This window comes from Quercus lobata, chromosome 9, assembly GCF_001633185.2.
Source record: "Quercus lobata isolate SW786 chromosome 9, ValleyOak3.0 Primary Assembly, whole genome shotgun sequence".
NCBI lineage: Eukaryota > Viridiplantae > Streptophyta > Magnoliopsida > Fagales > Fagaceae > Quercus > Quercus lobata.
This window is the reverse complement of record NC_044912.1, coordinates 44,212,207-44,284,295: the sequence shown is the minus strand read 5'-3', so window position 1 is coordinate 44,284,295 and position 72,089 is coordinate 44,212,207. Positions and strand designations below refer to the sequence as shown.

Here is a 72,089-nt window from a genome sequence, read left to right as displayed (position 1 = left end):
ATTAGACTCGATTGATCGATGCTCGTGTAGATTGTTTTTCTGCAGAATTTTCCAACTTAAGCCCAAGCCCGTATAACGTGTAGGGTTTAACGTTTTGCCTTAAGTATAAAAGAAAAAACCCTAACCATGTTTTACTGTTGTTGTTTCTGCTCTGTGTATGAATCTCTTGTGAGATCTAGAGGTGTTTACCTTCATACATACTTAGGGTTATCAAGATCGAGATTGATGTCGAGAGCTTGGTGATCGTTTCAGTTACTACACAAAGAGCTTAAAGAGAAATACAAGTAGGAGTACTTGTGGTTGCTATGAATCCAAGAAAGAAGTAATTCGTGGACTCAAAGCTGTCACGTAGTCATGGTAGTAAGTTTTCTACTCGAGGTAGTAAGTTTTCTACTCGAGATAGCAATAGGATGTTAGTGGTCTAAGTCACTATTGTAAAATTTCAATTCTTTCATAGTGGATCTGTTTTACCTTGAGGATAGTTAGGTTAAATCCTCTCTAGGTTTTTTATCGGTTTGGTTTTCCTGGGTTATCATATCGTTATGTTCTTTATTTTCTGCACTGTTTCAATGATATGATTTTTCTGTGTTGACCTAGATTTGCATAATTTACCTAAGTTAATCACTTAGCTAAATAACTAGGTTAATCTTGTTTGTGTTTAAGGGGTCTAAAAATGTACATTTTCTTTTAAGTAAACCATGCATGAGCATATAAGAGAGAGAAAAGAAATACCCAATGATGTTAAGCTTTTGACATTGCACTTCTATGCCGAAGCATATAGATGTCATTTCATGATTGGTGGACAACAGTGGTGAGATGGTTATTTATACTTTTCTCTTAGGATTTTCTAGTCATTCCAGTCAAAAAGAGTGATACGAGTATTAAGCACAAGAGATTACTTAATCTTACTCATTACAAATACGAGCCACAAAGCTCACTTGCTTAGTTGTGTATAGAGATGCTCATCTAAGCTACAAAAGATACAAAGTTTAGAAAATTTTGTTTAAATGGTCATCCAAGGTACATAAGTACCAATGTATACAAACACACACCATTTTTGTATTTTTTTTTTCATTTTTTTTTGTGAACAACAAAATAAAGCAAAACTGAAAATAAACAAACAAAAACATGTTAAACAAGACAATGCATAAAACTAAACTAACTTAGAACAAGTAAGCAAAACACACAAGTAATGCAAAAAAAAAAAAAACAGAGAGAGAGAGAGAGAGAGAGAGAGAGAGAGAGAGAGAGAGAGAGAGAGAGAGAGAGAAAGTGACTAAATCACTTGGCGCCTTTTTCCTTCCACACCTTGGAAGAACCTTTCCGTTTAGCAAACCCTTGATCCGACGGTGAGGGGGAAGAATTGAAACTGTTCAAGTTCAAAAGAAACATGAGGGCTTTGAGTAGATCTCCAAGTGGAGCAAAGGAGGATGGAAACTTATTTTGGTTTCCTGATGAGATCATGTTGTTGTTCTGTTAAGTGGCTAACCACTTATGGCAATTAGGTCGAGTATGTCCAGCTACTCCATAGTGATGACATAGATACTACTTCTTCTGTTTAGGCTTTTGAGTGTTTCCCTTCTTAGCCCTAAGGTTTTTAGTCTCTTTCTTATCCAGCTTAGGGGGTGCTCCTAAGATAGATTTGTCCTTGTCTATGTTCCCACTAGCTACCACATTTTTCACATTATTGTTTTCAGATTCAACATTATTAGTAGGAGAAATAAAAACATTAGTGCTAGTAGAAACAATACTAGGAGAAGAGAAATCATACCTTAAATCGGTTCGTTTGGAAGCGGATTTTTGAAGACTGAGCATCTCATCAAGCTTTGCACTTGAAGTCCTCTCCAATTAAGCTCTGACTTGGAACAATTCTGTCTCAAGCTTCTTGGTTTTCTCAGCCAAGAAATTATTCTCAAATCTCAGTGTTCCAATGGTCTGATTTGCTTTATCAAACTTTGTGGAGATTTCTTCTCATTCAAGCTCCACTTCACTAAACTTCTTGGTGGCCAACTTATACAACTTCTCATGTTTTTCTGAGACCTTGTATAATTTTGCATAGGCTATGTGGATGTCATCTTGCTTATCCATCTTCTCAAATTTAGACTCCACCAATTCTTCTTCTTCATCCATATCTTCAACAATCCCCTCAGTAGGATTTATAGTGGCAGTGAAGGCATTTAGGATTCCATCATCCTCATTGTCAAAATCAGTTTTAGGCTCGATGTCACTCAAGGTAGTAGCAAGTACCTTGCTCTTCCCAATAGTCTTGAGATACGTAGGACACTCTTGTTTCATATGACTAAATCTGTGACACCTAAAGCATTTTGGTCCTGAGAGAATAGTGTACTGACCGCCATCCCTAGCATCCTTCTTTCCTTTGTCTTGGTTCTTAAACTGAGACTAGCTAGATTGCTTGCAGTCTTTGTCAAATCCTTTAGCATTGGCATTCTTCATAAACTTTTTGAATTGCCAGGTGATGTAGGATTTTATCTTAGAATCTTCATTGTCTGAAGACTCTTCAGTGTCACTGCTCTTGTCCTTCAATGCCATGCTCTTGCTCTTATTAGATTCTCAATCCTTGTCAAACCCAACTCATAGGTCTGTAGATTACTAACTAGCTCTGTCAAAGGAATTTTGTCAATGTCCTTCGATTCCTCAATTGTAGTGATCTTGGCATGGAATCTCTCGGGTAGAGATCTGAGTACCTTTCTAACAATCGTGGGTTCAAGAATGGTTTCTCTAAGATTAAAGGCTAAGTTCACTATGTCCGTAAGCTTGACATAGAACTCATCAAATGACTCATCCTCCTCCATCTTTATCTTTTCAAAACTTATGGTAAGCCTCTGAAACTTTGAATCCTTAATAGCCTTGGTTCCTTAATAGGTTGTCTAAAGGATGGTCCATGCTTTCTTCACAATTTCAGTAGAGGATATCTTCTTGAAATCCTCATTCGTGATCGCCCTAAATAATGCATTCAATGCCTTACTGTTGAAATTTGCCGCCTTGATCTTAGCATCATCCCAATCAGCCAGCGCCTTCTTCGGCTTGGTCCAGCATATCTCTACAGCTTGTCATACCTTTTCATCTAATGACTGCAAGAAAGCTCTCATATGTACTTTTCAGTATGCATAGTTAGTGCCATCAAATAAAGGAGGTATAATAAGAGACTGTCCTCTATCCATGACAAACAAGGGTCAATGGATCACACAGCAAGGATTAAATCCTAATCAGAGTGTGCTTGCTCTGATATCACTTGATAGGCCAAGAATGTATTGATCCCTTGTGATGAATTAACCAATTAATTAGCCAAGTTAATTAATTAATTCAATTAGCATGCAATAAGCGTGGTAGCATAAACAAATCACCAACTAAGTTAAAATGCAGCGAAAAATATATTGACATGGTGATTTGTTTACGAATGGGAAAAACCTACACAGCAAAAACCCCACCAGTGATTTTAAGGTCATCACTTCTAAGAATTTACTATTATCACAACAAGTGGTTACAAGCAAAGGAATCCCAGTACCTTATACCAACTTACAGTTGAGCCCTTACCCCAATACACAATTGGCCTTGTTTTCTAGTGATAATCTCTCTTTTCAATGCACGGCTCCTAGTACATGACTAACCAATTCGATGCGTAGATCCTAGTATGTGGCTTACTCATCAACTTTAGAAGAATGTTGGCTGCAAAGTTCTTCAGGTTATCAACACGATGAAGATCACGAAACTCCTTGGTTACAAAACCTTATAGTGTACAAACATAGCAGCTTCTTGAAGAGAAAGATGAATTAGGGCATATGTCTCCAATTCACAATATGCTTGTGAAAATCTTTTGCATCGAGTTACATTAGCTGTGATGACCCTTAAAACAATCCTTATATATGATTAGGGTTGTGAGAAAAGAAAACTCAAACATCTATTCATAGATTGGAGTGAAATTAGATTTGAAAAACTGATTTTCATAAACCTCGACAAATACCCTATCTATCAAGCAGCTGTCGAGCATCGGGCTTAAACAGTCTTTTAAACCTCGATAGATACTAGTTGTTGAGCTAGCTGTCTAGCTTTAAAATTCAGCACTTCTTTACTTTATTCTTGGACATATTTGCATGGTTTTAACACTTGCATGGTTTTAACACTTAAACTAGAAACCTTGTTCCTTGAAGTATTAAACATATCCTAAATCTACCAAATTACAAGTAAAGAGCGTTTTATCAAAGGATTAGCAAATTCTATATTAACATATGTTCCTAACATGATTCACATATATCCTAACAACAACTACTCTATGGAGGGGTAACATGCAAGCAAAAGGTCAGTGGGGTTTTGTGGGAACCGATCTAGGGGCTCATCTTGGGCCTTTAGGTTGGTGGAGCAAGAGCATAGGAGGGAGCGTCACGGCCACGATGGACACAAAACTCAGGATGACTTGTACGCAGCATCATCCAGAGGAGAAAAGACAGTTTCATACATGCCGGAAGGTCGTACCAAAGTGACCAGGACCTCAAACTAGAAAATCTGCGACGGTAGGTTAGGGAGCTGGAATTGGAGGCTAGGAGCAGGCCCCAAAGGAGGCCCCCCAAGGGATCGTCTTATAACCACAGCTTGAGAAGTGGTTATAATGGGAGATCATCATACCAAAGTCGCTCTCAGCTATCCAAGGATAGGTCAACCAAGTCCAGAGTTAGAAATTCAACATCACCAAGGAGAGAAAGGGATGGGTGCCTAAACGTTGCCATGAATGCCATGAGTTGAGCATTAAGGAGGATAGCCCGGTCACCTTTTTCAAGGAAATAGAAGGCACCGAGATGCCGAGACACTTCACTCGCTCGCCGTTCACTTGTTACAACGACAAGACAGATCGAATGGAGCATGTAAGCCATTTTACCTAACTTATGGCTTTCTATTCTCGGAATGATAGGCTACTATGCAAGGTGTTTCCTTCCAGTCTCAGCCCCATAGCAATGAGATGGTTCAACAGTCTGAAGAAAGGATCCATCCACAGCTTTTTCAAGCTCATCCAAGCCTTTAGAGCCAAGGTTGTAACTTGCAGTCAAGAACTACAGCTTATCAACGCATTGCTATCGATGGCCACAGGGAGTGGGGAGACTTTCCAGTCCTATTCAAATAGGTATTGGGAGCTGTATAATGAGATTGGGGGAGACAACGAACATGTGGCTGCAAGCACTTTCAAACTGAGGCTACCCCTTCATTTCGAGCTAAGGGACTCCTTGACCATGCAACCTCCCGAGAACATGCACTATCTGATGAGGCGCATAGAAGAACATAAGAGACTGGAGGACGATAAACTACAAAATAAAGCGAAAGCCCCTGCTGTGTTTCAGTACCAGAAGGAATCCCAAATTAGGGGCTTTCAACAAATGTCCAAAAGGGAGACTAGGGGACAAAACCCTATTAGAAAAGCAAAAGGAGTGAACATCATTTTCAAAGAGCCTGTGCATAAAATTTAGGTGAAGATTAAGTATGAGCCTTATTTCTGTTGGCCTAGTAAAATGTGTAGAGATCCAATCAGGAGGAAACAGAATCTGTACTACACTTATCATCAAGAAAAGGGGCATATTACCGAGCAATGTAGAACATTCAAGGATTACTTAGAACAGTTGGTCAAAGTCAGGCATTTGAGGGAGTATGTGATTGGTCAAGGGGGTAGTACTACAAGACAGGTGTCAGGAAGCCGAGGAGGAGCAAAGCCACCTCCCCTTGGCATAATCGAAGTCATATACGCTACATTAATCGGAGTTAGTGCTAGCCGCTGAAGGAGGATTCTCAACATTGCTCTCCAGTAAGAACCAAAGGCAATTGACCGCCTCGAGAAGAAGCTCAAGTTGAGTAAGGAAAAGATAGCTTTCGATGATGACAACCTTGAGGAAACGACGCAATCGCATTGAAGAGGAAGAAAATTGGAGGTGACGGATCCCTTTAGATGGACTTGACAGTGTGAGACAAATGGGCTAACAGTGAACTGATCTGATGTGAACGGACCTAGGGTGGACGAATCAAAAGGCCACACAGCACTCAATTGGTCATTGTGTGGTCTCCAAGAAACCCTAAATGGAAACGACTTGCGCCTCACGATTAAACCTAGTCCATAGAGTCCCAATATGAATAGAATTCTAACACGAGGAGGATTCTGGAAGATACGCACATTAATGGAGATCTTCCCTATAAGGAAAAGACTTGTTGCGCAAGCATAGGAGTTTGGCTCTACACTACTATAAAAACTCAAAGACCCTCAGAAAACTGGTACGCGTAATTCACCCTAGCTCTAGCACTCTAGAGTTGTGAGAAATTCTAACTTGACCTTCGAAGGGTATTTGGCCAGCACCACATCGGTGCTCTCTGTTAGGTCATCTCTTTTTGTTATGCAAGTATTGTTTCGAGTGTGCAAAGGTTATGTGGCTCACTAGTGATTTTTCGGCATCATCAATTGGCGCTGTCTGTGGAGAAGACAGTGACTTGTAATCCATATAAATGCCTCATGGACAAAAAGTTGCATGGTACTTACTCGCTCAATGGCGACCACCAACAACGTTCAGGGTGACGAGCCATGACCCATTGCTTTGGAGAGGCAGGTCCAAACCCTCACAGTAGCAGTGGAACGTCTCACTAAACAGAAATAAGACCTAGAGGAACAACTACGACAGAAGAACGCAGTGATGGGTATCCAAGAGGAAGACCAAGAAGGTATCAATGCTGAAGGAAGAGACCAAGAGGGGCAGAAAGGTAGTAATGCCCCAAGTAGACTGGAAAGAAAAGACATTAGCCATCCATCCATCACTGATACGGCTCCACCCCACATTGTCATAGAGATGCAGATGATGAAAGAACGAATGGACTTTATGATGAACGCTCTCAGGGGGAGAGTGTCCAGTGACCTCGACGATTTGGTTCACCGAACTGATTCACCATTCACCACATCCGTCAACTCCTTCCTGCTACCATAGAAGTTCTACATGCTGCAGATAGAAAGCTACGACGGAGCCAAGGACCTTCTAGATCACTTGGAATCCTTCAAAAACCTGATGCACCTTCAAGGAGTGACAGACGAGATTATGTGTAGGGCCTTCCCTACCACACTAAGGGGTCCCGCAAGAATTTGGTTCAGCAAGTTGACGTCTAACTCCATCAGTACTTTCAACGACCTAAGCGCCTAGTTCACTTCACACTTCATCGGGGGACATAAATATAAGAAGTCAACCGCATGCCTAATGAGCATTAGGCAATGGAAGGATGAGACGCTGAGATCTTATGTAGCCCACTTCAACAAGGAAGCACTTTCAATTGACGAAGCCAATGACAAGATACTCGTGGCAGCCTTCATGAACGAGCTATGAAAGGGTAAGTTTATATTCTCTTTATACAAGAATGACCCGAAAAGCATGTCGGATGTGCTTTATAGGGCCACCAAGTACATGAATGCTGAAGATGCACTGCTGGCCCGCGAGGAGAAGCCCAAGAAAAGTGAGAGGCAGGAGGAAGCCCGGCAGGATAGGGGTCGAAAGATGGCAAGAGTAGGAGATAAAAGTGATGATCGACAATCCAAACCCCCGACAGGAAGGTTCACAAACTTCACCCTCCTAAATACCCCGATTGACTAGGTCCTGATGCAGACCAAAGACGAAGGAGCCTTGACATTCCCCAACAAATTGAAAGGTGATCCCAGCAAGAGATCCAGGGATAAATATTGCTGCTTCCACCGAGACCATGGTCACAACACGTCTGAATGCTATGACTTGAAGCAGCAGATAGAGGCCCTCATTAGGCAAGGGAAACTACAAAAATTCGTCGGCAAAGAAAGACCAGAACAAAACCAAGGAGCACTAGCCCGGAGAGAAAACGAGCGACCCAGACCACCCTTGGTAGACATAAGAATGATCATTGGGGGCAGTACTTCTAGTTCCTCTAAGAAGGCGTGATGGTTCAGAATATTCAACTAACAAGGTATGCCCCAAAGATGGCGCGTGTTGACAATCTTGTAATTAGGTTCATGGAGGAAGATGCCCGACGTCTCCACCACCCACATGATAATGCACTCGTAGTTAGTATACGAGTAGGAGACTATAACACCTACATGGTGTTGGTAAACAACGGGAGCTCTACTGATATCTTGTATTATCTAGCCTTTCAACATATGAGAATAGATAGAGAACGATTGATCCCAACCAACGCCCCACTCGTAGGATTTGAAGGAACAAGGGTGTATCCATTGGGTGCGGTCACCCTACCAGTGACAGTCGGAGACTACCCTTAGCAAATCACCAAGATTGTAACCTTCCTAGTAGTTAACTGCTCGTCTACATACAACGCCATATTGGGATGTCCTACTTTGAATTCATGGAAGGCTGTAACATCAACCTACCATTTGATGATCAAGTTTCCCACTAAATATGGGGTAGGAGAAGTAAGAGGGGATCAAGTGGTAGCGCGTGAATGCTACATTGCTATACTAGAGATGGATGATCACCAGTAGACCATGTGCATAGAAGAACAACGAACAACAGTGGAGCTAGTGGAAGAATTAGAGGAAGTGACCCTTGACGACTCAAGGCTCGAGCAGACGACTAGAATGGGTATGTTGGCTAGTCAGCCAGTACGTTAAGCACTCACGATGTTTCTAAGAGAAAATCAGGACATATTCACCTAGAGTCACGAGGACATGCCAGGGATTGACCCCGCAGTCATAGTTCACAGATTGAATGTGTCGCCCTCATCCTCCCCCGTCCGATAGAAAAAGCGAGCATTCGCTTAGGAACGAGACAAAGTTATAGTTGAGGATGGTTGGAAGCTACTGGAAGTAGATTTCATTCGAGAAGTGTAGTACCCTGACTAGTTGGCAAACATAGTTATGGTAAAAAATGCCAATGGAAAGTGAAGGATGTGCGTAGATTTCACGGACCATAATAGAGCTTGCCCTAAGGATAGTTACTCGCTCCCACAGATAGATACTTTGGTAGACTCGACTGCGAGGCATCAGCTTCTAAGCTTCATGGATGCGTTTTTAGGATACAACCAGATTAAAATGGAGGAGGCTAATCAAGAGAAGACTTCCTTTGTTACTAGCTAGGGACTCTTCTACTACAAAGTGATGCCGTTCGTACTCAAGAACACAGGGGCAATGTACCAGAGATTAATGAACAAGTTGTTTGCACACCAAATTGGGAGGAATGTGCAAGTTTATGTAGACGACATGCTGATGAAAAGTTTACAAGAAGACGAGCACTTGAGTGACCTCCAGGAGACCTTCAACACCCTCCGGGCACATAACATGAAATTAAATCCGAATAAGTGTGTGTTTGGGGTTACTGTAGGGAAATTCTTGGGATTCATAGTATCCCAAAGGGGTATCGAGGTCAATCCAGAGAAGATATGGGCTATAGTAGAGCTAGCCCTACCGAAGACAGTCAAGGAGGTGCAAAGCCTGAATGGCAAGATAGCAGCACTAAATAGGTTCGTCTCAAGGGCAACGGATAAATGCTTACCTTTCTTCCGCGTATTGAAGAGATCGTTTGAATGGACGGACAAGTGCCAGTAGGCCTTCGAAAATCTAAAGTTGTATATTTCGTCTCCTCCATTACTCAGCCCATCCAAGCCAGGGGAAGAGCTCTATCTATACTTAGCCGTCTCGCAAGCCGCTGTCAGCGCGGCTTTGGTAACAGAAGAGGATGGATTGCAGAGACCCGTTTACTTTACAAGCCGAGGGTTTCGAAGAGCAGAAAAAAGGTATCCCCAGATGGAAAAGCTAGTGTTCACGTTGGTGACTATGGCATGAAAACTTAAATCATACTTCCAAGCACATACAATTGTTGTTTTGATGGATAAGCCTCTGAGAAGAGCCATGAGTAGCCCCGAAGTAGCAGAACGAATGGCGTTGTGGGCAGTTGAGCTGAGTGAGTTCGATATACTGTACCGTCCACATACAACTTATCAAGGGATAAGTGGTGGCTGACTTTATCGCCGAATTCACTCTCATGGAAGGCCAAGGGGCAGAAATGGTTCAACAGTGGAGCGTCCATATGGAAGGATCCTTAAGTAAGCAAGCAGAAGGGGCCAGCATGGTACTCCATACCCCGGAGGGAGATAAGATCGAGTGCATGATCCGTCTGGACTTTCCTACAACCAATAATGAAGTAGAATATGAAGCTTTAGTGGCAGGATTGAACCTCACGAGAGCAACAGGAGCTGAAAACATAGTCATATACTGCAACTCCCAAGTCGTAACTAGTCAGATTAATGGTAACTACGAATGCAAGAACGAAAGAATGAAGAAGTACCTTGAGGAGGTGAAGGGTCGAATTGGCAGTCTCCAGATCAAATTTGTCCAAATCTGAAGGGAGGAGAACGAGTGTGCCGATCGTCTAGCTAAAGCCGCCTTAGCAGAATACATGTTTGTCCCTGATCAGGTACTATCCTTCATCCAAATCTCTTCACTCATAGATGAGGTTACAAGTGTGCAGGAGATAGGTTCTGAAAGCAACTGGACCATGCCATTAGTCTCCTACCTAAGGAACGGCATTCTATCAGATGGGAATGATGCCGCCAAAAAATTAAAGGTCTAAGCATCGTGGTTTGTTCTAATAAAAGATTTCTTATACAAAAGAGGTTTCTCCCGCCTGTAACTAAGGTGTTTGGACCCCGAGGAGGCAGATTACGTCATGAGAGAGGTCCACGAGGGGATTTGCAGAAACCACTCAGGGGCACGATCGTTGGTGAACAAGCTGATTTGAGCAGGATAATACTGGCCTACTATGTAGAAGGATGTGCAAACTTATATCAAAGCTTGTGACAAGTGTCAGAGATTTGGCAATGTTATCAGACAACCGTCCGAAGAACTCACCCCTATGACGGCCCCGTGGCCGTTCGCTCAATGGGAATTAGATATCATGAGCCTTTTCCTAATAGCAGTCAAGTAGCTAAAGTTCCTAGTTGTTGGCATCGACTACTTCACAAAATGGGTGGAAGTAGAAGCCCTAGCCACTATCACGGAAAAGAATATTCAGAGTTTTGTCTAGAAGAATATCATTTGTAGATACGGGATACCTAGGGTGCTTGTCTCGGACAATGGAAAGCAGTTCGACAATAGCGCATTCGAGACTTCTGTTCAGAACTAGGAATCAAGAACTACTACTCGTCACCCGTCCACCCATAAGCCAATGGACAGGTTGAAGTTACAAATCGATCCTTGCTCAAGATCATTAAGACTCGGCTTGAAGGGGCCAAGGGTATATGGCCGAATGAACTACCAAGTGTTTTATGGGCATACCGGACAATGGCGAGGACACCTACGAGGGAAACGCCATTTCGACTAGCATATGGAAGCGAGGCAGTCATCCCAACAGAAGTAGAGCTCACAAGCTATCAAGTGGAGAACTATGACGAGAAGAAGAATGATGAAGCCATACGCTTGCAACTTGACCTAGTAGATGAGGTCCGGGCAACAGCTAAGCAAAGGTTGGCATGATACCAGAACCTCATGGCGAAGCACTACAACTCCAAAGTCAGACATAGAGACTTCCAGGTTGGAGATCTTGTTTTGAGGAAGGTAATGGGCGCAGCTAAGGATCCTACCCAAGGAAAGTTTGGCCCCAGTTGAGAAGGGCCTTACAAAGTTACATCATGACAAAAAAAAGGCACCTACCACTTTGAGACGCTAGACGGGCGAGAATTGCAACATCCATGAAACGCTGAGCACCTACGAAAGTATTACTAGTAGAGATGACGACGTGGAAAGCAGCATCCACCAAACCTCCAGTTTACTTTTAGTTTAATTTTTACTACATTTTTCAGTTTTTTAGTTCACTATTTAGATAATTTATTTTTGCTACAATGTTTTTTTAAGTATCTTTTTAAGTTACTCCCTGGAGAATTACTCTCCTACGAATAAATGACTATAATAAGAGGAGTATTCAGATATGACTAGTGTTTTTTCTACGAAATTTTATCAAGTCCATAAAATGGACGAATTCATCACAGGAGGGTGAAAATATTAGTCCAACAAGTGGACAGATCTACCACGAAGTCCAATAAAACGAACAGTTCATCCTAGGAGGCTGAAATATTCTAAAGTCCTTGAAAAAGACAAATTGTTCAAGTCCATAAAATGGATTGAGTTCATACAATGGACGAATTCATCTGAAAAGGATGGAATAAACCATCCGTAAACTAGACGAATTAATTCGTGAAGGATGGAATAACTAAAATCCACAAGATGGACGGTTCATCCCAGGAGGGTGAAAATTTTATTAGGTCCAACAAGTGGACGGACTCATCCTAAAGGATGATAACTATCAATTCCATATAATTAATAGATCCAACTTAAGGTTGGATTAATATTGCTAGTCCATAAGTGGACAGATTCATATTAATGTTGCTAGTCAATATAGTGGACAGATTCAACTTAAGGTTTGATTAAAGTTGCCAATCCACAAGTGGACGGACTCATCTTATTGGGTGACTATAAAGTCCATATAGTGGACGGATTCAACTTAAAGTTTGATTAAAGTTGCCAGTCCACAAGTGGAAGGACTCATCTTATATGGTGACTATAGTCCATATAATGGACGGATACAACTTAAGGTTGGGTTAATGATATTAGTCCACGAATGGACGGACTCATCCTAAAGGATGAAAACTATAAGGTCCATTTAGTGGACGGACCCAACATAAAATTGATTTACCTCACTAATCCACAATTGATCCTTATAGTGGACGGATTTAAATTATAAGATTCAGTGGACGGATCCAACTCATAGTTGGATTAATATTACTAGTCACTGAGTGGATGGACTCATCCTAAAGGACGGACCTAACTTAAAGTTGAATGTTCCTCACTAGTCCACAAATGAATGGACCCCCTTTGAAGAGGATAGTTGTAAGATCCCTATTATGGGTTCAACGTAAAGTTAAAATTAGCATTACACATTCATCAGAGGACGGATCCATCTAGAGGATGGTTTTTGTTTAATCACTAACTACATATTTAAAGTCAGAACAATAGACAGTCAATAGATAAAATTAATTAAAGCCCTTAAAGGGAATGTTTTTACATGCCACAAATGACAGATAAGTTAAAAGGCTGTTCCCAAAATAGTTACAATTCCAAAAAAAAAAAATTTACTGATGATGGGGGGTGTTTTTAGTATTCTCTTGAACATTCATGGGCTAGCGGGCATCACCATTGATGGGCTAGCCTTGGTTTTCAACAGGAGTTAACTCTCCGTCGCTAAGGGCTGCATCATCAGCAAACAAATCCTCTGTACTCTCAGAGGCGATGAGTTGAGCAGTAGCTTGGGCTTGTGTATCAATGTTGAGTTAAGAAAAATCAAGGTCAAGATAAGCTTTCTTGGCCTGACGGACAGCGTCATGAAAGCCGTCCGCATAAGAGGTCCCGAGTTCCTTTAGGAGGTCGTCAGAGTCGCGATATTCACGGATCGTTGCCTCCTTTGCCTGACGGAGTTGGTCCTTGATCTCTTTCTCTTTATCCTCTAGGACTTTTCTTAACGTCTCCATATGTTCCTCAAGCTCCTTCTTGACTTTCTCCGACATAGCAAATTTTTTCTCCATGCCAACCTTCCAGGCCTTGAGACCATTTAACTCATCCTCCATCTCATTGGCCTTCGCCCTTACATGGTCCAACGTCATCTCATGGTTCAGATACCGTTCCATCAACCCCTTCATCATCACCATCGCCTGAAAACAAAGGTGGATTAGTGACGGAGGTAAGTGAACGGGAAGGATAGGAAGTGGATGGCATGACTAATTACCTGAGCAATACAGAAGAGCCCCGTCTCCCCTATGGCTTCCGTGGCATGGTTGCTTAAGTCCTCATAGTTGTCGGATGATATGATGGACGAAAGCTTCTCTAAAGCATATTTAGAATCCTCACAAAGAAGGACAGGTGGCTTCTCTTGGGTGGTAGACGGGCCCTTCATTAAACCATTTCCTGCTCCATGCTTGGTAGGAGTAATCGTCTTCTTGCCCTCAGCCTCTAGTCCCACGACGGGTTCCAGGATGGTTTTAGGCTTCTTGGGGAGACGACCTTGCTTCTCCAGCAGCTTTCTTTTTATGGACGGGTTGGATAAACCCGTCTCCTTTGGAAGTTGTCCTTCCACCTCTTTCTTTTTTGTTGCCTGTTGTTTGATAACGGCCCTTCTCTTTGCAGCATCCATCTCTACACAAAGGAAGAAGAATGGTTAGAGTGGAATAAAAATGCAACCATGAATCCCAAATAAAGGGTGACGGACTTACGTTGACGAACTTGAGTGTCGTAGTGATGAACGGCTATTGTAGGTTTTGGTCCGTCACAAAACTAGTGGAAGGTGTCAAGCGTGACCAACTTTGCCCACGCCCACTCCTCTAACTTGGTCTTGCTAAAAATCCTTTCCAAAAAACTCCACTCCTCTAGAGAAACTTGTGGACAGTCTCGAACTGTAAAAGAAGACGGTTAGTAACACAATATAATTAAAAACTGTAGAACAAATATGAATGGATTCATACCAGTCGGGTGCAATATGCCCCATGTTATTTCGACGAGCATATGATTAGTGTCACCAGGATGACACATCCATTCTTCACCCTCCATGAAAAAATACCGACTCTTCTAGTTCTTATTAGAGTCGGGGGTCTCACACACAAGCCTTAACAACGGGCTCCTAGGCATAAAGCTATACATGCCTTTGGACTGAGTAATTTCATTTGGACGGTAACAGTGAAAGAACTCTTTCACTGTCAGCCTCCGTGCTCTGTCAGACATGGCCCCGTACAAGACCTTTACGCTAAGGATGACCCTCTAGGCATTAGGGGAAATCTGGGTGACGGCTAAACCTAGGTACTGGAGGAGTTGACGGTGAAGCGAACTTAGGGGGAATCTGAGCCTTGCCTTCAGCATTTACTCATAGACCCCGATGCCCTCAACGCCTTCGTAGTAACACTTTTTTGACATGTAGGGTATACGAAGGGGTATGTTGACGGGGATTTGGTACTTGTCCCTAAGTGGTTTAAAGTGAGATTCTTTAATTGTGGAGGTAAAGTCATTGACTGTCCATATGGGTAACATGATAAACTTCCTAAGTCCATTAGGACCCACGACAGATTGAATTGGGGGCTCAGTGTTATCCAGGTCTTGAATGAAGCCATCCTCTGGCCCTTCTGTCTCCAAACCCTCATCCCTTAAGGAAGGAGAACTAGCTGACGGACTCCTTTCTTCACTCAGACTGTCAGGGTCTTTATGACCTGACGGGTACACTTCATCATAGCCCGCCCTGTCGCAGACAAACGAATGGTTACTCAATGCACTAGACATGACCTACACATGATGGTAAATCCTAAGACTCTGACAGGTCTATAATGGATGACGGTAGTACAAAGTTTAGTGATAAAAAAGTGCATACAAATTTTTAAGGGAAAAGAATGCTTACCAGGTCGAAGTTGGACGGTAAAGAGGCGTTGATGACGGATGCAGCAGTTGAATGGTATGTTCGTCTAACAACAGCGACGGGTGCGCTCTGATCGTAGATTTCAGTAGAAAGTAAAGGAATGAAAGGAAGGGAGTTTGGTTTATATAGAGAGAACGGCACGAAAGACGAATGGGTGCTTTGATCCAAGTGAGCGACCATTCAGTAAATACCACGTGTCCTTCGTCATTAATGATCTTAGGCCAGCCTGTCAAAGGCTAGGGGTGTTCCTCAAGAGGCCGGGTTGAACCATCACCCCATAGGTCCTTTCACTCAGAGATCATAGACCCATAGGGTGAGGGGGCAACTGAAAAGGAAGAAAATTGGAGGTGATGGATCCTTTTAGATGGACTTGACAGTGCGAGACAAATGGGCTAATAGTGAACGGATTTGATGTGAATGGACTTAGGGTGGATGAATCAAAAGGCCACGCGGCACTCAACTGGTCATTGTGTGGTCTCCAAGAAACCCTAAATGGAAACGACTTGCGCCTCACGATTAACCCTAGTCCATAGAGTCCCAATATGAATAGAATTCTAACACGAGGAGGATTCTGAAAGATATGCACATTAATGGAGATCTTCCCTATAAGGAAAAGACTTGTTCCGCAAGTATAGAAGTTTGGCTCTACACTACTATAAAAACCCAAAGACCCTCAGAAAACAAGTACGCATAATTCACCCCAGCTCTGGCACTCTATAGTTGTGAGAAGTTCTAACTTGACTTTCGAAGGGTATTTGGCTGACATCACACCGATGCTCTCTGTTAGGTCATTTCTTTTTGTTGTGCAGGTATTGTTTTGAGCGTGCAAAGGCTGTGTGGCTCACTGGTAATTTTTCGGCATCATCACGCATGATAGTGTGTTGATTGTGACCCTTAGGAGAGAAGTAGAGTGACAGTCAGAGGAGAAAACATGATGAGTTCATGTGAAAGTGACAGTTAGTGAGTCAAGATCTACCACATAAGATTTTTTTTTTTGGAAAGGTACCACATAAGATAGTTATGAAAAATAATATGGTAAATGTTGTAGTCTTAAAATTACTCTAAAAATCATGAGTTGTGCGAGTGTGTGTGTTAGTTTTTTAAATATTTACCGAGGTAGTTGAACGTCATACTCTGATATTCACTTTTGACATTTCTTTTTTGGCAACTTTTGACTTTTTAAGCGTTGTCGTTATGGTTCCTGTTGAATTTTTTGATAATGACTATTTGTTATAAAGTCTCTGTTGTGTGGTGAATGATTGCATATCTAAGAAACCAAATTGTGGATAGATAATATTAGTCCTCAACACTTTTATTGTTGTTTAGTGTAGTGACCGTAACTTGTAAGAGCAAAGCTACTCCCGTACAAGATATGAATCAATTGCGAGCGTTTGGGATTGCAATATGCAAAAAATGACAATTAAACCAAAAGTTAACCGATTCCAAATTTCCAAAAGGTTTTTCCTTTACTTAGGTTTTTTTTTTTTTTTTTTTTTTTTTTTCAAAAGTAAATTTGATCAACAGTCAGTCAGTCAGAGAATGTTTTCAATTCAAGATCAACAGTCAAATTATGTTTTCAATTTTACAACCTTTCTTCTAGAAAAAAAAAAGTTTTCAATTCATAAATGAGTAGGCGTCTGGTAAGTCTCCGGGTTATAAAGTATTCTGGAATTATGCATTTAATAAAAAAAAAATTTAACTGATATTTTAAAGGCATTGGTTTAGTTCAGAAATTATTTTTAAAAAACTTTTTATGAGAAATGAAAAAGTAACTAGCTTTTTTAATAGTTTTTTTTATATTTCACATGAAAATGATATTAAAACTTTCCTAAAATGATCCATTAACAAATGCCATAAGAACACTCTTTAACAAGACCCTTAAAAAAAATGACAAAATTTGGTTACAAACTTAGCTTTAGAGTCTAGGACTTCATCTCCCACTAAAAAATTTAACATGCCTACATATTTCGTTCTTAAAAGACATGTTGAATTTCCTACAAATTAGATGTTATTTATTATTTGATCGATGAACTTATTTTTTTTGTATAATTTTAGATTTTAAAATTTTCAAATTTAAACATTTGATTGAGAGTATAATTACTAATTTTTGATCTTCTCGAAATTTTGCATGCTTGAAGGATATAAGAAGAAAATGTAATTTAATGGTAGATTTGTCAAAATTCACATTCAATGAAAAAATATTGAGTAGAATTATAGCTTTAGGCAACAACCAAGTTTGTTGCCAAACTTTGTAAAAAAAAAAAAAAAAAAATTGGCCTTGATTACAATTTTTTTTTAATGTTTAATAACAAAAAGGGTCTTTATAATTTTTAAAGATATTATGATTAATGTTATATAAAATTTGATTGAAAAGTAATTATTGGTGTTTTGTACCAATCAACTCTTAATTCGATGTGTGCATACTGTGAAATTTAGAGCTTTTACTCTTCAAAACTAGGGAAAATTACACTTTACTTTAAACTATACTCTAGATTATATTTGCATTCTAAACTTTTCAAATGCACATTTTGCACTCTAAACTATGACACTTGTTACACTTTACACCTCGACGTTAAGTTTGTCGTTAGCTTAGATGGAAAAGTATGATATCATGTGAAAAAACCCAATTGTCCTTCTTCTCAATCCCTTAAAAATAAAGAAAAAATTACACTTTACCACCCTAAACTATATTCTTGATTACATTTTGTACCATAAACTTTGGATTTACATCAAAGTTAACGGCAAACTTAAAGTTGGGTGTAAAGTGTAACAAATGTCATAATTTAAGTTGCAAAATGTGCATTCGAAAAAGTCTATAGTGCAAAGTGTAATCTAAGATATAGTTTGTGGTGGTAAAGTAAAATTTCTCTTCAAAATTGAAAGCACAAAAATGTAAATTGCAAAGCTCCAAAAAAGACACTACGATTTTTTTTTTTTTTTGAATAATATTTGCATTAAATCATTAATCATGGAAAGAGCTTGATGGTATAGTCAGTGACAATAATACGAAAATAAAAGCAAAAACTATCTCAAAAAATAAAAATAAAAGCCAATCATCTAAAAGTAGATAGTCACCGAAACCTTTGAATGTTTAACATCATTGAAATTTGAAACCTCTTGGGCTCAGGTGGCCAAAACGGTCGCCTCACTTCCCCTTTCCCCTGCATTATGAGCTTCCCCTTGGTTGCCCCTGGTGGGAACATAGTAACAATACAAGCTGTAAGCATTTTGACCAACAAGAGAGAAGACATACATATATATGCTTATCGTCTGGCAACCTTTGAGGATTGGGTACCCCACAACATATAAAAAATAACCCTATATCTCATCGTACTCGTACGTGTTACAAAGGATCTTGTCCTCACTATGGTTGAAGCCCATGAAAACAACTCAACAGCTAGGACAATGGAGTTTGAACAAACTAGAGAAAAGGAACTCTTTTAATGAGGTGAGAGCTAGTATCAGCTGGCATCTGCTATCTCCATTTTTTTTTTTTTTTGAATAAAAAGAAAAATAAATTGTCTCTTACCTAACATTGTGTATAATACCCGGAAAAAAAAAAAAGGATTTAAAAGGAGGGGTATTTAAGTAACTCTCTGTGGGACCAATTTTATAATTTATACTTATAAGGGAGTTTTTAGAAAATAAGGTTGAAATCCTAACTATATATAGTGCCCGTTTGGATTCGAATGAATCCAGCGTCTGCGTTTTCTGATTTTTTTTTTTTTTTTTTTGCAGCCGCATAATATGACCAAGTCAACTGTGAACAGTGCACGGATGCACTGTTCACAGACCCACACATTCCACTTTTCAGCAACTTTTTATTAAAAATGGGTCCCACAATACTATTCACACATTTAAAAATTATTTTGCTACAGTGTTTTCAGTTTCAGTTTTCAGTTTCAGCAAAAATAAGCTCAATCCAAACGGACCTATAAGCTTATTAAGTTTTGAGAGAGGAGACTATCCAAATTACTCAAGTAGAGAAAGTTTGACTGCACAATGGAGGTAAGAGCCTAAGAATCTCTTCTTATCAAATCTAAGTTTTATTTAGAATTAAAGTATTTGTTTTATATGAATATTTTGGCCAATAGTGAGACTATTTAAAAAAAAAAAATCCAATGAATATGATGATGTAAACAAAGAAGGAATTAGATCTATTTTTCTTGCCAGTGTTGCGTTAACTGTAAGTGCTGCACAGGTTTACCGAATTGAATTTTGGTGAATAGCAAAAAGTTATGGTGTTGGCCGGTCGTGTGATAAATTACGGAGGTAAAATATATGTGTCAAATAGTATTTTTCTGTAAAAGCATGTCAGGAGCTTGATTCTGGTTTGATATAGTGCTTTTCTTATGCCCTGTTTGGTAGTTTAGAGAGGGAGGAGAGTAGTGGGGAAGAGAGTAGTGGAGAGGAGAGTAAAGGGGAATGATTTCCCTCCACCTTGTTTGGATGTTTTTAAAATTAGTAAGGAGGAAAGAAGTAATTAGCCCTTCCCCTTGTTTGGATGTTTTAAAAATTAGGATAGAGAGGAGATGAAATGATTAAAATAGACAAATTTATCTCTATTTGAAAATAGGTTTGCAATATTGGTCTATTATTAATTTAGAAAGGGTAAATTGGAAAATTTATTTAGTCAATAATTTATCTACTCTATTCTCCCTTCAAATCTCTCCAATTTGGGAGAATTAAAAATGAGGGATTAGGGGTGATTGAAACCCCTCCAAACCCCTCCCTCTCCGTCCTTAAAAAATTTTCAAATAAGATAATTGAATTACTCTCCCTCCCTCTACTCTACTTCCCCTCTTTTTTTTAACTTCCAAGCAGGCCATTAGTTTTGCCCTCATGCCAAAAGAGAACTATGGTCGGCGGCACTGGCAGGGAAGAAAAAAAAACATTTATATACGTATATATGATAAATGGAATTACCACCTTGAGAAAGCAACGCCAGCTCCTTTTCTTTATTGTTATTATTGTTATTATTATTATTATATTTGTTTATTTGGTTGGTTGACGCATAAAGGGGAAGCAGTAGGTCTGACTAAGTGATTATAATATATATATATATATATATATATATCAACTCACGAATATAATAATGGGTGATGTACTTTTGGCCCTTTTATGCCTATAGGTATGGTGTAACTATAGACTTGATTCCTAGGAACTATTAGTGGCAGAAAATAAAGAGAGCAAAAATATTGTAAATTTACATGGGATATTGGTGTGAGTGGATAGTGGGCAATTATTGGTTATTTTGAATAGTCTCTCTTTTGGCGGATACTGTTATAAGTTTTTTTGAATTATTTGATTATTGAGTATAGTGTTTAAAAATTATTTTAGATGATATCTAAAGATTTTAGAGGAATTGGTAAGGAAAAGTTTCTTTTGGAATAGCTTTTGGAGGTAAGTAACCTTATCCTAATTGGTTTTATTGTGCGTATTTTAATTACTGAAAATTGTTTACAGATGTTACAATTTTATTTCTATTGTATTACTGATTTCAAGTAAAGAATTATTACAAATATATCTGATTACTAAATATATGATGTATCTTATTTAATTGTTTTTATCTATACTGATTCAAAGTAAAGAATAAGGAATTTTCACAAATACATATGAGCATTGAATATAAGAATTTTTTTATTTAATTTTTTTTTTTTGCTATATTGATTTAAAGTAAGAATATAGAAATATCACAAATATATTTGAATATTGAATATATGATTATATATATACGTATTTAAATAAGATATATGTTTGTTAGAAACTAGGATTTCATATATATGATTATGGACAATTTGACTATGAATTGATTCTGATACCCAAACCAATTAGGATTATTCATTGGTACTCTGATACCCAACTAATGAAGGTTATTCATTAGTACTTTGATGCCCAGTCATGGGGATATAGCGTGGCCATAGTCATAAGATTGTTAAGAATATAAATTACGTTTGAATATTTAACTATTTTGAGTCGTTAAAACTGTTTATGTATTTTTGGAACCTATTGTAAGTTATAGCTTTTGATATATGGAAAACTGACTACTTTCTAAACCATCTATGATATAATTGTAAGATTAAAGTATGTGATCTATTTGCAAAGTATTATTTTAAGATTATGAAACTTCTTTAATTATTTTTGAAAACCTATAATATATCATAACTTTTGAAAACTCATATTACATAATATTACTTTACAGATCTAGTACTTGATAGAACTTATTAGGATTTTGATTACTTATTGAGTTGTCAACTCCAGCTGACTGCAGAAAAATGAAGTGAATTTCTGCCTTGCTCGACTGATCAAGAAATTAGGCTCAATTGATCGAAAATCGTAGGCACAAAAATTCTGCAAATTTTTAAACTAGGTCTAAGCTCGCAAAAACGTTTAGGGTTTCATTCTAACTCCTCCACATATAAACGGGAAACCCTAGTTACGTTTTTCTGATTTTTGGAAGACTTGTGTGTTACTCTTTGTGAGATCTGAGAGGTTTTGTACCTTCTAACTACACATGAATCTACTGAAGCAAGATCTACAATCAAGCATTGGTAGAACATAGTTGCAAGAAAGGGTGCTTGTGTTGATGTAAATCCAAGGAGAGGAGTAGTCCGTGGATTCAAAGTTTGCACGTGGTCGTGTCAGTAAATTACTACATGAGGTAGCAATAGATTTAGGGTTAAGTCTGATTGTAAAAATTTCAATTCTCTTATAGTAGATTTACTTTACCTCGAGGATAGCTAGGTCAAATTCTTCCCAAGTTTTTACCTTGAAACGGTTTGTTTCATCGGTTTTCTGGAGTCATCATATCGTGGTGTTATTTACTTTTCCTCTTTTATGCATGATATGATATATGCTTGTTTAACTTAGATCTGAATAATAAACCTAATAATCAACTTGGTTAGTTAATTAGGTTAAACAATCTGGTTTTAGGGGTCTAAATGAACAAACAAGTGGTATTAGAGCGAGTTAGCTCTTGTTTATAGGTTTCTTAGCCTAGAGCTGATCTTTGATCCCTACTGTCATAGAACATGGTCATTCTCTTGTGATCCCTTCACACTTTGATGGGAATAACTATTTCCGGAGTCATCATATCGTGGTGTTATTTACTTTTCCTCTTTTATGCATGATATGATATATGCTTGTTTAACTTAGATCTGAATAATAAACCTAATAATCAACTTGGTTAGTTAATTAGGTTAAAAAGTTTGGTTTTAGGAGTCTAAATGAACAAACAAGTGGTATTAGAGCGGGTTAGCTCTTATTTATAGGTTTCTTAACCTAGAATTGATCTTTGATCCCTACTGTCATAGAACATGGTCATTTTCTTGTGATCCCCTCACACTTTGATGGGAATAACTATGCTTATTGGAAGGTTAGTGTTGGGTTCTAAGAACTAGGGTAGATTTAAGTGAGTCTAAACCTAAGAATCTCAATCAAGCTGGAAGCAAGAAAAACCACAAACCTCAATGGTTTTATCACTTTTGCGGTGGAGCTGGGCATACTAGGCCAAATTGCTTTAAGTTGCAAGCTTTAAAGCAAGAATCCAAACAAAAAGTGTTTGTGTCAAAAGCACAAGATCCTATAGCACTTATCCATGAACTAATAAAGGTTCTTAACCTTTGTGCCAATACTGGAGCTGAAATTTGGGCCAATCCTAACAGAAATCCCAACTCTAAGTTTGCATCTAAAAGAGTCTGGATACAAAAGACTCAGCCTTAGTGAGTTTGTCTAACATGGTCCTTGTGTTATTTCTTTCTATATCTTGTGACCAAACTTGTTTTTTCTTAAGGATTTGCATTTGCATGACATTCATACATTGCATTCTAGGTTTGTTTTTGATGTTTTTCAGTTTTTTGTTTAAAAAAAAAAAATCAGGTGTGTAATTGAGGTTGGTCTATGAAATTTACATTTCATGACTGTATACCTTGTTTAGCTTTGATGAGCTTTATTTTTCCGCACTTTGCTAGTTTGTGCTATGTAGTGCTTATATTGTGTGAGTTGTTTATGGTTTTTAATCACATGCTCTTGATTTTGAAGTCACATTATTTTGATTGTAATGACTAAAAAATCATAGAAGAAAGGCATAAATAATCATTTCACCACTATTACTCGCCAATCATAAACAATTGTGTGCAAATTATAAAAGCTGTGCTTGGTAAGGTGTAGCACTTGCATAGCAAAATACTTTAGGTGTTACTATACAATAGATAAAAGAAGCAAACAGCATAATGAAAAACAAAGAAAAATATCCTTCAAAAGAAAAAGAAAAGGAAAAGTTAAAAAATATATATATATATATATATATATTTTGCATGGTTGCAAGCGTGTTTTCTAGGAGATGTAGGAGTTATATGATATAACTCTTTAAGTGATAGTCCTTTTTAAACTTATGTGATGGATAATGTATAAATTGTGCTTATTTTCTGTCTACATATCACCTTGTGAGTATCTCATACACTTACTAGTTGCACACACCACAAGCAAATCTTTGTTAAACTCTGTACATGTGATTGTGTGTCAAATTTTGTGGCCTTCCAAAAATTTAACTTCTTGATGTGTTTAATACATTTTGGGAGTGAGGAATGAAAAGATTGAAGAAATTTGTTAATGTTTGAATTTTTTTTAGAAAAGTTTGGTTTTGTAAAACATTTGAATTTATGAACATACATCTCATATCATAAAAACAGTTTTTCAAATGTTTCTATAGAAAAAGTTTTCCAGAATTTTCAAAATTTATGTTTCTTTAGGATTCGACCAATTGAGTCTATTTTTCGACCGATCGTAAAGGGAAGTGGAAAATTCAGTTTTTCAGCTTAAACTCTTGGGCTTGCTCGATTCCTTCCCGATTCCCTTCGATTAGTCGAGCCTACTTTCATGTACATTTCAATTCCTCTCGACCGATCGGATTTCATTTTTTTAAACATATAGGAATCGGATCAAACCTTTTAAAACTACTCTTTGTCTTTCTCTTTGATTCCTCTCTCGTTACCTTCTCACCAAATATATATATATATATATATATATATTTGTCGTTTTTCTTGGTCAAAGATTCAAAGGTTTTCTTCAAACTCTTAGGGTAAGACACTTTTTTCCCTTTATTTTTCATCAAATTACATGATTTCATGCATTTTCTTAGGGATTTTTGCACTTTTAAAATTTTGGGGTTTTTGATATTTTTGGGCATTTTGATCAAAACTAAATCATGGGTTTTTCTTCATGCATCATTCAAACATGATTCCCACACTTTAATTTCAAAATTTTCATAGTTTATAATTTTTTTTTGAAATTAGGGTTCTTAAGTTCTTGAGAGATTTGGGGATTTTGTTAAATTGGGTAAAATTGAACAAAATTGGCTTGTGTTATTGATAGATTGAGTGATTATAACATGAATTATGCTTGTTATGTTGTTCAATTGATCAATATAAGGATTTTTGAAAATTTAGTTTTTCAAAATTGGGGATTTTCTGAAATTCTTAATTTTCTTGGAAAATTTCAACACTGTGATGAAATTTGACTGTTTTTAAAGTATTAGAGCATGCATCATATGAATCCTAATATCATGCATCATATAGTTTTTTTTTTTTTTTTTTTTTAAATTGCATGTTATCTTTTCTTTAACTATTCTTAATGCAGTCTGCCCTTGGTTTTGTTGTTTTGTTTCTACCTTAGTCATGGCTCCTAAGGTTGGTAGGAAATTTAAGACTAGACCTAATAGGAACCTTGGTTCATCCTCTTCTAGTTCAGCTTTTGTTGATAGAGTTTGGTTTCTTATTGATAAGTGTGAAGAGACTTATGAGACCTTGACTAAATATAGGTCTATTTGGGGTGAAAGGGAGATTGTGTTGAGTGAGTTAGATCCCTCCATCCATAGGAACTTTGTGTCTAGGAACTGGGTATCTTTGTATGAGGTGTCTGATCCTCCTGTTGCTTTGATTAGAGAGTTTTACTCTAACTTCTTTGATTATTCTGAGGTCACAGGTGGCCATTAATTGACTTCCTGGATTCGAGGTCAAGATTTTACAATATATAAGCAAATAGTTTCTGAAGCTTTAGGAGTACCTTTAGTTTGTAAACCCACATACCCATACACTGAGTTTCCTTTTGTTGATGACATTATGTCTCTTCTTTGTGGTAGACCTGTTTCTTGGGGTACTGAACCAATAATCAATTCTTGTGAATTCACTAAACTTAATTCTTTATATTTGAGGATTTCTTGTCATAACATCTATCCTATATCTCATGTTCATACTGTTTCCATAGATAGATGTGCTTTTCTTTATGCTCTTGTTGCTGATGGTTCTATGTGTTTTCCCTTTCTATTTATCCAAACTATTGTTGATGTTTCTAGGAGTAAGAGTAAAGGTCAGAAATTGTTCTTTCCCATGTACATTTATAGGATTTTGAGGTTTTTAGGGTTGTTTAAGTTTCCACCCTTATAGTTAGTTCATATCACCGCCCCTATAGGAGCCACCTTTCTTAGATAGCGATAGGCACAGGTGAAGAGTGTTGAACCATGCACTGGGACGTCAAAGAGATTACAAGGAGAAGCTTCTACTACAACTCCTACCTTTGGTGCTATGCCTACTGCTGATGAGACTTCTGTGGATTCGACTGCAACTGTGGAACCTTCTGGGTGGTGCTGATGATGTAGACTCTACTGTTGCCCCTCCTCTCTCACTCTGTGCCATGATGGAGTCTTTCATGACTACTTAAGCAGTTCATGGATAGCTTCTAGATGAGTTGTTGACAAAGGTTGTATCCTTGAGAGCAAATTTTGTAGAGTATAGGAGTGCTTTTTCACCTCCTTCACCCTTTGATGACTGATTTTGCCTTTGGCAATTCGTAACAAAAAGAGGGAGTAGGTTTAGGACTTTTTGTACTTAGGGGGAGTAAATTTTTTGTATTTATGGGGAGTTTGATGTATTTTTCTTTATTTTATTTGGTCTTGATGTTTATATTTCTTTGTTTATATCTGTTTAGAGTTTATGTACTTGATTCACACTCTTTGATGTGGTTATTGATTATGATAGTTATTGATGACAAATTCATTATTGATATGTTTACTATCTCTTTATATGTTTTGTGAATTAAAGTTCAGATTTTTACTTAGATTATGGTACTGTATTTTCCACACATGCGTTTATGGTTTGTTTTTAGTGTTTCAGGAATTTACAGGTTAATTCTTTTAACAGCTGCTGTCTATACTAGCAACTAATAGTTAGTAGTTGTGTAAGAATTGTATTAGGGTAATATCTTGTATTTAGGCTGGTATTTAATTTAAGCATTACATTTTGTATGTGAGTTTTGTCACAGATTCCCAAAGGGGGAGATTGTTAGGTTTTAAAGATTTAGATTTAAATGTTTAGAATCATATTTTTATTATGTTGGCAAGTCGAGAATAAAACATGTCTAGTCTAGATGTTAGGTAATGCTTAAAAGTGTTGGTTTCAAGGTTCAACTCTAGCTAACTACAGAAAAAGGAAGCGAGTTTCTGCCTTGCTCGACCGATTGAGAATTTAGGCTCGACCAATCGAAAATCCCAGACACAAAAATTCTACAGATTTTTAGACCAGGTCCAAGCTCACGAAAACGTTTAGGGTTTCATTCCAACTTCTCCACATATAAAAGGGAAACCCTAGTTACGTTTTTTTTATTTTATTTTTGGAAGGCTTGTGTGTTACTCTTTGTGGGATCTAAGAGGTTTTGTACCTTCTAATTATACAAGAATCTACCGGAGCAAGATCTACAATCAAGCATTGGTAGAAAATAGTTGCTGCATCAAGATTATTGCTAATGGTGATCTGAAACATTTGAGTGGGATCTTAAAGTCACAAGTAAGGCTTCATGTGTTGGTGTAAATCCAAGGAGAGGAGTTTGTAGATTCGAAGCTTGCATGTGGTCGTGTCAATAAGTTATTACATGAGGTAGCAATAGATTTAGGATTAAATTTGATTGTAAGAACTTCAATTATCTTTTAGGGGATTTACTTTACCTTGAGGATAGTTAGGTTAAATCCTCTCCAGGTTTTTACTTTGAAACGGTTTGTTTCATCGGTTTTCCTAGGTTATCATATTGTGGTGTTATTTACTTTTCTGCTTTTATGCATGATATGATATATGCTTGTTTAACCTAGATCTGAATAATAAACCTAATAACCAAGTTGGTTAATTAATTAGGTTAAACAATCTAGTTTTAGGGGTCTAAACGAACAAACAGATATGTAATAATCTGGCAATTTAGTGTTTAGTAAAGGAGATTTAATACTTACAATACAATTGTAATTACAATTAAAGATTTAAAGATGTATGCTGTTCCCTACTAAAAAATAAGAAGGGATTTTTAGGACAAGTCATGGTGATCAATGGGGAAGACGCTCGGTGAATAGTGCACCTGAAGAACCATGAAACAAAAGAACATAATTCGAAATACTGAGTAGAGGGAAATGATATCAAGCAGATCGGAAGAAGCCTGAAGAATCAAACAAAGAATTCATGAATGCAATGAAACAAGCCAAGATCAATGGAGGGGCATCCAGTCAAGTACCCACAGTCGGATTACCAATCATGGATGAGCCTTTTCTATTGATGCAAAGAACTCTTGCACCTTATTTCATGAATGGCAATTTGAGAGGCTTTGAAAGCGATTTACTTATGAATCTCTTAATGAAGAGTTTTACTATGATCGTTCTGTGCTCCCCATGGAGAAGCTTCTTGAAAAGATGGAGATTGAGGTAATGATACAAGTTGTAGTAGAGTAGACCAATACGGGAGGAAACTAAGATTCGAGGATTTTGCCGATATCCTGTTGCACAATCAAATTAAAAGAAAAAAAAAATCCAAATTTGGTGTGTACATTTCTTATACAAATAAATTTAATTTTTCATCAATATAATTAGTATTATATTTTTAAAGCTAAGTTTAAAGTGTAAAAAAAAAAAAAAATCAATCTAAAAACATTCTAAAATTTACTTAAGATTTATGTATTTTTTTGAAAAACTATTTTTAGTTGATTATAATTTATTTTATTTACTCATATTATAAATAATTAATTTTAAGACTATACACAAAATGGTAAAATAGTTTTTTTTTTTTTTGCTAAATTACAAATTGTACCCTCTAATATTTTTTAATATTCAATCAAGTCTTCTAACTTCATTTGAATTTAATTTAATTCTCTAACGTTCAATTTTGTTCAATTTGGTTCCCTATTAGCTTTCTTGAAAATTGTGTTGTTAACTTTTAACATTGTGTAACACAAAACTACACTGTTTTGGGGGTCTTTTATTTATTTATTTTTTTTGGGGGGTCCTTATCAACTTAATTTCAAGTAAACTAAAGGGAGGACTAAATTGAAAGTTATAAGATTAAATTGAACAAATGTGAAGTTAGAAAATTGAACTGAATTTTAGACAAACTTAAAGAATAATGTAATTTGTAATTTAGTCTAATTTTTATTTTTGGGGGTAAAAGAACCAAGTGGCTCCCACCTCCCCATTTTCCCTCTTCTCATTTCAATGGCTCCATCTCCGCCCTCCTAATTTTCATCCTCAAAAATTTTGAAAGCCCTTTCACTATCACTCTTTCCCTCTCACATTTAGGCTGTGTTTGGTTGCCGTAAAACGTTTTCCGGAAAATACATATTTTCCGGAAATGCTAATTTCCGGAAAAGGAAAATATTTTTGTGTGTTTGGTTGTATTTCAAAAAATTTTCCGGAAAATATTTTCTAGTGTTTGGAAAAGAAGGAGGAAAACACAAACCAGAAAACACACAAGCCACAACCCAGAAAAATCGCGGTCTCGCCGTCGCGAGATCGCGATCAACGTCGCGGTCTCGCCGTCGCGAGATCGCGATCAACGTCGCGATCTTGCGATGGCGCGATCTCGCGACGGCGCGATCTCGCGTTTGCGATCTCGCGGTCGACGCTTCGCGAGATCGCGATCGACGGCGCGATCTCGCGAACAACGCTTCGCGAGATCGTGCCGTCGATCGCGATCTCGATCCGACGCGATCTCGCGAAGGCGAGATCGCGATCGACGGCGTGATCTCGCGAAGCGTCGATCGCCGTCGTCGGACTGGTCCGCGCACGTGGACTGGAGCTCGGACTGGAGATCGGCGCGGACTGGAGCTCGAACTGGTTTTCTCCTCTCGCGTGCGCGCTCTCTCTCTTTTTCCGGAAATCCATTGAAGTGAAAATGAAGGCAGAAATTCATTTCCGTGGTCAAACTGAAAATTTCGGTCAACAGGAAATCATTTTCCGGAAAATAATGTTTTCCGTGACAGCCAAACGCACGCATTTTCCGGAAATTGATTTCTGGAATTGGTTTGAAGTCGATTCAAACGCAGCCTTAGTCATTTCCACTCTCATCCTCACTCTCTAACTACTAACTAGCACACGCCTATCACTCTCACTCTCAATTTCATAACCCCACTTGGCCACCTCTCACTCTTTGCCAGCACCATCACCTCATTTGTGGTTTTCTGTATGGTTGCTGAGTAATTAGCATTAAAAAAAAATGAAAATTGAATTGTATTTACATTTCCTTATTAGTTTTTGTTCTAAAATTTGTTGCTTTATTAAAAAATAAAAATCATGTTAACTAGAACAAAAACAAAACAAATCACTGTCAACCCACGCCCTAGGAAATCAAAAGAACAAAAAGGATGAGGCAAAGTGTCCAAGGAAAAAGTGCCAATGTTTACCCAAAAAAAAAAGAGCCAACATTGCCCACGCCCCAGGAAATCAAAAGAAAAAAAAGGAAGAGGCAAAGTATCCAGAAAAAAAAAAAAAAGTTTGCCCAAAAAAATAAAAAAGGCCAACATTGTCTAGTAAAGCAATTGGGGGCATTTTGGTCCATCTAAAAAATCACACTCTCTCTCTCTTAGTTTTCTTCTCATTTTGGAGAGAAAACATTTTGGTGAGCTTGAGGAGAAAACACTTCAGTCCTACTACATTTTTTCCCTCTCTCCCTTTCAACCAAACACTTTCCAAAAAGTTTTCCCTCCTCATTTTTTTTTTCATCCTCCCTAAAATCCACTCTACCTAACACACCCTTAGAGAAAATTGTACCCATGAAGGACCTCAATTGGCTTGGATTTTAGGTAGTTGGATGTTGGAACAGTATATGCGATTGAAATATTTAAATTTTAAAGTATATGTAATCATAATCACCTTAGTCTTTGTTTGGTTTGGGTATGGAAAAGTGGGGATAGAAAAAAATTTAGTTTTTCCCTCTTGTGTTCTTGGCTAGGGTAGAAATGTGAAAGGATAAAAAACTCTTTTATTTGGTTAAGAAGAAAATTGAGAGGCTAGAAAATGGTATTTGTTAAATTTACTTTCATATCCCTATTACATAAAAAAAAAAAAAATTAATGGTTAATAAGGGGAGAAAAACTGACCCTTAACATTGCAACATTTAAAAAAAGAAAAAGAAAAAGAAGCCCCTCTTTCTCCACAATTTGGAAATAAAACAAAACATCCAATAGTGGTCCTAAGGAGAAAACACCCGAGTTCCACCAATATCACTTCTCCAATCAAACAACTCCACTATTCAAAATCCCTCTATTTTTTCTCCCCTTTTTCATCCCCCAAAATCCTCCCAATCAAAGAGAACCTATAGTTTGATGTGTGATATTGTTAGGACATATGTGATTCACTTATTAGGAACATATGTTACTATTTTATGTAATTGGCTAATCTTTTGACAAAACGCACTTTACTTGTATTTGGGTAGAACTAGGATGTGTTTAATACTTCAAGAAACTTTGTTTGAAGATCAAATGTTGAAGCCATGCAAGTCTGTCCAAGATTCAAGCTGAAAAGTGCAAGTTCATTAAATCTTGATAGCTAGCCATCTATTGAGCTTGAAGAGCTGTTCCAGTCCCGTGGCTCAACAACAGCTCGACAGATAGGGTATTTGTCGAGGTTTATGAAAAACAGAATTTCAGATTTGTTTTGACTCTAATCCGTGATTATGTGTTTGGGTTTTATTTTCTCACAACCCTAAACATATAAAAGAATTATTTTAAGGGCCGTTAAAGTGGACACAAGTTGCACAAGTGTTGAGCAAAAGTTTGTTCAAGCAAATTGTGACTAGAGACAGAGTTTGCCCTAGAGAAAGCATTCTTTGAACAATAGAGAGCTATACCTCTTGATGTTTTAACTAAAAAGATATTAGCTATTGTAAGTCCTTAGTTGTGGACATCTTATATATTTGATAGACCAGATAATTGCAATCGTCCAAATGATCTAGCCTAGACGAAGAAGGATGCCATAAAGAGAGCCATTCAATGCCCCAACTGTTATGTATCGACGAGTAGACCACTAGAACCTCCATTAAGGCTACATGAAGTAGGCCTGAGGTGTTACAAAGAAAACAGTCAAGCCATCATTAAAGAAGGCCAACGGCTAGCAAGAAGAAGAACCTATTTATAGGCTCCTCAAAGCTCAAGACAAGGTATGGATAGTATCCACTCTTATATACAAATTCTCTCTATTCTTGGATTAACTCCAAAACTCTCTTTTTTTGACTTTATCATCCAAGACTCTATGGCCGGCACCACACCATTGACCACCTGAGGGAATTCCTATTTGTAGCCTCTTGCAGGACCTCTAACGAGCCCATGTTGGGAACCCTCTGGACGAACCTAACTACTAACAATTTCAGCATCATCAATATTCATTCTAAAATTCGGAATTTGTGACTGTCATCATATTCCCTTTGGTAAGAGTTTATATAGATGTTAGTTTTCATAGAAATAGAAATTATTCAGGCATATATAACAGAGTACAATATAAGAAATCAACAAATATAAGGATGAGTTCAGAGAATTTTGTGTTGTTTCCAAATGACAATTGGACTGGTGGATTTAGAAATCCAATTGCATATATGTAATCACAAACTAAATCTTGGAATTTGTTTTGTTCATTTGCCTATTTATATTTATAGCTTTTACTCATGAGTTTATTTTTTGGTGTTGCAGGTAAGAGATGTTTTTTTTTTTGGAAACCCTTTGACGAGTAGAAGACGTATAGGGTAAGACTAAATCGATTTGAGTTCCAAACTTCAGAGTCTTGTGCACACTTAAGGGCAATAGTAGGCTCTTAGAGTTGGAAATGAAAGACTCTTCGGCCAAGTTTATTATGCGGAGTGCATTCTCATACATATACATGAACACGTATATAGTACATACACATATCTAAGAATGTATGTGTTATTTGTGATTAAGCTAATGCTAACTGGGCTGTGTATTTCTCTTTGGATTTTGGAGTATATGTTTTATGCACAGATTGGTTCCTTGCAGACTTTCAGTAGAGACCCATTTTGTAGATGTCCATTTAGCAGAGGCCCAACTCCCTAAAACACACAACCTTAAGCCCATACCAAGAAGATGTCCAATAGCATCCAGACACATGTCAAGGGCGTTAAAAAAAAAAAAAAAAAAAAAGCCCCTAGAGAGTTTCAATAATGGTTTTGACCGTCGCTGAAAACCTTTTTTATTTTTTTATAGTGCTTACTTTAATCTGCTTGGTTTTGATGATGGATTTTTTGAGGATTCTAATATTTTATATTGGGAAATCGAAGAAGAACAATAAGGAAGAAATAAGATTTGTTGGGTTGTTGAAGAAGGGGGAAAAATAAAAACCATTTGGCCTTGTGTGTGTTTTTGTTTTTATTTTTGGTGATTGTTGATCAAATGGGGTCTCACATACTTAAACAAAAATGAGAATGAGAATTAGAAGTCTATTTTTTAACCTTTATTTATTTATTTTTTTTACTTTTGATTTCTGCTCTAAAAAAATTGAATTTGGTACATGTGGAAAAAATGACTTTTGCAAAATCCCAAAATATCCAACCAAACACCCCATTATTTTTTCAGAATGCTCTGTTTTTTTTTCCCGGAGAAAGCTATGAAATGCATTCCCAAAAAGAGTGCCAAACACAGCCTAAGAAGGTTAACATTTCTCATATACTTGTACGACTGAGCTACATACTCTAATCAGACTAACATATAGGAAGTAAAGAATTTCTAGGGGTAGGTGATAATGATTAATGGGGGTGGACATCTTCCTTTCCCTTCTTCTCCATGTATTAATTTCAATCATCTTTGTGGACTTTATGGAGGATTGAAACGAGCTTACTAGTTGTCAAGGGCTTCTCTTGATAGTCATCTAGTCCAGCTTCCATAAAATTTTCTCTTTCTCTTGTGTTTGTCGATACACCCGCAATCATGCTTCGGATGCCCATAGCACGGAGTTTCCTTGTTGCCTATCATTGAAGTACATAAAAAAAAAGGGTAAATATATAGTTATATTTATAGGCAAATATTTCGCAATATGATTGGCTAATTTTCCTTGCTATAATTTAAAAAACATAAAAAATAAAAAGTAAAAAGTAAACAGTGCTACATACACAATTTTTGACAAATTGTGATCAATTGATGTAACATCACTTTCACGTAAAAACAATATTAATATCATTTTTATTATAAACCAATAACATGTTATCACATCGATAATTATGTAAAAAAGTTGTGAAATTTGTTGAATATATATATATGAACTTATTGTTTACATAGTTTTCTCTGTTGATGAACTACTTAGCATATATACCTCGATGCCATTCATGACAGGCATTTCCATGTCCATCAAAATAAGGTCAAAGTTCTTTCCTGAACAATGGACATCAATAGCTTCTTTGCCATTCCTCACCACCTGATTTCGTATGCCTAGATTGTCCAAAAGTCTATGATGAATCATTTGATTTATAGTGTCATCATCCACAACAAGTGCAGTAATTTCAGTTGGTGGTTCCAGCATTGTAGAATCTCCAGCTCCAACACTACTTAGAAATCCATCTTCCATCCCAGTTTTACTCTTCAACATTTTGTCTCTTCTTGTCACCTAAAGTCTACCTATAAACGCACAACAAACATTGGTGAAGTTCAATTGTAATAAACCTCTTTTTGTTTGTTTGTTTGTTGAGAAATTGTAATAAACTTTGAAATATGAGAAAGAGAATCAAACTAACTGGTGTTTTCTTTTTAATTTATTTAAGAGGGGGAGCGGGAGTAGAGAAGAGCATATTTGTTTGTTACATGCAAAAAAGAAGGAAAGAAAAGCACATAATTTTCATTTCAATGCAGTAAATGAACACGTGTATATACTTGAGTTAACCTTTTTTTTTTTGTTTTTTTCAAATAAAAAAATTTAGGTAGGTGTCTAGAGTTCTCTGAACACCTGATTATTTCTCTGATAATCCCTCTCATCCCACACACAAAATATACTTGAGTTAACTGGACAAATTAATCTGGCTCTGTATTTTAGGCATTGCACCCACATTAAACTACAAAGTACAGATACGATCGAGTCATGAAATTTCAAACAAGAAAAAGATAAAAACCAACGTATACTTAGCCACATAAAAGTATTCCAAAGTAGAGTATTGATTTTTAGAGACAACGCATGGTACCTTGAAATGCAGAGTGGAAGGCCTGTGTGAGTAATTGTTAGTGAGCAAAATTTCTCCAAAACTAATGCTGCTATGATTGTTATGTAGTGTTAGATGGCCAGGAAGAAAATCTACGTCCTTCTCACATATTAGTTCTAGTTTAAATAGTGAGATATGAAGAGTATCACTTGGATTGTGTTAAAATCACAGAATCTACGAATGTGATTTTTTTCCTTTATATGGGTGCTATCATGATGAAGAAGTTTCCTAGGGGCATCTCTGTTTTTTTTTTGAAAGTGGAACAACATTTAAGACTTTTGTTCCTTCTAGTCTTTTGTATATTGAGTGATAGTAGGAATATTATAAATTTTACTATATAAGATTTGCAAGTTGATGTGTTACCAATTCCAAATCACAAAAAACTTATTCCAACCTTCATTTATACAATGTATTATGTTATATATAGTAGTATAAAAAAAATTATTAATATAGTTCAAGAAGTAAATAAAGTATTTTATAAATCAATAGATATATAACAAAATGTTTTTATCAACTTATTAAATACATGCGAAAATTAGGAAAAAATATCACATACTTTTTACCTATATTTGAAAAATTATCATGGAGGTACTATATAAGTATAAAAAGAAATAAAAATATAAAAACTAAATATCACCAATTAAAACTGTAACTAACGCTATTAAAAAAAAAAAAACTAAAACAATCAAATATGTATTAAATTTCTTAGCAATTTTCTTTTCAATATAAGCAACCAAATTATCTTTTTTTTTTTTTTTAATTAAAAAAATTTATTTGGTGCTTTTAGAAATTTTATTGAGAATAGAAATTTCCACAGTAGAATCCAAAGGTGTTTTTTCTTTCTAAATCGTCAACATATTTCATTTTGAAGAAAATATCAATAGCACCTATCAATAGTTCTTAATTTGGACATACTTAAATCATAGTAAGGAGTAATAGTAAATCATCCTAATTCTTGATATTAATTTTAACAATTCATGAATTTAGTTTGATATACTAAAGTAATAGCATTATTTTGAATGAAATAAAAGTGACAAGGAGATTATAACTTTTTGGGGAAAAGAAGTAAAGCAATTAGGGGATGAAACTAATATATTTTTCCTATAGCTTGATATGGAAGAGCAGTATTATGGTGTGAAAGATGTGTGGTCGAGCTTGGCCGTTGGTCACAACTAACAAAAGTGAAGTAAAAAAAACAAGTTTAGGATACTTCGTAGTATCCTAAATGCAATGTCAAGGAAACATATGAATTTCTTGGACTTTTTGGTTGAGTTGCAATAGAGCCAAGTCACCATATTGTTTGAAACATAATTTTGAAACTCGGATTGTTCAAAGAACTGAAAGAAAAGAAGAGATTCAAGGTTTTTTTTAGATTGGACTAAAGTTACTTCTGATTTAGTGTGAAGCCACATGATGTGTTATTTATAGAGAGAGCAGCCTATTTCAATAGTGTGAAAGCCACCATTCATGAATGTTTAAATGCTTATTGGAGAGATAGGATGAAAAAATAAAATAATTTTTTTGGAGAGATAGGGTGGATAAAAATAATTATATGCAGATGCAATAACAACCTTTATGAAAAAAAAAAAAAAGTGCATAGAGAGAAAAAGTGAAAAAAAAAAGGGATTAAAGCTCAATACTCTTTGATTGATTTGAAATCCTTGGAATTTTGATAACGTTTATCTTCTAATTTTTTCTCTAATTTTGAGATTGATGTGAGTTTAAAAGACACTTTAACACTTGAAAATCTCTTGCATGCATGAATTTTTATTTCATTGAGAACTATATTGTATAGTCTTAAGTTATCATGCTTGGAAGTGTTTATATGCATCTGTACATGGGTTACATGGTGTCATGCTTTGCATAAAATGAAACAAAGAATATTGGTATTCTATGTGCAATTTTTGTGTGATTTTTTTTTTATCTTCTCAAAATAATTTTCTCCAAAAATTGTTCTATCATTAAAAAGAAAGGGAGAAAGTTGTTTTTACAACTATTGCTCTTTGTAAGGGGAGTTTTATTTGTTTGCATTCTTTTTGTGCCATTCATATTTTGCATATGTTGTCCCCTTAGTATCCATAGCATCTTGTTGTCATTCTTTTCATGTTTGTCTATGGATTCTTTGTGCCTCTTTGATCATCTTTATGTTTCCATGGTGAAACTTTATAACTTTTTGCGCCCTATGTTAATCATGACAAAAAGGGGGAGAAAATAGGATTTTTGGAGATTTTATATGTTAGGAGGAGCAATACTTGTTTTTGTAAGGGGGGATGAGTTTTATTGAGCATTATGTACTTTGGGGTTTTGTGCCCATTTTTTTTTTATATATATACATATTCGTGAGCTTTACTTGTATATTATTTGTCAATGTTTTTCACATGATGTGCATAATGTGTTTGTTAAGTGTTTTCAAGAAAGACAATTACAGAGCCAATCAAATCAATCAATCGTAGTTCATGCTATGATTTCTTGAGAGTAGTTGTTTTTAGATTAGGCTAGTTTAATTGAATATGAGTTCATTCTCTGTGATTAGGTTATAATTGTATTGGGCCTATGTTTTGAAATGGATTGACAAAGAGGAAGATTGTAAGGTTCACATGTTTTGGTATTGTCAAACATGCCAAATTATGTGTCTTTTATTGAGTTTTGATGTGTCTTAAAGTTGTAATTGAAGATCAAGTTAAAAACACAAAGTTTGCTTAAGAAAAGTTCAAGAAAAGTACACTTTTAGCATCTACCTTGATAGCTAGCTTTATACCTCTTGATCTATCGAGACCCCTTTAGGCCACCTTCTGTAAATCTCGATAGCTGGCTAGATATCTATTGATCTATCGAAATTCACATTTCAACAAAAATTAGCAATGCGAAAAAGTCTATAACTTATTCGTTTGAAGCTTGATTCGAGATCCATTTAAATTGATATATTTAAAGGATGTTATAAGCCATCTATTAGAAATTTTTTTAGAGAGAGAAAAACTTTGTACGTGTGGCTAGGAATTTTGTAGCCAAGTTCTCTCAATTTCGCCACACTGAAGAGTTTCAAAGTAAATTTGAAGTTCATTTGGTAAAGAACTTAAGCCATAGCAACCAACATAGACTTGCTATGGTGAAGAAAACTTTCAATAAGTTCTTGGAGTCAGTCGGAGGTTCTGGTTGTGATTGTAGGTACATCATCTATGTAGGCGTTCATATATTAAAGATTTCAGATGTTCTAATGTGGTATAAAGTGTAAGGTTGAATTTAATCAACCATTTTGTTGACTTTATTCCGTACCAAATTTGCTTGTATTTCAGCAATTAGTAACCCTGTATTTATGTGGGATTCTTGTAAGGGTAGTGAGTGAGTTAGTGTGAAGAAATGCTCAAGAGTGTGCAAGAAAAACAGAAACTCGCGACTGGATCTCGCGGGTGACTTGTGGCTGCAAGCCGCCAGAAGATGCACACGTGCCAGGCATGCCAGAAGTTGAAGCGTCATGCTAGCTGGAGCACTACAGGACAAAATAAGACAACTGGCCATTCAGTTATCTCGCGGCTGGATCTCGCGACTCAGTTAAGCCGTAAGGCCAAGCTGCGAGCCAGCCTTGTTTTGAAAAACCTGACTCTTCACATTTCATTTTCACCCAAGTATAAATACCCTTTATACCCACAAAAGAAAGAGAGCTTTCAGGGAGATTTTTGAGAGAGAAACCCTAGAGTAAAACAAGATTGATTCATTCACAATTTTCACATAAAAGACTCTTCAAATTCCTCTACTCTCTTCCTTTCCATTATTAGATCCTTAAGAGGCCTTTTACCAAAACCTTTTCTCATCATATCCATTACTGTGAGAGGGCTGTTTGGTGTTTTAGGAAGCAGTTAGGAAGGAACCAATTTCACATTGGTTGATACTATGGTCAAGTAGCGGAATCCGGGAAGTTAGAAAAGAAATAGGTTCGACGCAACTTCGTTGAAGCAAGAAGCTTGGAGGGCTTAGGTACACTGGGTAAATTAGGCTTGGAGGGTCTATTGCTGTTCATGTATCCCAACTACATTTTCTAGTGGATTACTTATCGCTTGGAGGGCGGCGGAGAGGTTTTACGCAGAGGGCTTTGGTTTCCTCTTCGATAACACATCGTTGTGTTGTCCTTGTGTTTGCATCTCTCTTCCCTTAATCTTTGCCTTTTATTTTCTGCTGTGGATGTGATTTTAATTGGCTTAGATTGTTTACCACTTCTGTTTATAGCTTGTGTTCATTTTCCGCACACTTGTTGTTTGTCATAAAACTTGAATTGGTTATTTTGTAATTGGGGGTCTAAACGGTGTTTTATACACTATTTGAACTTTCATAAAGTTTTTACTATAAATTCATCTATTGGGATTATAGAGTTTAGGAACAATGTTTTGTACTAGATCTTAACCTTTTCTTTACTATAGTGGATTTTCTTTTGAGAAGGTTTGCTCCCAAGATTTTTTATTAGTGAAATTAGTTTGTTTCATTGGTTTTCTTGGGTTATCATATCTTGTGTCATTTACTATTCCATCGTACATGATTTTGATGTTTGATTGTTTAGCTAAGGACTAACCATAAGAGATCTTATTAACAACTTTGCCCTAAAACTTGTTAATTCTATCAACTGGAGTCTAATTTTCCCAATATCAGTGAACCAGGTTTACACAAATAGAAAAGGTTAGTTGAGGACTTGAGGTCATTCTAGCTACTACTCGGCGTCAAGTGCATGTAGCAAGGAAGTCCACTGAAAAACGTGGGGCAATCATTTTGGCTACGATGTCTATGGGATGTGGCTCCCTCATTTCCAATAAGGTGCTTCAGTTTGCAAGGATTGGAGTGTCCAACGATTAAGAAGATTTCTGCTCAGGTACGAGCAAATTCGGGTTATGAGTTTTGTGTTTTCGGTAATTATCGGTTTGTGAAATTTTTATTTTTTGGAAATTTTGATGGCGCATTTACGGTAATGGTTTGTGTTTTGTTTTGAGGAACAGATTCAAATATGAGGTTCTGGGTTGGGTTTAGTTTCTTGTATTTGGAAATTAGTTTTTTTTTTTTTTTTTTTTTGAAAAACAGTATTTTGGTCCCTAAATGCTATGTCCACAATTTTCTCATACCAAATTCTAGGTAGTGGGTTGTTATTAGTTGCTATAGGCAAGAAAAATGTTATTTATGTTGTAGATTCAAATTAAAATCAATAACAACTTATAACCTATAATTTGTTATGAAAATGTTGTGAACATAACACTCATCCTAAATTTTACAAAATTTTTTTTCTTAAACTTTAATATGTTCTTTTTTCAATTCTTAAAATTTGTAATTTTTTTTTTTTAATAATAGTTTAGGGATAAAAATAGGGATGAAAATTAAAGAAATTTTTTTAATAGTTTAGGGATTATAAAAAGAAAATTTTTTAGAGTTTAACAACAGAAAATAAAACATTTTCAATAGTTTATGCCCCGTTTGGTAGGAGTATTGTGGTTTTGGTTTTCAAAACAATATGAAAACTATGATTTAAAAAGTGTACTAAAAAGTAAAAACACATATTTTGAGTACTCATAATGCAAAAAAAAAAAAGTGTTTCGTAACATGTTTTTATAACATTTTTGGGTAAATTATGTATTTGGTCTGTATCTTTTACACCATATTTTAATATGGTCTCTAATATTTCAATTCTGTAAATTTGGTCCCCAACCTTTTAGTGCCAAGTCAATTTAGTTTTTGCCATTATCTTTTGGATGGAAATTGCTAACATAGCTAACAACTAAAATAAAAAATTAGTCTCTGTTGATGTGGCAATAAATAAATTTTTTATTTTAGCTGTTTGTCACGTCAGTAATTTACATCCAAGAGATAATAATAATGACTAAATTGAAACAACACTAGAAGGTTTGAGTACTCATAATGCAACAAAAAAAAAAAAAAAAGTGTTTGGTAACCTATTTTTGTAGTATTTTTCTGTAAATTACGTATTTGGTTTCTATCATTTACACCATATTTCAATTTGGTTCACAACCTTTCAATTGTGTAAATTTGGTTCTTAATCTTTCAGTATCATGTCAATTTAGTCTTTGCCATTATCTCTTAGATGGAAATTGCTGATATGGCTAACCGTCAAAATTAAAAAAAAAAAAAGTTTTCATTGATGTGGTAATAAACTAATTTATTTATTTATTTTTTATTTATTGCTGTTTGCCGCTTCAGCAATTGATATCCAAGAGATAACGACAAGGACTAAATTGGCACAATATTGAAAGGTTAGAGACTAAATTGACACAAATGAGAGGTTATGGACCAATTTAAAATATGATGCAAAGGATAGAGACTAAATACATAGTTTACCTAAAAATTCTTTTAACTGAGAACACATAATTGGGGATATCACTATTCCAAAGCATGGTTTTCAGATCTGAAAGTTCAAAGAATCGGTAAAGGGAGAGGTTCAAGATTTTTAAGGTTTAACCGAGGTTGAACTGTGATGATGTCATAATTAATTTAGTAATTAATTTAAAATAAAATAAAGGTATGAAATTTGTAAATATTAGAAAAATTGACTAAAATATATAAAAATTTGAAACAAACTTTCAAATAAATTTTCTTGATATTATAAGGTTAACATAAAAAGCACATTATAAGGTTAAAAGAAAAATAGTATAGCTTAAATAAGCATGAATAAATATTGTATAATAATCCCTTAAGTAGAAATTATTTTGATTAAAAAAATCACTTTTAAAATAAATTCATGAATAGTAAATTCCTATGCAACGGTATTTTTCTGAAATCAAAACTTAATTTAGCAATGAATAAAACAAATTTAGTAATATTTAATACAAATATAAATATAATAAATTTTGTGATCATATTAGCTCACAAGGAGCTTGCCTGGTCTGTTGGTCACGCTATGAGCCTTAGAGCTGAATAAGGGGAGAGATATTAGGTTCAACCTATGGTTCTATCGATTTTCTGAGTTGAACCCCAATTCACACTGCTTAAATGCCCATGCCCTGTTCTTGCATATAAAAAACATATAAAAAACCGGTTTCATGACTAGTTAATAGTTAACCTGGTCGGACTGGCCGGTCCGGTTTGGGTTTGAAAACTCTCATTTCTTGCTAGCACTTTTCAAGTGAAAAATCCCATTCTTGCATTTAAAAAACCGGTTTCATGACTGGTTAATGGTTAACTCGGTCGAATTTTGAAAAATCCCATTCTTGCATATAAAAAACCGGTTTCATGATTGGTTAATGGTTAACTCAGTCAAATTGGCCGGTTCGGTCTGGATTTGAAAACTCTCATTTCTTGCTAGCACTTTTCAAGTGAAAAATCCCTAGAGTTTCAAAGAAACAATCTTGTTCCAGGATACCACTATTCCAAATTAAGCAGTAAATCAATAACTATTATTGTTAAATCCCAATTTTTGAAAATCTCTAAAAAAAAAAAAAAAAAAAATGAAAACCTAAAATAAAAGAAGTTGATATTAGTTTGTTAGAGTATGATCCGGATTACGTCCAGAAATTCTATTGAATTATCATATTAATCAATGTGAAGAAATCACCCTCGTAACTTATTTTAATTTTCTTGCTTTATGTTTATTGAATTATCATATTAATTTACATGCATAAATCACCCTCATAACTTATTTATTTATGTTTATTGAATTATCATATTAATCAACATGATCATAACCACATGATTTTCCAGCGTTTTAATCTCTTCCAGTCCTTCATTAACATAAATAAAGGCTATAATTGAAACATTACAATTAACAAGACTTTAATCGCATTTAATTCCATAGCTTAGAGGTGCCCTAGAGGAACCTCACAATATGAAATATGTAATAACTTATACCTAAGCAGATCATTAGCCATGGAAGCTTCGATTTAATTAAAGGATCCAAAGCACTAAATAAACAATGAGGAACATTCTGAAAACCATTATAATAAATACACTAAACAAGATGAAAAAAAAAAAAAAAAGATCTTATAATCAATATATATATATATATATATAATCGAAATCTTTGACTTTTTATTGACCTCTTCAGAGCTTGCTATATCATTATCATTTTAAAAAAAAAATTATTTAACTTTTTTAATTAACAATATTAACTTCAACCTGTGGAGGACTAATCTTTGACATCAATAGTCAAAGTTCAAACTTAACAAGAAGTGAAACTCTATCTCTCTAACAAGTTCAAGTTAAACTCAAACTCAAATGTTGATAATTTATCTTCAAATTTGTGAGGTTAATCATGAACACGATAAAAGCAGTGCGAACCCCAATATATATATATATATATATATATATTTTAAAAGCCAAATAGAGGTATGAGCTTTTTTTCTATTATTTTCTTTTTCTCTACTTTGTTAAAATTTTTATTTTATGGTTTTTCATGTATTTTTTTAAAAGTGATTTTTAAAGTTTTGACCCGTTAAAATTTAAAACTTATTGCTTTATGAGTTTGTGTATTCTTTTTTCTTTTTCTTATTTTTTTTTTGAATAGTCATATATTTTTTGAATTGTTTCAATAACTTATTCTTTAATTATATATCGTTTTTGGTATTTTGGAAGTTCTAACATCTAAATTTGTGTTAGTTTTTGCAATATTTGAACATGTTTAGCAGATTTCAATGTCTATACCATATATTATTCTTTTGAACGTAATCAATTTTTCTTTTATATTTCTCTATTGTGTAATTATATACATTTTTTTTTTTGTTTTAAAAATTTATTGGAAGTAAATCTTATGATTCTTTAATATTTTTTAGCATTTCAAAATTTCTAATATCTGAATTATTCTTTTGATCGTAACATATCTTTTTCTTAAATTTCTCTGTTGTGTAGTCACACACACACACACACACACACACACACACTTACATATATATAATGTGTGTATATATATATTATCTATAATTTGTTAGCTCTGAATTTTTTGATCCCTTTTAATAGTTATAGTCATGGATTATTCTTTTGAATATAACTCATCTTTCTCTTATATTTCTCTATTGTTTAGTTATATATATATATATATATATTGTTTAAATAATTTCTAAACAGTTAATTATTTGATTCTTTAATATTTTTTGGTCTTTCAGAAGTTTAATATTTGAATTTTTGAGTTAATTTTTTGTAGTATTTGAAACTGTTTGACAAATTTTTTATAAGTCATTGCACGTTCAAGCAATAACTTCTTCATCAAATTGTAAGCCAAATTAAAGTCATACAAGAGCAAATCATGTAATGATTTAGTTTCTTAATCAATTTAAGATTTTATAAAATTATTTTAGTCTACCTCACAAATAGGTAGGTCTCGTGAATAGCACAAGTTAGCGACTAGTATACTATATAATAAAAGTTGGGATTAGAAACCATGGTTGCGCCAAGTAGCTTCACCATATTGTAGAAATTTTTTTAGATTTAAAAAAATATATATATAATTTTTCTTCTTTAATTTCTAAGTTGATAAAACTCTTAATTTGATTACAATCTAAATTCTTCATCTAATCCATCTAATCCTTATTTAATCTTAATTAAATTACAATCCAAAATTTTCATCTAATCCATTTAACAAAAAAAATTTAAGTTTAAGTAAGACTCTAATTCTATTTGTACTTATCTACTTATTTGGATAAAGTAATAATAAGTATTGTATTATTTTTTTATTTTTATAAAATAAAAATTTTACTTTTAGCCTAATTTAAATTTTAATTGTTGTTTTTTGTGGATAAACCTAATTTAAAATTTAATTGTTTTTTTGTGTGTGTGTGTGTATTTGGATAAAGTAATAATAAGTATTGTATTATTTTTTTATTTTTATAAAATAAAAATTTTACTTTTAGCCTAATTTAAATTTTAATTGTTGTTTTTTGTGGATAAACCTAATTTAAAATTTAATTGTTTTTGTGTGTGTGTGTGTGTGTGTGGATAAAGTATCAAATGATAGCTAATATGTATCAACTTTAACGTAAATGTAATTTAAAAAAAAAATATAATTTAGATAACGTCAAAAAAAAAAAAAGGATAAAGTAACCAAAAAAAAAAAAAAACTAATAAGAACTTCTCTGAAATGATTTTTTTTTTTCCTTTTTAAATAGGCACTTCTTTGTAACTTTGAGTTTATATGTTGATTTATATGTTTTTTTCGATGCTCCATTTAAGTAACGTTTTATTTGGTCTTTATTATATCTGGTTCGTTTGATCTTCTTGGGTAATTAAACAAGTTTAATCTTTCAATATCTTTTCTCTTCATGTGAAAAATTGCACAATTTTTGATATATATATATATATATATATTTTTTTTTTGGTAATAGGATTTGAACCAATGTTCTTAAGGTAGCAAACGCACCAACTAGATTTGCTAAAGATGAAAACCATGTAGAGGATGTTTCTCCAATAATTTGAAACAAGGTTCTTGAATTAACTATTTTTTGTATTTAATTTTCTTAATCTTCTTAAGGCATTGATTTTATTGCATGCAGATTTTTTTATTTTTTGTTTATAAAGTTTATGATAGCTATTTTGTTTTCTTTGAGGGTTTGATATGGTATTTCACTGTGGTATTTTAAGAGTTTTAATTGGTAACATATATTCTTCCATGAATATTAATTAAAGAGAAATTTTTGATTAAAAAAGAAAAAGTGAAATTGAAGAACCAAGCTAATTGACTATTTGAAGCCCAACTTGAAGAAGTAAAATTAATAACTTTTTTGTTAGGATAAAATAATTAAACATTTTATTATTATTATTATTTTTTAGTTTCAAAATTATATGTAAGAAAAAAAAATCTTATTCATGAAATAAACATATTTACCATTGTATACATACATACATACATACATACATACATACATATATAAATATATATATATATATATATATATATATATATATAAGTAATAACATATTAAAAGAGTCCAATAAATATGTTTGTTTTTAGAATGCATAAGATGATTTATTCTTTTTTTCGTATATTATTTTTTGCCAATATCATGAAACAAAATTTGTATGCTTTTCTTCAAACTTACATGGATTTTAATTTGTCATTATTTTAAAAATGTTTAGTAATCTAGATTGTTCTTAATTATTGAATTGAGGTTTCCACTTAGATATGATTTCAATTATTGTTTTGGATAGTTTTTAATTATTAAATTCAAGGTTTTTTTTTTTTTTTTAATTTAAATATACGTTGGTGATAAATTGAGCCTTAAAGCTTTATATATATATATATATATATATATATACATATGCATTTTATAATACCTTAGTTTCACACAATATGCATTCATTAAATAACTATAAAGTAAAATATTCATTTATTTTTATTATATATTCTATTATATATAAATTTTGATTAAGTTGTGCATCACATGTGCATAATGCTAGTATATATAAAAAGTAGAGATCTGATGTGGAAGAGTAAGAGGTTTAATGTTTCAAGATAAATCCCTTGCGATTTTACTCTTTTATATATGTAGTTCAGATACTTTCATTCCATCTCATCTTAAATACATCGAGACAAAAAATGATTTTGTAAACACAAAATTTCTCAATTGCAAAAAATCCAACAATTGAAAAAGTGCTTTGCCAAATTAAATTTGTATTGATGAATAGTGAGTACAATCTCTATTTCAATTCTTTTACAAAAGAATAGTCTCTGATTCGATCTTCTTTGAACTTGACTCGAACAAGAAATCTTCTTGACTTTGGTTAGAAGATGGATTGAATGGTAGTCTTCATAACAAATCTCTAACTTTGACCTTGGTAGAGATTTGTTGTTCCTCAAATCTTTGAATGTGAAGGCTTTTAGATTGAAGTTCTTTGGGGTTTTAGAGGCTTGATATGTTGAGTTTCAAGGATTTGTAATTTGTTGAAGTTTATGGGGGCTTTTTAGCTTAATTCCAATAGAACTTTAAGCCTTGGAAGAAGGAATCCAAGGAACTTCTTTGAATGTTCTTCGTGTGTTTTTGAGTCAGAATTTCTCTAAAGCTTTGACGTCATAGAAAAATTGTGTCTGAGGCAGAATTTCTCCAAAATTTTGATGTTTTAGAAAAATTGTTTGGAATGAGAGGAGGTTTACTCTCTATTTATAGTGGTTTCAAATGATGAGTCTCATTTGGGATTGACCTCCTTGTAAATAATTATCTCTATTTTTTATTTATTTTAATAGAGATACTGATTAACTATTATCATTTCAATTTAATTGAGATATTTATCTCTATTTAATTAGAATAATTATCATTAAGATATTTATCTCAATTTAATTATGATCATTATCATCTTAAATGACACATGTCAACATTTGATTTATCTAATTTAATGACATATTAATTTAGAATTTGTCACTAAATTTTAAGTGACATTTTATAATTGGCTTAAAATTTTGCCTCCTGTAGATGTCAATTATCTTCAACATTTCAATGACACCTACCTAGCTCCAACTTCGCCATCTCAACTAATTTTAACCCCTATGAGTTTACTATAACAAAAGAAGAGAGCTTTTTTATTTATTTATTTATTTATTTATTGAGTGATAGAAGAAGAAGATTATTGTTTTTGATGTTGAGGTCAGATGTTATGGGTTCTGTAAAGCATGTAATTGCTTTGGGTCTTTGGGTGTTTGGTATGGGAAAGTCATAAATGCATTTTATTTTAGAACTACAGAGAAATTTCTGATTGATTATTGATTATTAATGAGATTAGTTACTTTTTTATTATGTTTTAGAACTCATAATTTATAGGTTCTTTTGTTGTTTTTTTTACTGTTATTTAGGGCAATATCGATATGGGCCACAATGATAAAAGTAAAACTTAATGATGATTTTAGAGTGTCGTGCTTCATTTTATTTTTATTTTTTAATGTGGAAGCCTTGTTAAAGGAAATTAAATCTTGATAAATGGAAATGTTTTTAACAAAATTTTCTTTATTTTATCACATTCTCTATATGCTGGTAATTACAAATGATTTTTCTTTCGTTGAGATAGTGAAATGAGTGTTTAAGAGATAAGGCTGGTATCTGAGAGGTTGCTTGAATTTTTGAATTTTAGGATATAAAAGTATTTTATTCTTTGAATTTAAATTTATAAATTTCAAATTTCAAAATCATCTATTTAATTTTAAAAATAAATTTTACAAATAATATAATATGATAGTCTCCAACAAATGCCGAAAAACTTGACTATTCCAGCTTCAAAAATTTTGATTATTACATCAATTCTACTCAATATTAGGAAACCAATTCAATGACTTTTTTTTTTTTTTTTTTTTTTTTTTTTTTTTTATAACATATGAATTAAGAAAATTGAGTTTCAAAGCATATAAAAATATTTTGGTAAAACATAAATATTACACATCAAAATGAGTATGATAAATAGGTCTTAAAAAACATAAAATTTGTCTCAAATTAATTTGCAAAGTATCTGCGTATCATACTAGAAATTATCTAGTTTGACTTAATTACCAACTCCCCCTAACGGGCAAGCCATCACCTCCTTATCCTAGAAATTGACCCCCTCCCCTCCCCCCCAAAACCAATTCTATTGCCGAAGTGGAAGCACTAGCAGCAATGAGAGCTTTGAGCTTTGCCTCCGAAATTAGTTTCTCCTTAGCTATTCTTGAAGGCGACTCCAAATTTGTCATCAATTCTCTAAAGAATGCAGATTTTTCTATGGCCACCTATGGTAATTAATTTGATTTTGAAGCAAAGTTGATTGGAGAGACTTGTCAAACACTTAGCTTCTTTCACACACATGTTATACAAGCAATTTTGTAGCCAGGTTTTTTGATGTGGATGGAGAATTTTTCTTCACACCTCAATGTTGTACTCCTAACCGATTTGGTTTCTGTTTAATGGAATCAGCAGCCCTCTTATAAAAAAAAAAAAAAAAAAAAAAAAAAAACCAATTCCCTCAAATATCAAAAGTCAAGAAAAATAAGATCTTATCATAGAAACTTTCAAAAATTTAGAAATATAAATAACATCTCACTCTAAGAGTGCACAGTCAATCCGTTGTATGGAAACTGTATTCTCAACAAGGTCATAGGCAATATTATAACTTTGTTGAGCCAATACTCCAATTAATGTCAAGTCGGCGGCAGTACTCGGAACCATAGCCATGCAAAAGCTTTTTGACTCTGCTGGGTAAAAAAAGCTCTTTTCATCTAAAGCCAAGTCAACCCCATTTGCAAAGGTAAAGGCAACTACTGGAAACCCAACAAGGTCACGATCAATAAACCCACTAAGCAAGGACTTGATTGGAGCGTTCCGACAAATTGTACCAAGCCATCCATCAAGCTCAGTACTTCATCTTTAAGTGGATTGAACGCAGCTTTTGGTAGATACGTAAGTGTTGAACCTGAATCAATAATGACTCCATCTGTGCCCTTTTGGGTCACTTTAAACACTTTAGGCGAAATATCTAGCTTTTTCTCACCCACGCTAATGCTTTCTAAGGTTACATAGTAGTAGCCACCAAAAATTGTAATTGGGGTAGAAGGGCCTTCTATTCTTGCTCCATCTCCAATAATCAACTAATATATTGAAGATTCCATATAGAACCAAAGCAGTAGGAGAATTTAGAACCCAGTTGTTTCACCAATGATGTCATCTGAGCACCAAGACCAAGTACTCCGCTACTTTGACCACCGTCAGTACGCCAATTACCACGCACGTCATATGCACAACCAACAACTAAATTAGGTACCGACGTTATTCCTTCATCAGAAGTCTCAAAGGTGATCTTTTCAGTGCCCAAATACCCAGATACAACGGTGCCATCACCGTATTGTAGTTCAAATTCGCAACGTGAAGCTGGACAAATCATACTAGGAGCTTGCTGGCAAATGGGAGACGAACATGGTAATAATCTATACGTGGCTGACTGGGGTGGATTAAAAATTGGAAGAGCTTGGGTAAAACAGTGCATGCAAGGCTGACACTGAGTCCACGATAGACTACTGCCTGTGTCCATAGTTAGGAGTTGTGGAACAGGAGGTGAACCAATGGATATATTTGCATTAGAGCGCACATCATCTGTTTCTAGAGAAACCCCTTGAATCTCCTTCCATATGTAGTCAAAATGAGCATTTGAACTGTCTATGGCATGCCTAGCTCGGTCTGCTATGGTGTCCTTAGGGTTGTAGTATGGAGAGTAAACCGAGTTATGGTGAATAAGTTGGGTGACTAATCGCTTTGGTTTTGTGATAGTGGGACTAGTGGTGGCTAAGGATGTAGTATTAATAGTGAAGCATAGCAAAGTGAAGCAAGAAAGAATAAAGAGATTGAAAAGAACAGCCATGGCTACAACAATATTGGTCTGGTCTCAACTAAGTATTATGAATATGTCTTCTCCTTTGTTGTATACTGTTCTTATATAGACACAAATATTCTAGATCCATAGACAGACTCCCACAACGTATAGGATTACTTAACTTTCTTCCCACCGAAAAGAATTAAAATTTAAAAAATTAAAATGTGGACAAATTTTCTTATTGATATACAGAATGCGGTTCTTATAATTTAGGCATGTTTGGTATATTGGATTACAATAGAAATTTTAATATTTATTATTGGGAATAAATTGTGTTGTAATGGAATAATTAAAAATGTTCATAAGTTTGGATGTGAGTTGTAATATTAGAATAAAATTTATGATTTATTTTAAAATATTTTACTTATATAATTATATTTCTTTAAAAATAATATATATATTTTAAAATTAGTGAGAAAGATAAGTTATTTTATACCATTTTTTATTTTTATAATTGTAATGCGTATATGGAAAAATTGTTTACTTGAAAATATATAAATTTAAAAAATAAGGTCTTAAAGAAACTGATAGTGGTGTATTTCAAAAAGACCTAACTCTTGAATACATAGCACAAGCTTTAAACATCTTAAACTCACACTCATTTTCATATGTGAGGATTAACCCACTATTTTTTCTTTTGAGAATACTAAGTATTTTAACACACACACACGGGGAGAGATGAGAAGGTCTTAAAGAAATTGACAGTGGTGTATAACAAATAGGGCCTAATTCTTAGATATACAACACAGACTTTAAACTTCTTTAACTCACACTCATTTTCCAATATACACCATTATCAGTTTCTTTAAGACTTTCTTCCCTCTTCCTGTGTGTGTGTATTAAAATACTTAGTATTTTCATTTGAAGAATAACTATTCATAATAAAAATAATCCTTGTAACAAAATATAACCAAACTAAAAAAATTGTTAAATTATAGGAATAACTACTACATTATATTGTCTATTACAATCTACCAAACATGCTCTTAAAACAATGTCCTTTTAGTTAATGCTTTAATGGTGAACAAAAGCTAAGAGGTTTTAAAGTGTTGGCATGTCTTTTTATTTTTCTATTTCTTTTTTTAAAAGGATCGAAGGAATTTTTTTCACTTTTATAATAAATATCCACTATAAGCTCCTTTAAATAATCTTTTAAATACTAATTATAAGATTTAAGAAATAAATGAATGATATATTGAAAAGAAAAATTGAGGTGAAGAAACAAGGAAAAAAAAAAAAAAAACCAATATTTTCTATTAAAAATGTTTGAGGTGAAGAAGAGGAAAAACAACGTTATAATTAAACCACTATTTTTGGTTAGAAACCTTAAATATATTATTATTACCATATTTTAAAGAGTAATGCTACAATTTTACAAACTATTTTATAATATTTTTACAAATTGTTAATATTAATGTAACTAATTTCTTATTAGTTTTTATTTAGATCCACTATTAATATCACTTTAATGACTTTAGAGTAACTTTAATTCACATTTGTTGTCATCAACACTACATATTTTTTTAGTTAATGACTTTAAAGTCACTTTAATTCACATTTGTTGTCATCATTTATGACAAATTTTATCTAACTATATATATATATATATATATTTTAGGATACAATATAGAAATTTTACTCTGTTCTAATTTAAGTGTATATGTATGTGAAGGTCCTTATGGGAGACTTGAACCTCGGCACTTGTCTCTCACACCTTATAAACACTTATACTTATAGAGTGACCATCATATTAAGTGTGCGCAATTGCCTCTTTTCATTTTTTTAATTATATTTTTTTAGGTAATGGTCTTTACATCAAATATGTTAAATTACCATTTTTTAAGAAGAAAAAAGATGTGGATTATTAGAGATTAATTGAGTCTCTTCACAGCTTCCAACCATTACTCACAACTTTAATTAATTTTTTCCTTTAAAATTAAATGTTAGTTTTCAAATTGGACACCCTCTAAACTTGACTCACTTTGTTCGTGGAATGGAGTACATACTGGGAAAAGTAAGGAAAAATAAGGGATATTCTCTCTCCTTCTCTCTTCTCTATCTCCACTCCCTGTTGGCTCTTCTCACTTCTCTCTCTCTCGTCACCTGACTCTCTAGGTAGGGTTTGACGGTGGGTGTGGTGATTGGCAACGGTGGTTGGGTTTGGCGGTGGCTGGGTTTTGGCTAGGAGGTCTGGTCTGATTTGCATTTTGGCTGGGTTTTGGTTGGGTCCGAAGGTGGCTGGATTTTTGTGGGTGGTTGCTGGATTTAGATCAGCGTGGATCGGTCTGTTACACGAGGTCTTAGGTTTTGTGGGTGGTTTCTAGGAAGTGGTTGCTGGGTCTTGTGGGCAGAGGCAGCCGTGGCAGAGTTGTGGTGGTTGAGGTTTGTAGGTTGTGGGTTGTGCTGGGCTGTTGTGGGTTTTGTTGGGTTGTTCTACTTAGGTGTGCAGTTGTGCAAGGTGGGTCTTGTTGGGTTCTTCTGCTTACTGATCTACATCACCTTAGTCAAGGATGAACTGATGAAGCATAAGAGTTTTCTCCTTATTGTTATTGTTATTATTATTATTTTTTATGTCAAAGTATCTTTTATTTATAATTAAACAAGGACAAGAATCTGTTTATCCATACACTGCTGGGTACATATGATTTGATTTTGATATGAACACTTTTTCTACAAGTTCTTAGACAAGATAAAACATAAAATAAAAAAACATTTGGCAAACTACCACAAATTGGTAATCTCTGGATTCCAGGTTATAGCTGCCAATGCTGTTCTCACACTCTTATTCACTTGGCTTCACTGTACAACTGATCAACAATGTCCTCGTAGTACTTGAGCAATCGTGGTCTGTTCAATTTGAATGTTGGTGTTATCAGATCCCTCTCCATGTCAAAGGGATTTGGTTCCAAATGGACTGCTCTTAACTTCTCAAAACCTCGAAGCTGGTTTTTGTGACCAGTGTTATTAAGCAAATCTAAAATGTATTTCCTTGCCTTCAAGTTTTCGCATAATGAATTGAAATCACCAGTGACATTATGGTTTGTTGCCCAATCCTGTAATGCCTTTCTGTCAGGAACCACCACAGCTACGAGGAACGATTCAAAACTGTTTCCATAGACCCAAATCGAAGTATAAGATGTTAGTTGTTACTAAAGTGATACTGTCTAATGTTAGTTGTTCCTAAAGTAATATTGTCTAATGTTTTTAGAATGACTTCTACTGCCAGTAAAATGCCTACTCATCAACAATGGCACACCCAGAGTTTTGTATTGCTTAATGATATTATTAAAAAAAAAAAAAAAAAATTCCAGATCAATGGTGGTGTGGTTGTGATGGGTGGTGGTGGATTTTGGGGTTAAAAATATGAATATAAAAGATAATATTTAATTGAAATAGTGATGCAGTATATTGAGACGGATGAATGACTATAAAAAAAAAAACATAGATAGTTAAACTAGAGAAGGTGGAGCTTTTTGGGTTAGTTTAGCTAAACATTTGAGGAGATTGATGTGAATACTCTAAAGGTACTAAGTGTTTGATTTTTTTTGGTTTATGAGAAAATGTAAGAGTGAAATCGGGGTATTGAGTTCCAAATTGGGTTGTACTTAATCTCCCATTGGGCACAATGGAAATATGGAATGGTCAAACAAATCTTCTCTACTTTTTTTTTTCTTTATAATTTATTTGGTTGCAAAGTTAGATATATTTATTTTTTTTGTGAATTTGTTACAAAGTTTGTTTGGTTGGTGGAAAATGAGACAGGAATTAGGGGTTTTAAGTTTGTGGGAGTGTTTTGGCAACAAATAAAGTATGATAAAAGAAGAAAAAAAAATAAGGACGTTGTTAATACCTAAGTAGATCATTAGTCGTGGAAGCTTCAATTTAATTCAAGGATCCATAGCACTTTTTTTTTAATTTTTTTTATAAAGAGTTTTGATCTAGGACGTCTTCTCTGGATGATAGTACTAAATATGCAATGAGGAACATTCTGAAAACTATTATAAAAAATAAATACACTAAACAAGACTAGATTAACGGAAAAAAAGATCTCATAATCAATATGTGTGTGTGTCTCTCTCTTTCTATATATATATATATATAAGTAGAGATTTTATGTGGGAAAACATGAGTTTCTGTCATGTGGTGCACTCTTTGAAAAGATAATTGAAATACACTTAAGCCACAAGATAAGAACAAAAAATATGGACCTTTTGTGTTATTGGTTCAATATTTCAAGACTTTTTATTATTATTTATTATTAAAAAATAAAGATTCTTTGTTAGACATTTTGTTTTCTTTGATTCAATGTTTCAATATAAACCCCTTGCACTTCTACTTCTTTATATATATAACCAACAACCTTTCATGCCATCTCATCTTCAATACATCCAGACTAAAAATAATGTCAATTATCTTCAACCTTTCAATGACACATATCTAGCTCCAACTTCGTTGTTCCATCTAACCTTAACCCATGTGAGTTTACTATAACAGAGGAAGAGAGCTTGCTTTTTTTTATTTTATTTTATTTTTATTTGGTAATAGCTGATAATGGTTTTGATATTGAGGTCAGATATTGTGGGTTCTGTAAAGTATATAATTGCTTTGGGTCTTTGGGTGTTTGGTGTGGGAATATCATAAATGAATTTTGTATTTTTTTTTTTTGATACAAGATATAAATTCTACTCTAACCTAATTTAAGTGTATATGTGTGTGAAGCTCTTTTTTGGAAACTTGAACCCCAGCCTTTACCCCCCATACCTCACACCCCACATCTCACAAGCACATATACTTGTGGAGTGACCATCGTACCAAGGGTGTGTGGTGATTGTATTTTGTTTTAGAACTAAAAAGAAATAGAAAGAAAATTTCCAAGTGATTATTGATGAGATTAGTTACAATTTTTTTATTATGTTTTAGAACTCATTATATATAGGTTTCTTTGTAGTGTTTAAAAAAAAAAAATTATTTATTGTTATTTAGTGCAATATCAATACGAGCCACGATGATAAAAGTAAAAGTTAATGGTGATTTTAGAGTGTCTTGCTTTATTTTTTAATGTGGAAGCTTTGCTAAAGGCAATTAAATCTTGATAAATGAAAATGTTTTTAACCATTTTTCCTTTATTTTATCACATTCTCTATATGCCGGTAATTACAAATGATTTTTTGTTGAGATAATGAAATGAGTGTTTGAGATATGATACTTGATATTTGGTTATGAAAATGGAATAGTTGAGGAAGTATTTGGGAGGTTACTGGAATTTTTGACTTTTAGGATATGAAAGTATTTTATGCTTTGAATTTAAATTTATAAATTCCAAATTTCAAAATCATTTAATTAATTTTAAAAAATAAAGTCAAAAAATAAGTAAAATGTTAGTCTCCTACAAATGTCAAAAAACTTGACTATTCCAACCTCAAAAATTTAGATTAGTATAGCAATTCCACTCAATATTACAAAACCAATTCTATGAAAATTTTTATTATTTATAAAATATGAATTAATTAGAAAATTGATTTTCAAAGTATTTTGAAATATTTTGGTAAAAAGAAAATTTTATGCAGCAAAATTAGTATTATATATAGGTCTTAAAAAATATAAAAATGGTTTCAAATTAATTTGCAAAATGTCCACGTATCGCGTGAGAAATTATATAGTTATACTTAATTACCAAGTCTCCCTAATGGGCAAACCATTGCCTCGTTATCATAGAATTGACAACCCACCCCCCCCCCCCCGCGCGCGCGCGCGGGGGCGCAAATTCTATTGTTGAAAGGGAAGCACTAGCAGCAATGAGAGCTCTAAGCTTTGCCTCCAAAATTAGTTTCTTCTTAGCTATTCTTGAAGGCAACTCTAAATTGACCATCAATTCTTACAAGAAATTTTGTAGCCAGATTTTTTGGTATGAATGGAGGATGTTCGTCCTCACCTCAATGCTGTACTCCTAGCCAATTTGGCTTCTCTTAAATAGAATCAACAACCTTCTTCTAAAAAAAAAATTACCAACTCCCCCAAATATCAGAAATAAAGAAAAATAACATCTTGTTATAGAAAATTTTGAAAATTTAAAAATATAAATAACATCTCACTCTAATAGTGCAGTCTATCCGTTGTATGGAAACTGTATTCCCAAAAAGGTCATAGGCAATATTATAACTTTGTTGAGCCAATGCTCCAATCATTGTCAAGTTGGCGGCAATACTCGGAGTCACAGCCATGCAAAATTTGTTTGGACCTGTCGGCCGAAAAAAGGTCTTTACATCTAAAAGCCAAGTCAACCCCATTTGCAAAGTTAAAGGTAACTACTGGAAACCCAGCAAGGTCACGATCAATAACCCCCGTGAAGCAAGGACTTGAATGGAGCGTCCCGACGAATTGTACCAAGCCATCCATTAAGCTTAGCACTTCATCTTTAAGTGGATCGAACGCAGCATTTGTTAAATAAGTAAATGTTGACCCTGAATCAATAATGACTCCACCTGTGCTCTCTTCAGTCAATTTAAACACTTGAGGAGAAATATCTAGCTTTTTCTCACCCACGCTGATGCTATCTAAGGTTAGATAGTAATCGCCACCAAAAATTTTAATTGGGGTAGAAGGGCCTTCTATTTTTGCTCCATCTCCAATAGTCAACTGATTATGACTATACTGAAGATCCCATATAGAACCAAAGCAGTAAGAGAATTTAGAACCCAGTTGACTCACCAATGATGTCATCTGAGCGCCAAGACCAAGTATTCCGCTAGTTTGGCCACCCAAAGTACCAAAGTTACCACCCACGTCATATGCACAACCAATAACTAAATTGGGTACCGATGTTATTCCTTCATCAGAAGTCTCAAAGATGATCTTTTCAGTGATCAAATACCCAAATACAGTGGTGCAATCGTTGTATTCTTGTTCGAAGTCACAACGTGAAGCTGGACAAATCATATTGGGAGCTTGATGGCAAATAGTAGACAAAAAAGGTAATAATCTATACTTGGCTGACTGGGGTGGATTAAAAATTGGAAGAGCTTGGGTAAAACAGTGAATGCAAGGTTGACACTGAGTCCACGATAGACTACTGCCTGTGTCCATAGTTAGGAGCTGCGGAACAGGAGGTGAACCAATGGATATATTTGCCATAAATGAGTAATGCTTAGCCTCAGGAATAGCACCAGAGCGCACATCATTTGTGTCTAGTGAAATCCCTTGAATCTTCTTCCATATGTAGTCTAAACGAGCATTTGAATTGTCTATGGCATGTCTAGCTCGGTCTGCTATGGTGTCGTTAGGGTTGTAGTATGGAGAGTAAATTGAGTTATGGTGAATGAGTTTAATGACCAATCGCTTAGGTTTTGTGATGGTGGGACTAGTGGTGGTTAAGGATGTTGTGCTAGTAGTGAAGCATAGCAAAGTGAAGCAAGAAAGAAGAAAGAGATTGAAAAGAACAGCCATGGCTACGGCGATATTGATCTGCTCTCAACTAAGTATTATGGATATGTTTTCACCTTTGTTGTATATTGTTCTTATATAGACACAAATATTATAGTTTCATAGATGTACTCCCACAACGTTTTGGATTACTTAACTTTCTTCCCACCGAAAATAATTAAAATTAAAAAAAATTAAAACACGGAAAAATTTTCTTACTTATATAGTGATTGTGGTTTTTATAATTTAGGTATGCATATTTGTTACACGAAAGATTACAACATAAATTGTAATTTTTTTATTGAAAATAAAATGTGTGCAATGGAATACTTAAACAATTATATTTAAGATGGATATGAGTTGTAACATTAGAATAAAATTTAAGATTTATTTTAAAATATCTTACTCATACAATTATATTTCCTTAAAAATAATATTTTTAAATTTGAGGGAAAGATAAGTTATTTTTTTTACCATTTTTATTTTTATAATTGTAATGTGTATATGAAAAGAATGTTTATTTGGGAATATATTAATTCATAAAATTACTGCATCTACTAATGAATAAATATTACAACCCTTTGAGAGAGAAGTAGTTATTCCTCATTTTGAAGAATAACTATTCATAATAGATGATTATTTTTTGTAAGAAAAATATTTCTTTTAGAAGACTGTAATAAAAACATGATCAAACTAAAAAATTGTTAAACTATGAAAATAACTATTACATTATATTGCTTATTACAATTTATCGAACATGCTCTTAGTGCAATGTCCTTTTAGTTAACGCCTTAACGGTGAACAAAAGCTAAGATGTTTTAAAGTGTTGGCATGGTTTTTATTTTTCTATTTCTTTTTTCTTTTTATTTTTAAATGATCCAAGCTTTTTTGAAGTGATACAAAAATCACAATCTATCTATCTATATATAATATGCTACAAAAGTTAAACTTTCAAACTAGAGAATACACGTTAAAGTGACATGTGTCCTTTTGACAATGCATAAAACAATGACACATACAACCTTTTGTAACTCCCCTCATCTATTTGTAATGATATGAAAAGATGACACTGTGTAGTAGGCAATTACTGGGACATGTTAATTTCTTTGTCATGTGTTAATAATATATATTTCACTTTTAAATAAATATCTATTATAAGCTTGTTTAAATACTCTTCTAAATTCTAATTATAAGATTTAATAAATAAATAAATGATTGAAAATAAAAATTGAGGTGAAGAAACAGGAAAAAAAAACCATTAATTTTTTGTTAACAACGTTTGAGGTGAAGAAGCAGGAAAAAAAAATGTTATAATTAAATTACTATTTTGGTTACAAACCTTAATATATTATTATTGCCATATTTTTTAAGAGTATTGCTACAACCATAGATTATTTTACAATATTTTTACAAACGGTTAATGTGACTAATTTCTTATTAGTTTTCATTTAGGCTTACCATTAATATCACTTTAATTCAAATTTTTTGTCATCAATACTACTTATTTTTTAGTTAATGGCTTTAATGTCACTTTAATTCACATTTTTTATCATTTATGTGAAATTTTATCTAATTATATAACTTTATTTATTTATTTATTTTTTTATATAAGGTTGAAATTCTATTCTAGTTTAATCTAAGTGTATATGTTTGTGAAACTCTCTCCTACAGACTTAAAAACTGGCCCTTCCTCCCCCGACACCTCATAAGTATTTATACTTATGAAGTGACTATTGCTCCAAGAGTGTGCGGTGGTATCTTTCTATTTTTTGAATTATATCTCTTTAGGTAATGGTACATCAATTATGTTATATTATCATTTTTTAGAAGAAAAAAGAAGTGGATTATTAGAGATTAATTGAGCCTCTTTACAACTTCCAATATTTCCATTTTCATAAATTAATTTTTTTTTAGGTAATGGTCTACAATTCAATCATGCCAAATTATTAGCCAATTATGTATCTTTCTAAAAAATTGACTATTGGTATTAATTGAGTCTCTTTACAACTTCCAAACATTACCCAGAACTTCAACTCATTTTTTCCATTAAAATTAAATGTTTGATTCCAAGTTGGACACCCTCTAAACTTGACTCACTTTGTTCTTGGGATGGAGTATATGCCAAGAGAAGTAAGGAACATTTGGAATGGAAAATTAATAGGTATTTCTTTAATCTAAGTGCATTCACATTAGCCTCAACAAACTGGCGTGAGGTTAAAAATGTTGCTAAAAACCCACAAAAAGCTCACGCATCAATTTCAACAAATTACCATAAAAATTTAACATTTAATTTTGACTCGCTACAACCAGTGAGATGTTGTGTCTCACTACTACTTAAAAATCATTTTTATTCTCTTTTATCTTCCTCCTCTCCGCTTACTCTTCTTTTTTTCTTTGGCCACCTATGGTAATTAATTTGATTTATGAAGCAAAGATGACTGCAGGGACGTTTCAAACACTTAGCTTCTCTCACATACACTGTACAAACAATTTTGTAGCTAAGTTTTTCGGTGTGGATGAAGGATGTTCCTCCACACCTCAATGTTGTACTCCTAGTTGATTTGGCTTCTCTTTAATGGAATCAACAACCTTCTTCCCAAAAAAAATAATAATAAAAAAATAAAAAATACCAACTCCCCCAAATATGAAAAATAAAGAAAAATAAGATCTTATTATAGAAACTTTCGAAAATTAAAAAACATAAAAAAACATCGCACTCTAAGAGTGCACAGTCTATCCGTGTATGGAAACTATATTCCTAGCAAGGTCATAGGCAATATTATAACTTTGTTGAGCCAATACTCCAATTAATGTCAAGTTGGCGACAGTACTCAGAGCCACAGCCATGCAAAATTTGTGTGGACCTGCAGGGGTAAAAAAGCTCTTTACATCTAAAGCCAAGTCAACCCCATTTGCGAAGGTAAAGGTAACCACTGGAAACCCAACAAGGTCACGATCAATAACCCCCCAGAAGCAAGGACATGAACTGAGCGTTCCGACGTATTGTACCAAGTCATCCATCAAGCTTAGTACTTCATCTTTTACTGGATCAAATGCAGCTTTTGGTAGATAAGTAAGTGTTGCACCTGAATCAATAACGATTCCACCTGTGCCCTCTTTAGTCACTTTAAACACTTGAGGTGAAATATCTAGCTTTTTCTCACCCACTCTGATGCTATCTAAAGATACATAATAATAGCTACCAACAATTGTAATTGGGGTAGAAGGGCCTTCTATTACAGCTCCATCTCCAATAATCAATTGATTATGACTATATTGAAGATCCCATATAGAACCAAAGCAGTAGGAGAATTTAGAACCCTGTTGATTCACCAATGATGTCATCTTTGCGCCAAGACCAAGTACTCCGCTGGTTTGGCCACCCAAGTTACCCCCCACGTTAGTTGCATAACCAAAAACTAAATTGGGTACCGACGTTATTCCTTCATCAGAAGTCTCAAAGGTGATCTTTTCAGTGCTCAAATACCCAGATACAGTGGTGCCATCACCGTATCGTAGTTCGAATTCACAACGTGAAGCTGGACCGATCATACTAGGAGCTTGATGGCAAATGGGAGACGAACAGGGTAATAATCTATACGTGGCCGACTGGGGTGGATTAAAAATTGGAAGAGCTTGGGTAAAACAGTGAATGCAGGGCTGACACTCAGTCCACGATACACTACTACCTGTGTCCATAATTATGAGGTGTGGAATAGGAGGTGAACCAATGGATATATTTGCCATAAATCCTTGATGCTTAGTCTCAGCAGAAACACTAGAGCGCACATCATCTGTGTCTAGAGAAACCCCTTGAATCTCCTTCCATATGTAGTCTAAACGAGCATTTGAACTGTCTATAGCACGTCTAGCTCGGTCTGCTATGGTGTCCTTAGGGTTATAATATGGGGAGTAAATTGAGTTATGGTGAAGGAGTTAGGTGACCAACCGCTTAGTTTTTGCGATGGTGGGACTATCGGTGGCTAAGGATGTAATACTAGTAGTGAAGCATAGCAAAGTGATGCAAGAAAGAAGAGATTGAAAACAACAGCCATGGCTACAGCGACGATGTTGCTCTGCTCTCAACTAATGAATATGTTTTCTCCTTTGTGGCTACTCGGGTTTCATGTATACTGTTCTTGTTCTTATATAAACACAAATATTCTAGATTCATAGACGTACTAAGGTTTCGTTTGGAAGTTCATAAGGAAATGGGAGGGAATGAAATGAAATATAATGTATTTATATACGGGAAATGAATGGAAAAAAAAAAAAATGAATAGAATGAAATTAAGTAACCTTATTTTGAATAGAACTCTCTCTGATACGAGTAAGAAAAGTTGCCCGCTCTAGCAAAGCTTCTCCTTGAGAACTCTGCTGTAGTGTGGCACTGTTGTCCCTTCCTAGGAAGGAGTTTTTGTCCCTTGAGTTAACTGTGTTTTCTCAAGGCTAGTGGTATTAATCCTTCAAGGGGTTTGGGAAACACTTTTATTTTATATGCATAGTTTATAGTGGAATGGACGACCTCACAAAACATTGGAGCTCTCTCTCCCTTTCAGATAGAGAGGGTACAGGTCTTAGGCTGAAAAAAGAACAAGCGGCAAATGATTTCACCATTGCAGCTAAGTTCTTCACTAAGCGTGCTTTGAATATTGATGCCATAGCAAGAACCTTTTCGCCCTTATGGAGATCAAAAAAGGGTTTTAGCATCAAGAATAATGGAGACCATATTATACTGTTCTCCTTTGATAATGAAGCAGAAGTGGACAGAATTCTAGCGTTGGAACCGTGGTGCTTTGACAAATATCTAATGGTCTTTTCAAAATTCAGTAAGGAGTCAGCACTAGAGGTGTGTAATTTCAACAAAGTCTCTTTCTGGGTTCAAGTCTATGATATACCATTATGTTACAGGAAAATAGAAGTTGCAGAACAGATATGTGAAACCATTGGGATTATACAACGCCCAAAGGATCCCCCTGAATGCGACGACGGTAGCTTCATTAGAGTCAGAGTGTCCATTGACATTTCTTTACCTCTTTGCCGAGGTCGACTCATCACCCTGGATGATGACAGAGATTGCTGGGTTTCCTTTAAGTACGAGAGACTCCCCAACCTCTGTTACTGGTGTGGCCGACTCACTCATTCCGATAGAGACTGCGAGAAATGGATTGATAGCGAGGGCTCGCTCCAGCAGAAAGACCAATAGTTTGGGGCTTGGATGAGAGCCCCTCCGTTTGTAGCAGCACAGAAAAATGTAGTGGAGGTCCCAGGTTTTTTTGCCAAGAAGAAAAAGGAAAATCCGGTTCAAAATGCTTCAACGTCGACACCTCATCCTTACGAAAAGAACCGGCTGTTGGTCGCTGAACTAGCAGACAACCGCCCGACGCCAGTTAATGGTCCTTGTGCTAACCTGGGCTATCTCGCTACTCACGGGGGCACAAGTGCTGCCTCGAACGCCTTGGATTTGACAGAACCTGACGTTTCTAGGAAACCCACTCATCAGGAAGACTTTGAGCACTTAATCCGAGAGATTGACAAAGATATCAATCAATTTGAAAGTGGGAACGTGCAAGAAGGGCTTTCAAATACAGATGGGCGGGAACATATAACTGCTGAGGTTTATAGGCCCTCTGTTCACTCCAACCCAGCCACAAACGGGAAGCAAGCCCAGCCCACCCAGCCCACTCCCTCATGTGATATCACAAACCATGACCTTCATGCATTGTCCACTCAGGCCCAAGCTGGGAAGAAATGGACCCAGATCCAAAGGCCTCCCATTATCTCAGAACCATAAGAAGCAAACACCATTATTGGTAAGAGAATCTCCCTTCCTTTTCCAGACTATTCTTCATCCCCAAAACGCAGAGCTATTGAAACTCCCTCTTACAATGAGATCAATCTCCCATCGGCGGCAGCTGGCTCCCAGCCCCGCCGGCAGCCATGAGTTGGCTATGCTGGAACATGCGCGGGCTTGGGAACCGGCGCACCGTTCGTGAGCTCGAAGCTTTAGTCCAAGCACAAGATTCCGTGGCCCTGTTTTTGGCTGAGACGTGGGCTGATGAAGAAAGACTTCACTTTGTGTGTAATAAATTGAACTTCGATCATGCATGGATTGTCCCTTGGATCAACAGTACTGGGTGTCTCAGCCTTTTTTGGAAGAAGACAGTCCATATCGAAGTGATCTCCTCCTCGCCGAACCATGTGGATACGATCGTTGGGAACTCCGGCGAGGATCGATGGCGCTTTACCGGTATTTACGGTTTTGCGGATTCTAGAAGGAAGCAAGAAACTTGGTTGCTGCTTCGCCAGCTGCACCGTCGTATCTCCCTCCCCTAGCTCTGTGCAGGAGACTTCAACGAAATAATGTGGGCGCACGAAAAATTGGGCAGGGGTCCGAGACAAGATCGAAGGATGATGGAGTTTAGGGAAGTCCTGGATGAGTGCGGTCTAATGGATTTGGGCTTTAGAGGGGAGAAATATACTTGGAAAGGAAAACGCCAGGGGGGTTTGGTCTTGGAACGGCTTGATCGGGCAGTAGCAAACAACTCTTGGTTTGCTTCCAACCCGGGAACTCAGGTACAACATCTTCATTCGCACACTTCGGACCATAGACCTATCATTGTGTTGCCGGAGGGTATCTTCCCTAAGCCTTGTCGACCTTTCAAATTTGAGAAAATGTGGCTAAGCGACAGGGGATGCTCTGATACTGTCATCTCGGCTTGGGGCAACTCCTCTCCGGATACTACTATGGCCCAGGTTGCAGGTAAGATCAAACTCTGTGGTGATAGGCTTTCTATTTGGAGTAAACAATCTTTTGGTTGTATTAAGAAATTGATTGATTCTAAAAGTAAAATGCTTGCAAAAGCTGAACTTGCAGCTGCTAGAGGGGGAGGTGATTATGAAGTTGTTAAGGCCCTACAATCGGAGGTGAATGTTTTACTTGACAAAGAGAGTCAAATGTGGGAGCAACGTGCTAGAGCTTTATTTTTGAAATGCAGTGATAGAAATACCAGCTACTTCCACAGCAAAGCTTCCCATAGATATCGGAGGAATCGAATTCTCGGCCTAAAGAACAATGCCAATGTGTGGTGCTCGGAAGTGAGTCAGATCAAGGAGATAGCAGTTGAATACTACAACACCCTCTTCACCTCTTCCAACCCATCGGACATGAATGAAATTCTGGATGCAGTCCGCCCATCGGTCTCTGCAGACATGAACATCCAACTCTCAAAACCGTTCTCAAGAGAAGAAGTGGATTCAGCAATTAAAGAGATGGACCCCATTAAAGCTCCTGGCCCCGACGGTATGCCTTCGATCTTCTATCATTCATTCTGGTCTTTACTTGGTGATGATGTTTATAATGCTGTGTTGGATTGCCTTAATAATTGTAAGATTCCTAAGGATATAAACCACACTAATATCACCTTAATCCCGAAAGTTAAGTCTCCTGAAAGCATCACTGAATTCAGGCCGATAAGCCTATGTAACGTGATATATAAGTTAGTATCAAAAGTACTTGCAAATAGGCTCAAATCTGTTCTCCCATTTATCATTTCTGAAAATCAAAGTGCCTTCCAGGCAGGGAAAGTCATCACTGATAATGTCCTCATGGCTTTTGAGACCCTGCATTATATGAAACACCACCAAAATGGGAAATCCGGGTTCATGGCGCTCAAATTGGATATGAGCAAAGCCTACGACTGGTTAGAATGGTCTTACTTAGAAGCTCTGATGAAAAGGATGGGTTTTTGTGAGTCTTGGGTGGCGTTAATTATGGAATGTATATCGACTGTTAGCTACTCTATTTTGATTAATGGGGAACCCACGAATACAATCTTTCCAACCAGAGGCATTAGACAGGGCGATTCGTTGTCGCCATACTTATTTATTCTTTGCACGGAAGGCCTTCATGGCCTCCTAGCAAATGCTGCTGATGCTGGCCTCATTAGGGGTGTTTCTATATGTAAGAAAGGTCCTAGACTGACGCATCTTTTCTTTGCAGATGATAGCGTAGTCTTTTGTAGAGCTTCCTTAGCCGAGTGTCATGTGGTGCAGAATTTGCTGACTTGTTATGAAAGAGCTTCGGGGCAGATGTTAAATAGATGCAAAACTGGTTTGTTCTTTAGTAAATCCACACCTACTGAGACCCAAATTCAAATAAAAGACTCTCTGGGGGTTCAAGACATCAAGCTATATGAGAAGTACCTCGGGCTCCCTGCTTTAGTCGGCAAATCTAAGAGAGCCAGTCTGAATTTTATTAAGGAGAGGGTCTGGGCAAAGCTCCAAGGCTGGAAAGAGCAGCTCCTCTCTCAAGCGGGCCGGGAAATCCTCCTTAAAGCCGTTGTCCAAGCCATCCCGGCCTATGCCATGAGTTGCTTTAAGCTCCCCATCTCTCTATGCAACGACATTGAAACATTAATTAGGAAATTTTGGTGGGGGCAGCGTGGTAATCAACGGAAAATCCACTGGACAAGCTGGCATTCTCTATGTAAATCCAAATGTATGGGTGGTTTAGGCTTCAAGGACCTCCAAAAATTTAATGACTCTATGTTGGCTAAGCAAGTTTGGCGTCTCTTGGGCAGCGAGGATTCTCTTTTCCATAGATTCTTCAAAGCCAAGTTCTTCCCGAATGGGAGTATTCTCGATGCAAAGGCTGGGACTAGTTCTTTTGCTTGGAAAAGCATCCTCAAAGGGAGAGAAGTGATCAGCAAAGGGATGCACTGGAGGGTGGGTAATGGTTCGGAGATAAGAATTTTTCAGGACAACTGGCTCCCTGATCCTTACCTAAATAGAGTCTTGTCTCCCCCTGATTTTCTTAGCATAGATGCTAAAGTATCCGTGCTAATGGATGGGGTCAACAGGTGCTAGCTGCATGATTTAATTGATAACATCTTTTTACCCCACGAAGCAAAAATGATCAAATCCATTCCTTTAAGCTTGATAGACTGTGAAGATAAAATTTTCTGGCCTTCGTCCCCAAATGGTGAATACTCGGTGAAGACTGGATACAGGCTTCTTTCGACTTTGGGTGCCAGCGACAGTCCGAGCTCTTCGGACTTCTCCCATTCCAAGCAAATCTGGAAAGCTATCTGGAAGCTGAATGCTCCTAACAGAGTTAAAATTCTTTTGTGGAGGGCTGGGCTGGATGCTCTGCCTTCTCGGGTGAACCTGGTTAAAAGAATGGTGCATTGTGATCCGATTTGTCCCAGCTGTGGTCAGGAGCAAGAAACGACCCTTCATGCACTCTGGTCATGTCTGGCCTTAGAGGAAGTATGGTCAGTGCGTTTTGCGTGGCTAATTAGGCAAACGAGGCGATGTTCAAATTTCCTTGATGTTATTTAAGGCTACTGCTCAAGGGGTGAGTCTTTTGATCTGTTTGCTACCTTTACCTCATTTATTTGGACCCGTCGAAATAGATTGAGAGTTGGAGTATCTCCTATCCCGTTGCAAAAAATTAACTCTTTGGCTCTTAACTCTCTTCAAGAATTCCAGAATGCAAACTTTCTCCCCTGCAACCCTTCCCCTCCCCCCATTCCTGTCAATTGGTCTCCGCCTCCTGCAAGTTGGGTAAAAGGTAACTTTGATGGGTCTTTATTCAAAGAGACCGATTTTGCTGGATTGGGAGTGATCATAAGAAACGACCTTGGTCTAGTAATGGCTGCCTCAGCACAAGTCATTCCGCTGCCTACTTCGGTAGAGACAGTGGAAGTGCTGGCAGCTCGTAATGCCATCTGTCTTGCTAGGGAGCTTCAGTTTAACAAGGTAATTATTGAAGGTGATTCGGAAGTGGTGATCAAGGCTCTCAATAGTTCAAGCACCTCTTATACCAGCTTTGGACATATAATCCAGGACATCAAGATTGTTTCTGCTGCTTTCAGTGAGATTAGGTTTTGTCATACTCGCAGGCAAGGTAACAAAGTCGCTCACTCGATAGCTAGGCGAGCTTGTAATTTTTCTCCTTTTATTGTCTGGATGGAGGATGTTCCTCCAGACATCCTATCTATGTACTTCTCTGAATTAGTTCAATGAAAGTTTCTTCCCCCCCTTCTCACTGGGGCGGATTCTCAAAAAAAAAAAAAAAAAGTAACCTTATTTTGATGTTCTAAAATGAAAGAATGGAAAGAAATATGAGGTAAGTAACCTTCTTTCAGAGTAATATAGAGGGAAAAAAAATGAAATTATTTTATGACAATATTACTGTGGGGCCCAATAATTTATGGGCCAGGTCCACTTGCTCGTGGGGAGTCCAAAGGCCCAAGCCGAAAAAGGTAATGGCCCGGAGATGCAGCCGAGGACAGTTTCGTCCTCGGCAGACCCAAAGCTCCATTAAGGGGAGGGGTAAAAAAGAGATAAAGGAACAAATGTGGAAGGAGATCTAAAATATCTTGGGAGAGTTATCCTTACTACCCTTCCCAGATAAGACTCTGCACCTAACAGAACTGTATTCTCCAGCTTTATCAACCATCCCCAACAATTCTGGGATTAGACTGATGGGACAAATATCAGTCTTGTAAAGGTTGACCCTACACGTGGACGAAGGACAGCGGACGCAAGCTAGTATAAAAGAAAAAGTAAGTGAACCTAGAGGAGGGCTCTGATCCTATCTCCGAAAAAGAAACTCCATGGGTGAAAACACCTTAACAACACATGCACATCATACCACTGTTGGGTAACCGGGGTAAGACCTTAATGGTCCTCGGATCAAGTCCGAGGAGCCCAACCCCATAAGATGCGACGCTGTAGGGCTTAAATATTCAAACCCGACTCCTTTTTCTACAGGAATTCCTCTAAAATCAAGACCGGAACATCGCCCCGTGACCAAAGGCAAGCTTTTCAAGCCCACTCTCTATAAATCATATTGTGAGGGGTCTTTCATGTGCGAGCCCAACATCATTATTGGGCCCCAAAAGAATCGTGTCCCTACAATTACTATTAGACCCTTAATTTAAAAATAGATGGCTAAATATATAAGGGTATTTTGGGAGTTTTACTAAAACAATTCATTAAATATAATGTCATTCCCTCCAATTCCTTACAATTTTGGGGTGATGTAAATTTGAAAATTTGAGGAAATAAAGAGTAATGAGTATTATTCTCTACCAATTACATTCTTTCCCACTTAAATTTTTAAAAAGCGATTAAACTTTCCATTTCCTTCATTAAAATTTCCAAACAAGGGAATGAAAGAATATTTTAAAATTATCAATTTCATTCCTTTCTCTCATCCCAAACAAGGGCATAGGATTACTTAATTTCTTCCCACTGAAAATAATTAAAATTAAAACGTGGACAAATTTTCCTAGTAATATACGAAGTGCGGTTCTTATAATTTATAGCAATGTCCATTTAGTTAATGCTTTAACGGCGAACAAAAGCTACGAGGTATTAAAGTGTTGGCAAGGCTTTTTCTTTTTCTATTTATCTTTTTGAAAGATCCAAGCTTTCTCTTAGTTGTACAAAAATCAGTATCTGTTTATAATATACTAGTCGCTAACCCGTGCGATACACGGGATAGTTAAACAAAATTTATACACATTCACTTTTATTGGTACAATCATTTGAAAATAATTCTAACTAATATCCAAATGTAAGAGACACATTGATTTACTATTTAAAGTAGCCTTCTGAAGAATTTACACATATTGTGCAACTGAGCCTTAATATCTCATCAACAATAAAAACATGGAAATTCAAAACATGGAAAGAAAATAAAAATTACAACAATTAATTCCATTATCTTTCATGCTATACTTTGTAATTGTACGGAATTAAGTCAACTCAATTTAAGTAGTTGTAATAAAATTGGCTTCTACTATTCTCTATTCTATAGAGATATGAACATATTGGATTTCTCAAACAATTACCGGTATTGCAATAAAATGATTTATTATTGAAAATAAGAAACAAAGAAAATCTGTCTATAACTTAAGAAACACAATATACTAAAATTAAAGAGATAAAATTTTTGGAGGACAAAATATTATAGATAATTTTAGAAACAGATTATACACTTAAAAGGGTTAGTAATTTATAGCACTTACCCCCCACTATTAGTATACAGACACCAAGTGCGGTCATCGTAACCCTTTGAAAGAACCTTCCCCAATTGGACCCTATCAAAAAAAAAAAAAAAACACCCAATTAACAAAATTGATCCAAAAGGGTCTAAAAAGCACACAAAATCAATTCAAAAAACAAAAATATGAGACAAAGTAATTACTTTCCGCTGCCAATGAAATCGTCTTTTGTATTGCTGTTCCAAATTGCAACACTTATCTCTCTAAGGCTTTCAATTAACGAAAACACAAACTTCTCTTGGAATACCGGAGTATTATGACCATCTATACACACACAAAAACAAAAACAAAATCAGCATAACTCACTATTACTCTATATAAGCCTCAAAAATATAAAGAGAAATTAAAGGGGTTGAATTTTTACGTTTGGAGAGAGAGAGTTTGCAGAAACTGTGGCTTTATATTTCTTAACTTGAGAGAGGGGTAAGGTTGCTAGGGTTTTGAGGTGTTATAATGTGTGCTTTATTTTTATTTTTTATTTTTTAAATATTGTGCTAATGTGGAAAATTGTGGTGCCAGCAGAGGCTTTTATTTTTTATTTTTTAAATATTGTGCTGACGTGGAAAATTGTGGTGCCAGCAGAGGCTTTTATTTTTTATTTTTTAAATATTGTGCTGACGTGGAAAATTGTGGTGCCAGCAGAGGTTTTGGTTTTATATATATATAGATTATAAAAGTTTAATATTCAAATTAGAAGATACGCACTATGGTAACACATGTCCTTTTGACAATGCATAAAACAATAACACATGCACTCTTTTGTAACTCCCTCCATCTATTTGTAATGATATGGAAAGATAACACCATGTGACAAACATTTATTGGTACATATTAATTTCTTTGCCATGTGTCTTCTATATTACATATTTTTTAGTTAATGGCTTTAAAGTCACTTTAGTTCACATATGTTGTCATCAATATTACATATTTTTTAGTTAAAATGCTTTAAATCACTTTAATTCACATTTTTTGTCATCAATATTACATATTTTTTAGTTAATGGCTTTAACTTCACTTTAATTCACATTTGTTGTCATTATTTATGTCAAACTAGCTTGTAACCACATGTATAAACATTGATACACTTAAAAATATACAATAAGATGCATATTATTATTCCTATATATAATTTAAATACTATTGATAATCATTCTTATATTTTATTTACTCTTTAAAAAGTCTTGTAAAAATATTATTAGGTATAAAATGTAAACTGTCCATGTCTATTTTTATTTATTTATTACTTCTTAACTTTTGTTATTGTGAAGTACTTTTTTTTTTAATACAATTCATTTATTCTTGAATCTTTGGTTTTTGTACTCAATAACTCACTTGTATGAATATTTATGATGTGGTTCCCATATTTGATTCTAGAATGAAGAAACAAAACTCTCTCTAAAAATAAATAATTGAGGATACACGGCACAAAATTGAACTCTAATTTGAAATTCTAATTAAACTCTCTTTTAGAAAATCTAACTATATATCTTTCTATTTTTTGAATTATACTTTTTTAGGTAATGGTCTTTAGATCAATTATGTTAAATTATCATGTTTTTATAAGAAAAAAGAAGTGGATTATTAGAGATTAATAGAGCATCTTTACAACTTCCAATCTTTCCATTTTCCTAAATCATTTTTTTTTAGGAAATGGTCTACAATTCAATTATACCAAATTATCGTCTAATTATGTATCTTTCTAAAATTCGACTATTAGGATTAATTGAGTCTCTTTACAACTTCCAACCATTACCCACAACTTCTTCATTTTTTACTTTAAAGTTAAATGTTAGTTTTTGTTAGGTTATAGATTGACCTCAGTTAATTTACCTAAGTTGATTAATTAGGTCAAATTAAATACAATATCATGGAGGCATCAATAAATCAAAATTCTAATCTAGAGTGCAACGGAAATGAAATTTGACACAATGATTTGTTGAGTAATAGGAAAAACATCCAAATGGCAAAAACTCTACCAAATAAATTACAGGTCACTACTCTCAAAAGTCCGCTAATCAAGATCAAGTGATTATAAGCACATTGAAATCTTACCCTTATGTTAATTTAACACCAAACCCAAATCCAAAATATATGCTACCAGAAAGTATAAAGTAAAAACCCACAATCAAATCTCATAATACTTAAAAGTTCAAAAAAAGAGAAAACAATCAGTTGAAGTTGGACCCAACTTCTGACAAATTTTTTTCCAAAACTCCATCGTGGTGGACGGTGAGAAATGTAGAAAAAGCGATGAATCTAAATATAATTGTGAATTTTTTAACACCGAGTCAACCCCAGCAAATTATGACTAATAGTGTGGTTATAGAAGAACTGTTTTTTTTTTGGGAAGAAAA

At 35.0% G+C, this 72,089-nt stretch overlaps 5 protein-coding genes across 5 annotated transcripts; 1 reads left to right on the top strand and 4 right to left on the bottom strand.

Annotated features, from left to right (window-relative positions):
- The first annotated feature begins 4,898 nt into the window (after window positions 1-4,898).
- Window positions 4,899-5,474, top strand: LOC115961826. The gene has a single exon (XM_031080738.1). It carries the CDS (start codon window positions 4,899-4,901, stop codon window positions 5,472-5,474), a length of 576 nt encoding a protein of 191 aa, XP_030936598.1.
- A 28,079-nt stretch (window positions 5,475-33,553) lies between these two features.
- Window positions 33,554-34,341, bottom strand: LOC115961824 (two-component response regulator 24-like). Its single transcript, XM_031080737.1, has 2 exons — window positions 34,069-34,341; window positions 33,554-33,724 (listed from the first exon to the last, which is right to left on the bottom strand). The coding sequence occupies exons 1-2, from the start codon at window positions 34,339-34,341 to the stop codon at window positions 33,554-33,556; spliced, it is 444 nt and encodes a 147-aa protein (XP_030936597.1).
- Window positions 34,342-48,912: 14,571 nt separating this feature from the next.
- On the bottom strand, window positions 48,913-50,227 carry LOC115961823 (aspartic proteinase nepenthesin-2-like). The gene is made up of 3 exons (XM_031080736.1): window positions 49,526-50,227; window positions 49,286-49,460; window positions 48,913-49,133 (listed from the first exon to the last, which is right to left on the bottom strand). The coding sequence occupies exons 1-3, from the start codon at window positions 50,225-50,227 to the stop codon at window positions 48,913-48,915; spliced, it is 1,098 nt and encodes a 365-aa protein (XP_030936596.1).
- A 2,798-nt stretch (window positions 50,228-53,025) lies between these two features.
- LOC115961822 (aspartic proteinase CDR1-like) lies at window positions 53,026-57,682 on the bottom strand. The gene is made up of 2 exons (XM_031080735.1): window positions 56,478-57,682; window positions 53,026-53,344 (listed from the first exon to the last, which is right to left on the bottom strand). The coding sequence occupies exons 1-2, from the start codon at window positions 57,680-57,682 to the stop codon at window positions 53,026-53,028; spliced, it is 1,524 nt and encodes a 507-aa protein (XP_030936595.1).
- Window positions 57,683-60,391: 2,709 nt separating this feature from the next.
- On the bottom strand, window positions 60,392-61,713 carry LOC115961821 (aspartic proteinase nepenthesin-2-like). The gene is made up of 2 exons (XM_031080734.1): window positions 61,657-61,713; window positions 60,392-61,549 (listed from the first exon to the last, which is right to left on the bottom strand). Exons 1-2 carry the CDS (start codon window positions 61,711-61,713, stop codon window positions 60,392-60,394), a joined length of 1,215 nt encoding a protein of 404 aa, XP_030936594.1.
- Between the last annotated feature and the right edge of the window lie 10,376 nt (window positions 61,714-72,089).

Bases quoted from the DNA above. Each gene is read 5' to 3' on its own strand.
- LOC115961822 (XM_031080735.1), bottom strand. From the start codon at position 57,682: ATGGCTGTTCTTTTCAATCTCTTTCTTCTTTCTTGCTTCACTTTGCTA. The intron at 53,345-56,477 runs GTCCAAACAAAT...CTATGGAAACAG, and splicing joins GACCTTTTTTCGGCCGACAG to TTTTGAATCGTTCCTCGTAG.
- LOC115961821 (XM_031080734.1), bottom strand. From the start codon at position 61,713: ATGGCTGTTGTTTTCAATCTCTTCTTTCTTGCATCACTTTGCTATGCT. The intron at 61,550-61,656 runs GTATTACATCCT...TATAACCCTAAG, and splicing joins TTTGCTATGCTTCACTACTA to GACACCATAGCAGACCGAGC.
- LOC115961826 (XM_031080738.1), top strand. From the start codon at position 4,899: ATGGCTTTCTATTCTCGGAATGATAGGCTACTATGCAAGGTGTTTCCT.
- LOC115961823 (XM_031080736.1), bottom strand. From the start codon at position 50,227: ATGGCTGTTCTTTTCAATCTCTTTATTCTTTCTTGCTTCACTTTGCTA. The intron at 49,461-49,525 runs GTGAAACAACTG...TCAATATATTAG, and splicing joins GTGCTCAGATGACATCATTG to TTGATTATTGGAGATGGAGC. The intron at 49,134-49,285 runs GTTCAACACTTA...TTGGGTTTCCAG, and splicing joins TGGAGTCATTATTGATTCAG to TAGTTGCCTTTACCTTTGCA.
- LOC115961824 (XM_031080737.1), bottom strand. From the start codon at position 34,341: ATGTTGAAGAGTAAAACTGGGATGGAAGATGGATTTCTAAGTAGTGTT. The intron at 33,725-34,068 runs GTATATATGCTA...CTTCAATGATAG, and splicing joins CTGTCATGAATGGCATCGAG to GCAACAAGGAAACTCCGTGC.